This window comes from Solanum lycopersicum, chromosome 11, assembly GCF_036512215.1.
Source record: "Solanum lycopersicum chromosome 11, SLM_r2.1".
NCBI lineage: Eukaryota > Viridiplantae > Streptophyta > Magnoliopsida > Solanales > Solanaceae > Solanum > Solanum lycopersicum.
In genome coordinates, this window is record NC_090810.1 from 22,802,586 (window position 1) to 22,874,674 (window position 72,089).

Below are 72,089 nucleotides of genomic sequence, written 5' to 3' on the forward strand. Positions count from 1 at the left end.
GGTAGTGTTGACATGTCACGCCCGACGTTTTTCGACCGTGTGTGCTGTCCAAAGGCGGTGATGTCATGCCACACCCCACGTCATTCGACCGTGTGTGCTGCCCAAAGGCGATGATAGCATGTCACGCCTGACGTCGTTCGACCGTGTTTGCCGTCCAAAAGATATGATGGCATGCCACGCCGGACGTCATTCGATCGTGTGTGCAGCCTAAAGGCGGTGATGGCATGTCTCGCCTAACGTCGTTCGACCGTGTTTGCCCTTCAAGGGATATGATATCATTCCACGCCCGATGTCGTCTGACCGTGCGTGCAGTTCAAGGGCGATGATGTCATGCCATGCCACGCGTCGTCTAACCGTGCGTGCAGTTTAAGGGCGGTGATGTCATGCCATGCCACGCGTCGTTCGACCGTATGTGCTGTCCAAAGTTGGTGAAGTCATGCAACGCCCGACGTAGTCCGACCATGCGTGCAGTCCAAGAGCGGTGATCTCATGCCACGCCCGACGTTGTCCCACCGTGTGTGCTGTCCAAGGGCAGTGATGGCATGCCACGCCCGATGTCATCCTGTCGTTTGTGCTGTCCTAAGGAGTTGATAGCATTCCACGCTCTACGTCGTTCTAACGTGTTTCCCGTCCAAGGGCGATGATGGCATGCCACGCCCAACGTAGTCCGATGGTGTCAGCTAGTCCAAGGGTGATGATGGCATGCCACGCCCGACGTCATTCAACCTTGTTTGCCGTTCAAGGGCTATGATGGCATGCGACGACCGACTTCGTTCGATCGTGTGTGGTGTCCAAGGGCCATGATGGCATGCCACGCCCGACGATGTCGACCGTGCGTACTGCCCAAAGGAGATGATGGCATTCCACGCCTGACGTCATTCGACTGGTTTGCCTTCCAAGGGCGCCGAAGAAATGCCACGCCCGACGCCGTCGGACCATTTGTGCTGCCCCAAGGTGATGATGGCATGCCATGCCCTGCGTCGTTCGACCATGTGTGCTGTCCAAAGGACGTGATGGAATGTCACGCCCAACGTCGTTTGACCGTGTGTGCTGTCCAAAGGCAGTGATGTCATGCCACGCCCGACGTCTTTCGACAGTGTGTGCTGCCTTAACGCGATGCTGGCATGCCACGCCCGACGTCGTTCGACCGTGTGCGCTGTCCAAAGGAGGTGATGTCATGCCACGCTCGACGTCTTTCGACCGTGTGTGTTGCCCAAAGGCGATGCAGGCATGCCACGCCCGACGTCGTTCAACCGTGTGTGCTGCCCACACGTGATGTTGGCATGCCACGCACGACGTCGTTCGACCGTGCATGCTGTATAAAGGTGGTTATGTCATGCCACGCTCAATGTGACCGTGTCTACTGTCCTAGGGCGGTGATGGCATGCCACGCCCGACGATGTCAACCGTGCGTACTTCCCAAAGGAGATGATGACAATCCACGCCCGACGTCGTTCGACCGTGTTTGCCGTCCAAGGGCGACAATGGCATGCCACGCGCGACGCCGTCCGACCGTTTGTGCTGCCCAAAGGTGATGATGGCATGCCATGCCCAGCGTCGTTCGATCGTGTGTGCTGTCCAAAGGCGGTGATGGCATGTCACGCCTAACGTCGTTCGACCATGTGTGCTGTCCAAAGGCGGTGATGTCATGCCACGCCCGACGTCTTTCGACTGTGTGTGCTGTCCAAGGGAGGAGATGGCATACCACGGTCGACGTCGTATGACCGTTTGTGCTGCCAAAAGGTGATGATGGCATGCCACGCCCGATGTCGTCTGACCGTGTGTGCTGTCCCAAGGCGGTGATGGCCTGCCACGCTCTATGTCGTTCGACCGTGTTTCCCTTCCCAGGGCGATGATGGCATGCCTCGCCTTACGCCGTCCAACTGTGTCAGCTAGTCCAAAGGCGATAATGTATGCCACGCCCGACGTCATTCAACCTTGTTTGCCGTTCAAGGGATATGATGGCATGCCACGCCCGACGTCGTTCGACCGTGTGTGCTATCCAAGGGCCATGATGGCATGCCACGCCCGACGTCGTTTGACCATGTATGCTGCCCAAAGGCGATGATGCATGCCACACCCGACGTCGTTCGACCGTGTTCGCCATAAAAGGGCGATAATGGCATGCCACGCCCGACGCCGTTCGGCTGTTTGTGCTGCCCAAAGGTGATGATGGCATGCCACGCCCGACGTCATTCAACCTTGTTTGCCGTTCAAGGGCTATGATGGCATGCGACGACCGACTTCGTTCGATCGTGTGTGGTGTCCAAGGGCCATGATGTCATGCCACGCCCGACGATGTCGACCGTGCGTACTGCCCAAAGGAGATGATGGCATTCCACGCCTGACGTCGTTCGACTGGTTTGCCTTCCAAGGGCGCCGAAGGAATGCCACGCCCGACGCCGTCGGACCATTTGTGCTGCCCAAAGGTGATGATGGCATGCCAATCCCAGCGTCGTTCGACCATGTGTGGTGTCCAAAGGACGTGATGGCATGTCACGCCCAACGTCGTTTGATCGTGTGTGCTGTCCAAAGGCAGTGATGTCATGCCACGCCCGACGTCTTTCGACAGTGTGTGCTGCCTTAACGCGATGCTGGCATGCCACGCCCGACGTCGTTCGACCGTGTGTGCTGCCCAAAGGTGCTGATGGCATGCCACGATCGATGTCGTTCGAGCGTTTGTGCTGCCCAAAGGCGATTATGGCTTGCCACGCCCGACGTAGTTTGACCATGTGTGCTGTCCAAAGGAGGTGATGTCATGCCACGCCCGACGTAGTCCGACCGTGTGTGCTGCCCAAGGGCGGTGATGACATGCCATGTCCGATGTCGTCGACCATGCGTGCTGTCCAAGAGCGGAGATGTCATGCCACGCCCGACGTTGCCGACCGTGTGTGGTGTCCAAAGGCGGTGATGGCATGTCACGCCCGACGTTGTTTGACCGTGTGTGCTGTCCAAAGGCGGTGATTTCATGCCACGCCCGACGTCTTTCGACCTGTGTGCGGCCCAAAGGCGATGATGGCATGCCCTACCTGACGTCATTCGACCGTGTGTGCTATCCAAAGGCGGTGATGGCATGTCACACTTGACGTCGTTCGACCGTGTTTGCCATCCATAGGCTATGATGGCATGCCACGCCCGATGGCGTTCGACCGTGTGTGCTTCCCAAAGGCGATGATGGCATGCCATGGCCGACGTCGTTCGACCGTGTGTGCTGTCAAAAGGCTGTGATGTCATGCCACGCCCGACGTAGTCCTACCGTGTGTGCTATCCAAGGGCGGTGATTGCATGCCACGCCCAACGTCATCCGACCATGTGTGCTGTCCAAGGGCGGTGATGGCATGCCACGCCCGACGTCGTCTGATCGTCTGTGCTGCCGAAAGGCGATGATAGCATGACACACCCAACGTCGTCCTTCCGTGTGTGCTGTCCCTAGGCGTTGATGGCATGCCACACTGTACGTTGTCGACCGTGTTTGCCGTCCAAGGGCGATGATGGCATGCCACGCCCGACGCCGTCCGACTGTGTCAGCTAGTCCAAAGGCGATGATGGCATGCCACGCTCTACGTTGTCGACCGTGTTTGCCGTCCAAGGGCGATGATGGCATGCCACGCCCGACGCCGTCCGACTGTGTCAGCTAGTCCAAAGGCGATGATGGCATTCCACGCCTGACGTCGTTCCACCGTGTGTGTTGTCTAAAGTTGGTGATGTCATGTCACGCCTGACGTCATTCTACCGTGTCTGCTGTCCAAAGGCGGTGATGTCATGCCACACCTGACGTTGCCGACCGTTCGAGCAGTCCAAGGGCGGTGATGTCATGCCATGCCCGACGTCGTTTGATCATTTGGTCTGCCTTAAGGCGATGATGGCATGCCACGCTCGACGTCGTTCAACCGTGTGTGCCTACCCCAAGGCAATGATGTCATGCCACGCCTGACGTCGTTAGACCGTGTGTGCTGTCCAAAGGCGGTGATGTGCTGTCCAAAGGCGGTGATTTCCTGCCACGCCTGACGTCGTTTGACCATTTGTTCTGCCTTAAGGCGATGATGGCATGCCACGACCGACATCGTTCGACCGTGTGTGCTGTCCTAAGGCGGTGATGGCATGTCACGCTCGACTTCGTTCCACTGTGTGTGCTGTCCAAAGGTGGTGATGTCATGCCACGCCCAACGTCGTTCGACTGTGTGTGCTGCCCAAAGGCGATGATGGCATGCCACGCCTGACGTTGGTCGACCGTGTGTGTTGTCCAAAGGCGGTAATGTCATGCCACGCCCGACGAAGTTCGACCGTGCGTGCTGTCCAAGGGCAGTGATGTCATGCCACGCCCGACGTCGTCTAACCGTACGTGCAGTCCAAGGGCGGAGATGTCATGCCACGCCCGACATTGTTTGACCGTTTGTTATTTCCAAGGGTGGTGATGTAAAGCCACGCCCGACGTCGTCCTACCGTGTGTGCTGTCCAAGGGCGGTGATGTCATGCCATGCCTGACGTTAACGACCGTGTGTGTTCTCTAAGGGCGGTGATGTCATGCCACGCTCGACGTTATCGGCTGTGTGCTTTCTAAGGGCGGTGATATCAAGCAATGCCTGAATTCGTCTCATCGTGCGTGGAGTCCAAGGGCGGTGATGTCATGCCATGGCAGACGTCGTTCGATCGTGTGTGCTGTCCAAGGGTGGTGATGTTATGTCACGCCCGACGACGGTCGATAGTTTGTGTTGTTCACGCCCGACGACGGCCGATAGTTTGTGTTGTCTAAGGGCGATGATGGCATGCCACACCCGAAGTCGTCCGACTGTCTGTGCTGTCAAAAGGAGATGATGGCATGCCACGCCCGACATTGTCCGACTTTGTGTGCTGTCCAAGGGCGCCGATGTCATTCCACGCTCGACATCGTTCGACCGTGTGTGCTGTTCAAGGGCGGTGATGTCATGCCATGCCCTACGTCGTCCGACCGTGTGTGCTGTCCAAGGGCGGTGATTTCATGCCACGGTCGACGTTGATGACCGTGTGTGTTGTCCAAGGGTGGTGATGTCATGCCACGCCCGACGTTTCCGATTTTGTGCTGTCCAAGGGCGGTGATGTCATGCCACGCCCAATGTCGTCTGACCGTGCATGCAGTCCAAGGGCTGTGATGTCATTCCACTCTCGACATTGTTTGACCGTGTATGCTGTTCAAGGGTGGTGATATCATGCAACGCCGGATGTCGTTCGACCGTGTGTGCTGTCCAAGGGCGGTGATGTCATGCCACGCCCGACGTTGACGGTCGTGTGTGTTGTCCAAGGGTGGTGATGTCATGCCACGCCCGACGTTGCCGGCTGTGTGCTATCCAAGGGCGGTGATGTCATGCCACGCCCAACGTCGTCCGATCGTGCGTGCAGTCCAAGGGCGGTGTTGTCATGCCATGCTGGACGTCGTTTGACCGTGTGTACTGTCCAAGGGCGGTGATTTAATGCCTCGCCCGACGTTGCCGACCGTGTGTGCTGTCCAAGGGCTATGATGGCATTCCACACCCGACGATGGCCGACCATTTGTGCTGTCCAAGGGCGATGATGGCATGCCACGCCCGATGCCGTCTGACGGTCTGTGCTGCCCAAATGAGATGATGGCATGCCACGCCTGACGTCGTCCGACTGTGTGTGCTGTCCAAAGGCGGTTATGGCATGCAACCCTCGATGTTGTTCGAGTGTGTTTGCCATCCTAGGGACATGATGGTATGCCACGCCCAACGCCGTCTGACTGTGTCAGCTGGTTTAAATGCGATGATGGCATGCCACGCCTCACGTCGTTCGACCCTGTTTGCCGTCCAAAGGCTATGATGGCATGCCACGCCCGACGTCGTTCAATCGTGTGTGTTGTCCAAGGTCCATGATGGCATGCCACACTCGACGTCATTCAATCGTGTGTGCTGCCCAAAGGCGATGATGGCATGCCATGCCCGACGTAATTCCACCGTGTGTGTTGTCGAAAGGCGGTGATGTCATGCCACGCCCGACGAAGTCCCATCGTGTGTGCCGTCTAAGGGCATTGATATCATGCCACGCCCAATGTCATCCGACCGTGCGTGCAGTCCAAGGGCGGTGATGTCATGCCACGCCCGACATCGTTCGACCGTATGTTCTGTCCAAGGGCGGTGATGTCAAGCCACGCCCGACGTCGTCTGACCGCGTGTGTTGTCCAAGGGCGGTGATGTTATGCCACACTCGACGTTAACGACCGTGTGTGTTGTCCAAGGGCGGTGATGTCATGCCACGCCCGACGTTGCTGGCTGTGTTCTATCAAAGGGCGGTGATGTTATGCCACGCACGACGTTGCCGACCGTGTGTGTTGTCCAAGGGCTATGATGGCATACCACGCCCGACGACGAACGACAGTTTGCGCTGTCCAAGGGCAATGATGGCATGCCACGCCTGAAGCCGTCCGACCGTCTGTGCTGCCCAAAGCAGATGATGGATGCCACGCCCGACGTCGTCCGACTATGTGTGCTGTCCAAAGGAGGTGATAGCATGCCACCACCGACGTCGTTCGACCGTGTTTGCCGTCCATGGGAGATGATTGCATGCCACGACCGACGTCATCCGACTGTGTCAGCTAGTTTAAAAGCTATGATGGCATGCCACGCCCAATGTCATTTGACCCTATTCGCCGTCCAAGGGCTATGATGGCATGCCACGCCCGACGTCGTTCAATCGTGTGTGTTGTAGAAGGTCCATGATGGAATGCCACACCCGACGTCGTTCGACCATGTGTGCTGTCCAAGGGCTCTGATGGCATGCCTTGCCCGACGTCGTTCGACCGTATGTGCTGCCTAAAGGCGATGATGGCATGCCACGCCCGACTTCATTCGACCGTGTGTGCTGTCCAAAGGCGGTGATGTCATGCCATGCCCAACGTCATTCGACCGCGTGTGCTGCCCAAAGGCGATGATGGCATGCCACGCCCGAAGTCGTTTAACCGTGTTTGCCGTCAAAGGGAGATGATGGTATGCCAAGCCCGACGTCGTCTGACTGTGTGAGCTAGTCCAAAGGCGATGATGGGATGCCACGCCCGACGTCGTTCGACCGTTTGTTCTGCCCAAAGGCGATGATGGCATGCCAAGCCCGACGTCATTCGATCATGTGTGCTGCCCAAAGTCGATGATGGCATGCCACACCCGATGTTACCGATTGTGTGTGTTTTCCAAGGGCAGTGATGTCATGCCACGCCCGACGTTGCCGACCGTGTGTGCTGTCCAAGGGCGGTAATGTCATGCCACGCCCGATGTTGCCGATCGTGTGTGCTGCCCAAGGGCGGTGATGGCATGTCACGCCCGACGTTGCCGACTGTGTGTTCTTTCCAAGGGCGGTGATGCCATACCACGCCCGACGTTATCGACCGTGTGTGTTGTCCAAGAGTGGTGATGGCATGCCACGCCCGACGTTGCCGACCGTGCGTGTAGTCCAAGGGCGGTGATGTCATGCCACGCCTGACGTCCTTTGACCGTTTGTGCTGCCTTAAGGCGATGATGGTATGCCACGCCACACGTCGTTCGACTGTGTGTGCTGCCTCAACGCGATGATGGCATGCCACGCCCGACGTCGTTCGACCGTGTGTGCTGCCCAACGCGATGATGGCATGCCACGCCCGACGTAATCTGACCGTGTGTGCTGCCCAAGGGCGGTGATATCATGCCACGCCCCACGTCTTTTGACCGTGTATGCTGTCCAAGGGAGGTGATGTCATGCCACGTCCGACGTCGTCCGACCGTGCGTGCAGACCAAGGGGGGTGATGTAATGCCACGCCCGACATCGTTGGACCGTGTGTGCTGTCCAAGGGCGGTGATGGCATGCCAGGCCCGACGTCATTCGACCGTGTGTGCTGTCAAAAGGCGGTGATGGCATGTCACTCCCGACATCGTTTGACAGTGTGTTGTCACGGACTTTTTCAATTCGGACAATACTCCGTTCGGCACTTGACGGTTTGCTCATGATTCTTTCACGATCTCACAAACTCAAGTAAGCCTTTCACTACTTTGGATCGCTAAGAGAAATAGAAGGAAAGACAAAAGACTGTTTTGGAATAAAAGACTTGTATACAAATGTTGGTGGATGTATTACAAATACAATGACTACCTATTTATACTACTCTAAACACTAAGAGTAAATAAATACTATACTATTTACAAGCCCCTATGTCCATGCCCACAAGACATGCCTCTAAGTCTTCCAAAAAGGGACTCCTAGCTGCTCCCTAGTCTGCCTTACGTTCCAGAGGCCCTGCACAAGCCCCTCCAAGGTTGGAACCTGCCACCTCCCCACATGCTGTAACTGCTGAAACGGCCGTAACTGATGAAACAGTTGTAACTGCTGAAACTGTCTGTAACGGCTGAAACGCCTGACCCTCTGTCTCCTGCCTGCTTGGATGCCTGCCCTTTGCCTGCTGGCCGTTTTGGGCTGTCTGTCCCCCTTGCACAGGCTGCTGGCTGCCTAGACGGGTCGCGATCTACCTGGGTATCTGGCAGGTCGTGACAAACTCCCCCACCTGATGATGCGACGACCGCGTCGCATTGCATCCGTATCGACGTTGAGTTCTGCCGGGAGACCATCAACTCGCGTACTCGATCATTCCCTTCGAGCAGCCTCTTCGTCGATGTCCCGACCTTTCTCGAACCGATCTTCCAAACTTCCTCCTTCAACGGAGGCAAGTGCTCCAGCGGCTTCTTCATCAAGTCAGCGTTCCTACTCGGAACCCTCTTCCTGCGCGGTGGCAGGGTCTTTCCAGCACCATTGTCTTCTCTCCAACTTGCAATGGTCGCTGCTAGCTTTAACCTTCTTTTCACGTCGACCCTCTCGAGCTTCATGGCTGTCAGTCTAGCCTGTCCCTCCGTTGCATGCACCTTCACCATGGGAATTTCATATTCCCTTCCTTTCTCCATGATTGTCAATTTTTGGAGATGAGGTTCGATTACTTTATGGCACCGCTGGAAGAACTTCTGCCCAAGAATAACATCAAACATATTAATGGGGGTGACGATGAACTTGGTTTTCCCTTGCTAATCGCCTACCATGATGTTCACCCCGTGCGCAACTCCAACTATAGGAGTCGGTGATGCGTTGATAGTTCTGATTTGGGCGTTGCTTGCAGTATATCGCAACCCCAACCTCTTTGCTGCCATCTTGGTCATAACATTGACCTCCGCACCGTGTCGACCAACGCACGAGCAATCTTCCCATTGACCGTGATGTCGACTGTTTGAGCCCACGCCTTAGACTTCGCAAGTCCCTTCTCAGCATGCTTCGGCTCTGCTTGCCATGGCTTATATTGACTTGGCCTCGTCGATGGTTGTCAATCACAGCTCCGCATAGGCTTACAACGCCCAACTGCTTAGTCTCCCCGACTTCCTCTTGGGCTTTCTCTTCCTTTCGCTCACGAAGATAGCACTAATACTTTTCAGTTCAGGGCATCTTTTGTAACCATGCAGCCCTTTGCATATGAAGCAACCATCCTTGGAATCCCTTACCGTGTTGCCACGATCACCGGGCTTCTTGCCGCTGGACCCGTAGGTGTCACGCCTCTTGGGTTTTGGCCTTTGCTCCTCGCCTTCGCTACTGTCTTCCCCACTATCATCATGACTGCCTACCTCGTCGTCCTCATCGGCACTAAAAGACTTCTCCTTCCTGAAGTCTGTCAAGGCTTCAGGCTGCGTGATGGTGTCGTCTATAGTCCTGACTTGCCGCCGTTCCAACTCCGTTCTGGCCCAATTTTGCAGCCCATCCATGAAGTAGAACAATGCGTCGTCGTCCCTGAGGTTGGGAATCTGAAATGTAAGGGTGGTAAACTCCCGCACATACGCGCGTATGCTGCCCTTCTATCTCAACTCCCGCATCTTCCGCTTTGCCTCATACACAACGTTGCTAGGGAAGAACGCCTTCTTGAACTCCACACGAAACTGCTCCCATGTGTTCAACGCGCATGTCCCCTTTGCGATGTCAGACTCTTTACGCTTCCACCATAGCATGGCAGACTCCGAAATATACAACACAGTCATGTTGATCTTGTTCACATCATTACGAACCCGCATACACTTGAAGTAATTTTCCAAGTGCCAAAGGAAATTATCCACGTCTTGCGCGTTACGGACGCCTTTGAAAGCAGGTGGCTTGGGCGCCTCAACTCTGGCTTCCCTTTCCCGTTAACGTGATGAGGATCCACCAACCTCTCTATCCTCCTGGAGTGCTGCCACTTCGGCTTTAAGCAACTCAACTGCGCCAAGTGCTTCCCTAAGCCTGAACTCTAAGAAAGTAATGGCCTCCTTTGTCTCGTACTCGGCTCGCTGGCGTGCCTCCAACTCCTTTCGGACGCTCTCAACCTCCTCAAGGGAGTGCTCTTGTAGAGTTTTGAGATTTCTGTCCGTTCTGTTCAAGCGCTGGCCTATGATCTCAACAGCTTGCCTCGCCATTTCAACCCTTGCAATCCACTCCGGTCCGACAATAACGTCCACGGACTCCTCGCCGGTGTCTTCGTCACTTCCATCGACAATCTGGGGAGGGAGAGATGTTTGCCCTTCGCTTGGGGTAGGAACACTTTGTGGAGGAACATTTGGTGAAAGAAAGGGTAGATTGGGTTCATTACCCGTCTGCTACTTCTTCCCTTTCTTGTTCTTCTTGCCACCATCAGTGCGGACATTGGGGGTGCTGCTAGCGCCCTATCCTTCGTTCGTCATTCTCTTACGATAAACCTACTCTGATACCAATTGTCACTGACTTTTCAATTCGGACAATACTCTGTGCGGCACTTGACGGTTTGCTCACGATTCTTTCACGATCTCACAAACTCAAGTAAGCCTTTCACTACTTTGGATCGCTAAGAAAAATAGAAGGAAAGACAAAAGACTGTTTTGGAATAAAAGACTTGTATTCAAATGTTGGTTGATGTATTACAAATACAATGACTACCTATTTATACTACTCTAAACACTAAGAGTAAATAAATACTATACTATATACAAGCCCCTATGTCCATGCCCACAATAGATGCTTCTAAGTCTTCCAAAAAGGGACTCCTAGCTGCTCCCTAGTCTGCCCCACGTTCCAGAGGCCCTGCACAAGCCCCTCCAAGGCTGGAACCTGCCGCCTCCCCACATGCTGTAACTGCTGAAACGGCCATAACTGATGAAACGGCTGTAACTGCTGAAACTGCCTGTAACGGCTGAAACACCTGACCCTCTGTCTGCTGCCTGCTTGTACGCCTACCCCTTTGCCTGCTGGCCGTTTTGGGCTGTCTATCCCCCTTGCAGAGGCTGCTGGCTGCCTAGACGGGTCGCGATCTGCCTGGGTATCTAGCGAGTCATGACATTGTGCTGTCCAAAGGCGTGAGATGTCATGCCACGCCTGACGTCTTTCGACCGTGTGTGCTGCCCAAAGGCGATGATGGCATGCCCTACCAAACGTCGTTCGACCGTATGTGTTGTCCAAAGGTGGTGATGATATGTCACTCCTGACATCGTTCAATCGTATTTGCAGTCCATGGGCTATGATGGCATGCCACGCCCAATGTCGTTCGACCGTGTGTACTGCCCAAAGGTGATGATGGCATGCCATGCCCGACATCGTTCGACCGTGTGTGTTGTCCAAAGGCGGTGATGGCATGTCACGGCTGACGTCGTTTTACTGTGTGTGCTGTCCAAAGGCAGTGATGTCATGCCACGCCCGACGTCTTTCGACCGTATGTGCGGCCCAAAGGCGATGATGGAATGCCACGCCCGACGTCATTCAACCATGTGTGCTGTCCAAAGGCGGTGATGTCATGCCATGGCAGACGTAGTCCTACCATGTGTGCTGTCCAAGGGCGGTGATGGCATGCCACGCCCAACGTCATCCGACCATGTGTGTTGTCCAAGGGCGGTGATGGCATGCCACGCCCGACGTTGTCCGACCGTCTGTGCTGCCCAAAGGCGATGATAGCATGACACGCCCAACGTCGTCCATCCGTGTGTGCTGTCCCTAGGCGTTGATGCAAGCCACGCTCTACATCGTTCGATCGTGTTTCCCGTCCAAGGGCAATGTTAGCATGCCACGCCCGACGTCGTCTGACTGTGTCAGCTAGTCCAAAGGCGATGATGGCATGCCACGCCCGACGTCGTTAAACCTTGTTTTCCGTTCAAGGGCTATGATGGCATGCCAAGCCCGACTTCGTTCGATCGTGTGTGGTGTCAAAGGGCCATGACGGCATGCCACGCCCGACGTCATTCAACCGTGTGTGCTGCCCAAAGGCGATGATGGGATTCCACGCCCGACATCGTTCGACCATGTTAGCGTCCATGGCCTATGATGTAATGCCACGCCCAACGTCGTTCGACCGTGTGTGCTGCCCTAAGGCGGTGATGTCATGCCACGCCCGATGTAGTCCGACGGTGTATGCTGCCCAAGGGCAGGGGTGTCATGCCATGCCCGATGTCGTCCGACCGTGTGTGCTGTCTAAGGGCGGTGATGTCATGCCATGCCCGACGTTGCCGATTGTGTGTGCTGTCAAAGGGTGGTGATGACATGCCACGCCTGACGTCGTTCAAGTGTGCGTGCCGTCCAAGGGCAATGATGTCATGCTACGCCTAACGTCGTTCGACCGTGTGTACTGTCCAAGGGGGGTGATGTCATGCCACACCCATCGTCGTCCAATCGTGCGTGCTGTCCTAGGGCAGTGATTTCATGCCACGCCCGACGTAGTTCGACCGTTTGTGCTGCCCAAAGGCGATGATGGCATGCCATGCCCGACGTCGTTCCACCGTGTGTGCTGTCTAAAGGCGGTGATGGCATATCACGCCCGACGTTGTTCGACCGTGTGTGCTATCCATAGGCGATGATGCCATGCCACGCCCGACGTCGTTCGACCGTGTGTGCGGTACAAAGGCAGTGATGTCATGCCACGCCTGACGTAGTCCGACCGTGTGTGCTGCCCAAGGGCGGTCATGTCCTGCCATGCCTGACGTCGTCCAATCGTGTGTTGTCCTATGGCGGTGATGTCATTCCATGCCCGACCATGCGTGCAGTCCAAGAGTGGTGATCTCATGACATGCCCCACGTCCTCCTACCGTGGGTGTAGTCCAAGGGTGCGATGGCATGCCACACCAGACATTATTCGACCTTGTGTGCCATCCAAGGGCGGTGATGGCATGCCACACCCGATGTCGTCCGACTGGTTGTGCAACCCAAAGGCAATTATAGCATGCCACGACCGACGTCGTCTGACCATGTGTGATGTCACAAGGAGGTGATGGCATGCCACGCTCTACGTTGTTCGACCGTATGCACTGTCCAAAGGAGGTGATGTCATGCCACGCTCGACGTCTTTCGACCGTGTGTGCTGCACAAAGGCGATGCTGGCATGCCACGCTTGAAGTCGTTCGACGGTGTGTGCAGCCCAAAGGTTATGTTGGCATGCCACGCCCGACGTCATTAGTTCGTTTGTGCTTCCCAAAGGAGATGATGGCATGCCACGCCCGACGAAGTTCGACCGTGTGTGCTGCCCAAAGGGGATGATGGCAAGCCACGCCCGCGTCATTTGACTGTGTGTGCTGTCCAAAGGCGGTGATGGCATCTCAAGCCCGACGTTTTTTGACCATGTGTGCTGCCCAAATGCGGTGATGTCATGCAACGCCCGACGTCATTCGATCGTGTGTGCTGCCCAAAGGCAATGAAGGCATGCGACGCCCAATGACGTTCGACCGTGTGTGACGTCCAAGGGTGGTGATGTCATGCCACGCCCGACGTCATTCGACCGTGTGTGCCGTCCAAGGGCGGTGATGTCATGCCTGGCCCGACGTTGTTCGATCGTGTGTGTTGTCGATGGGCGATGATGTCATTCCATGCCCGACGTCGTCCAACCGTGCGTGCAGTTCTAGGGCGGTGATGTCATGCCACGCCTGACGTCGTTTGACCGTTTTTGCTACCCAAAGGCAATAATGGCATGCCACGCCAGACATCGTTCGACCATGTGTGCTGCGCAAAGGCGATAATGGAATGTCACGCTCGACGTCGTTCGACCGTGTGTGCTGTCAAAAGGCGGTGTTGGCATGTCACGCCCGACGTCGTTCGACCGTGTGTGCTGTCCAAAGGCGGTGATGTCATGCCACGCCCAACGTCATTCGATCGTGTGAGCTTCCCAAAGGCGATGATGGCATGCCACGCCCTACGACGTTCGACCGTGTGTGCTGTCCAAAGGCAATGATAGCATGTGACGCCTGACGTCGTTCGACCGTGTTTGCTGTCAGAGGGATTTGATGGCATGCCACGCCCGACGTTATTTGATCGTGTGTGCTGCCCAAAGGCGATGATGGCATGCCACGCCCGACGTCGTTAGACCGTGTGTGCTATCCAAAGGTGGTGATGTCATGCCACGCCCGATGTAGTCCGACCGCGTGTGCTGTCCAAGGGCGGTGAGGTCATGCCACGCCCGATGTCATCCTACCGTGTGTGTTGTCTAAGGGCGGTGATGGCATGCCACGCCCGACGTCTTCCGACCGTGTGTGATGTCCAAGGGCGGTGATGGCATGCCACGCCCGACGTCGTCCGACTGTTTATGCTGCCCAAAGGCGATGATAGAATGCCACGCCCGATGTCGTTCTTCCGTGTGTGCTGTCCCAAGGAGTTGATTGCATGTCACTCTCTACGTCATTCGACCGTGTTTCCCGTCCAAGGGCGATGATGGCATGCCACTCCTGATGCCGTTCGACTGTGTCAGCTAGTCCAAAGGCGATGATGGCATGCCACGCCTGACATCATTCAACCTTGTTTGCCATTCAAGGGCTATGATGGCACGCCACGCCCGACTTCGTTCGACCGTGTGTGGTGTCTAAGGGCCATGACGACATGCCACGCCCGACGTCGTTCGATCGTGTGTGTTTCCCAAAGGCGATGATGGCATTTTACGTCCGATGTCGTTCGACCGTGTTTGCTGTCCATGGGCTATGATGGCATGCCATGCCGACGTCATTCGACCGTGTGTGCTGCCCAAAGGTGATGATAGCATGCCACGCATGACGTCGTTCGACCGTGTGTGCTGTCTAAAGGCGGTGATATCATGCCATGCTCAACGTAGTCCGACCGTGTGTGCTACCCAAGGGCGGTGATATCATGCCATGCCCGATGTCGTCCGACCATGCGTGCTGTCCAATAGCGGCGATGTCATGCCACGCCCGACGTTGCCGACTGTGTATGCTGTCCAAAGGCGGTGATGTCATGCCACGCTTGATGTCATCTGACCGTGCGTGCAGTTCAAGGGCGATGATGTCATGCCATACCACGCGTCGTTCTACCGTGTGTGCTGTCCAAAGGAGATGTCATGCCACGCCCGACGTAGTCCAACCATGCGTGCAGTCCAAGAGCGGTAATCTCATACCACGCCCGACGTCGTCCTACCGTGTGTGCTGTCCAAGGGCAGTGATGGCATGACACGCCCGACGTCATCTGACCATGTGTGCTGTCCGGCGGTGATGGCATGCCACGCCAAACATCGTCCGACCGTCAGTGCTGCCCAAAGGAGATGATAGCATGCCACGCCCGACGTCGTCCTTCCTTGTGTGCTATCCTTAGGCGTTGATGGCATGCCACGCTCTACGTCGTTCGACCGTGTTTCTCGCCCAAGGGCGATGATGGCATGCCACGCCCGACGCCGTCCGACTGTGACAGCTAGTCCAAAGGCGATGATGGCATGCCACGCTTGACGTCATTCAACCTTGTTTGTCGTTCAAAGGCTATGATGGCATGCCACGCCCGACTTCGTTCGACCGTGTGTGCTGTCTAAAGGCGGTGATGGCATGTCACGCCCGACGTCTTTCGACCGTGTATGCTGCCCAAAGGCAAGATGGCATGCCACGCCCGACGTCGTTCGACATCGTATGCTGCCCAAAGGCGATGATGGCATGCCACCACCAACGTCGTTCGACCGTGTGTGCTGTACAAAGGCGGTGATGTCATGCCACGCCTGACGTAGTCCAATCATCTGTGTTGCCCAAGGGCGGTGATGTTATGCCATGCCCGACGTCATCCGACCATGTGTGCTGTCCAAGCGCGGTGATGGCATGCCACGCCCGACGTCGTCTGACCGTCTGTGCTGCCAAAAGGCGATGATGGCATGCCATGGCCGACGTAATTCGACCGTGTGAGCTGTCCAAAGGCGGTGATGTCATGCCATGCCCGACGTAGTCCAATCGTGTGTGCTGTCTAAGGGTGGTGATGGCATTCCACGCCCAACGTCATCCTACCATGTGTGCTGTCCAAAGGCAGTGATGTCATGCCACGCCCGACGTCGTTTGACCGTACGTGCAGTCCAAGGGCGGTGATGTCATGCCACGCGCGACATTGTTCACCCGTGTGTTATGTCCAAGGGCAGTGAGGTCAAGACACGCCCGACGTCGTCCGACCGTGTGTGCTGTCCAAGGGCGGTGATGTCATGCCACGCCTGACGTTAACGACCGTGTGTGTTGTCTAAGGGTGGTGATGTCATGCCACGCTCGACGTTGCCGGCTGTGTGCTTTCCAAGGGCGGTGATGTCATGCAATGCCTTAATTCTATGATCGTGCGTGCAGTCCAAGGGCGGTGATGTCATCCAATGGCAGACGTCGTTCGACTGTGTGTGCTGTCCACGGGCGGTGATGTAATGCCACGCCTGACGATGGCCGATAGTTCGTGCTGTCCAAGGGCGATTATGGCATGCCACACCCGAAGCTGTCCGACCGTCTTTGTTGCCCAAAGGAGATGATGGCATGCCACACCCGACGTCATCTGACTGTATGTGCTGTCCAAAGGCGGTGATGGCATGCCACCCCCGACATCGTTCGACCGTGTTTGCCGTCCAAGGAAGATGATGGCATGCCACGCTCGACGCCGTCTAACTGTGTCAGCTAGTTTAAAAGCGATGATGGCATGCCACGCCCAACGTCGTTCGACCCTCTTTGTCGTCCAAGGGCTATGATGGCATGCCACGCCCGACATTGTTCGACCCTGTGTGTTCTCCAAGGTCCATGATGGAATGCCACACCCGACGTCGTTCGACCGTGTGTGCTGTCCAAGGGCTCTGATTGCATGCCTTGCCCGACGTTGTTCGACCGTTTGTGCTGCCCAAAGGCGATGATGGCATGCCACGCCCGATGTCGTTCGAGCGTGTGTGTTGTCCAAAGGTGGTGATGTCATGTCATGCACGGCGTCATTCGACCGTGTGTGCTGCCGATGCAAGCCACACCCGACGTCGTTCTACCGTGTTTGCCATCCAAGGGCGATGATGGCATGCCACGGCCGATGTAATTCGACCGTGTGTGCTGTCCAAAGGCGGTGATGTCATGCCACGCCCGACGTAGTCCTATCGTGTGTGTTGTCTAAGGGTGGTGATGGCATTCCACGCCCAACGTCATCCGACCATGTGTGCTGTCCAAGGGCAGTGATGTCATGCCACGCCCGACATCGTCCGACCGTACGTGCAGTCCAAGGGCGGTGAAGTCATGCCACGCGCGACATTGTTCGCCCGTGTGTTATGTCCAAGGGCGGTGATGTCAAGCCACGCCCGACGTCGTTCGACCGTGTGTGCTGTCCAAGGGCGGGGATTTCATGCCACGCTTGACGTTAACGATCGTGTGTGTTGTCTAAGGGAGGTGATGTCATGCCACGCTCGACGTTGCCGGCTGTGTGCTTTCCAAGGGCGATGATGTCATGCCACGCCTGAATTCGTATGATCGTGCGTGCAGTCCAAGGGCGGTGATGTCATGCCATGGCAGACGTCGTTCGACCGTGTGTGCTGTCCAAGGGCGGTGATATAATGCCACGCCCGACGATGGCCGATAGTTTGTGCTGTCCAAGGGCGATTATGACATGCCACACCCAAAGTTGTCCGACTGTCTTTGCTGCCCAAAGGAGATGATGGCATGCCACACCCGACGTCGTCCGACTGTATGTGCTGTCCAAAGGCGGTGATGGCATGCCACCCCCAACGTCGTTCGACCGTGTTTGCCGTCCAAGGGAGATGATGGCATGCCACGCTCGACGCCGTCCGACTGTGTCAGCTAGTTTAAAAGCGATGATGGCATGCCACGCCCAACGTCGTTCGACCCTGTTTGCCGTCCAAGGGCTATGATGGCATGCCACGCCCGACGTTATTCGACCCTGTGTGTTATCCAAGGTCCATGATGGAATGCCACACCCGACGTCGTTCGACCGTGTGTGCTGTCCAAGGGCTCTGATGGCATGCCTTGCCCGAGGTCGTTTGACCGTATGTGCTGCCCAAAGGCGATGATGGCATGCCACGCCCGACGTCGTTCGAGCGTGTGTGCTGTCCAAAGGCGGTGATGTCATGTCATGCACGACGTCGTTCGACCGTGTGTGCTGCCGATGCATGCCACACCCGACGTCGTTCTATCGTGTTTTCCGTTTAAGGGCGATGATGGCATGCCACGCCCGACACCGTCCGACCGTTTCTGCAGCCTAAAGGTGATGATGGAATGCCACGCCCGACGTCGTTCGACCGTGTGTGCTTTCCAAAGGCAGTGATGGCATGACGCGCCCGACGTCATTCGACCGCGTGCGCTGTCCAAAGGAGGTGATGTCATGCCACGCCCGACGTCTTTCGACCGTGTGTGCTGCCCAAAGGCGATGTTGGCATGCCACGGCCGACGTCGTTCGACCGTGTGTGCTGCCCAAAGGTGATGTTGGCATGCCACGCCCCACGTCGTTCGACTGTTTGTGCTTCCCAAAGGCAATGATGGCATGCCACGCCCAACATAGTTCGACCGTGTGTGCTGCCCTAAGGCGATAATGGAATGCCACGCTCGACGTCGTTCGACCGTGTGTGTTGTCCAAAGGCGATGATGGCATGCCATGCCCGACGTCGTTCGACCGTGTGTGCTGTACAAAGGCGGTGATGTCATGCCACGCCTGACGTATCCGACCGTGTGTGCTGCCCAAGGGCGGTGATATCATGCCATGACCGACGTCGTCTGACCGTGTGCTGTCTGTTGACACCCAATTTTGACCGACCTTTGACCATTTTAGGAATACTATTCGATTAAATATGTATTTAAATTTTAGAATTTTTGAGCCGACTTTGCTTGAAAATTATATGTTTTAGTATGTTTTACTTTATAAAGTTATCGTAAATATCATTAAAATATTTTAAAATTATTAATGAATTTCAAATGTTTAAATTTAATTGATTTTCAATTATATAAAAATATTTTAATATATGTAGTATTTTAATTAAATAGTAAGTCCTACACTTTCCTTAAATTTTAAATTCTAGCCTATTCTATCGTAATTTCTTTAAATTCTAGCTACCCCAATTAAGTTTTTACTACAATCATAGCCTCTCTCTCATTTCAATTCTAGCCATTTTAATTGCAATTGTAGCCATTCCATATGCAATCCAATCTGATTTCAATACATCTCAACTTTTAATATCATCCTTCTATTTTATTAATTGAATCCTAGACCCTCATTTCAAATTACATCAACGGCTGTGATTAAATCTATTATTTTCTCAACACCAAAAGACCCCAAAACCTAAAATTCTAACCCATTCTTCTCCCCCTCTCCTTGGCAGCCGCCACTCTCTCTCTCTCTCTCTCTCTCCATCGCCGCTCCTCCTTCTTCCTTTTTCTGGCCGGCGAGGCCATCATCCAGAGGTGGCAACGCCCCTCTGTCGCCACCCCTCTCCAGCCGCCTCCCTTCACGTCCTTCTCCCTCTCCCCGCCTCCATCTTTTCTTTATCTCCTCTCTTCCCTCTTTCCTTCTCTCGCCTTCTCCTCTCCGACGAAGTCAGGCGACCAGTGGCAGCTCCGGTGAAGTCAGCCGCTGGCCACCTCTTCTCCCTTTCTCTTTCTCTCCCGTCGGCCCCGCTTCTCCCTCTTTCTCTCCCTTTCTCCTCTCTCCCCTCCTGTCTCTTCTTTTCCCCTTCCTCTTCCCCTTTCTCTCCTCCTTTTGCAGGGAAAACCGGCAGCAGCATCTCGACGAGACAGCAGCAGCAGCATCTTGACGAGACAGCAGCAACAGCAGGCTCCGGCGAGCCTTGTTTTTTCCTTTGTTTTCGGCCAGCAAGTTCAGCTAATGAACGGCGTAGATTCTATTGATATCTCAATATATTGCGGCTTATTTTAAGATGAATTTCAACAGATCTGTCTGGGTTAGTTTCTGTTTTAGTTTTTTTATTTAGATGTTTAATTCGCCTAATGTTATGCATGTTTTCAGAAATATTTTACTATGAGTATGAAAATATATTGTGATTTGGTTGATCCTATGGACTGTTCTTGTTGATTTTTTTCTTGAAAATTCGCAAAATACATGTGTTTTAGCCGTGTTGAAAACAATATAGTACGATAATCAGTTCCTGCCTCCCATTAAGTCTGCTAAATGTTATTTGGGTATTGACATGTTAAGTATATATTGGTTTCACTTTGATTATTATTTGTTATGATAAGTCTTGTAATTTTCAATAGTAATTGAAGATTTCTTATATCTTTTAAAATATTATTGTCATTTTTAATTGACTATTTTATTTTACCTTGATTGACTTCAAATATATTCTTAGTTGTTATATTTTTAGAAAAGTGATATTTAATTAAGGTAAAAAGGATTGTACTGATTTTATTCTCTACTAGTTAAGGAAAATAAGTTTAATTGATCTATTTTTCCTTATGAATAAACATACTGATTCCTTACTTGTTTGTATTATGGTAATAAATTATTTTAAAATATTCAGATTTGGTCCTCTGTTATAATAAGGAAAACAATATATTTAATTGATTCCTTTAAGTATTTCTTTTCCTTATTTGTTTCCTCCTCCTTGCTATATAAATAAGACCCCCTCCCTTCATCAACGGGTACACTCATTAACTCTCAATCACAAGTTCTCTCATCACTCTTCCTTCTCTCATTGCTCTCTGGCTACTCTAACAATACATTAAGATTCCGGTAATTATTCAAGTGTTCTTCTTCGCTATTTTGCTACTTTGTTCGAGTAAAAGTTAATCGATTTGTTTTGCTTGACTGGTTAGTATTCTTAACATTTACACTATCTTTACATTCACACGTTTGTGTAAGCTATTGTCTGTTTTTTTTATGTAGAATTCGTCATTAAAAAATTGCATATTGTCTCACCTTGACTAATAAATGTGATTACTTGTGTAGTTATTTGATTGCTTTGACAGGTTTCAAACTTGAAGTTCAAGTTGAAGATTAACCACGAAGAAATATTTATTTGTTTATTTGAATCTCTCTCTCTCTCTCTCTCTATATATATATATATATATATATATTATTATTATTATTATTATTATTATTATTTTTCTTCTTATTTTATTTGTTCGAATGTTGTAACATTTGTAACTCTAAAGATCACATATATAAATTTATTAGGGGGATCGTCTAGGGGAGGGGGATTTACATGCCTACTTGTTCATTGTAAATTTTTTTAGAAATCATGCCTATAGGTTTGTCTTTAACCACTTAGAATCATTGTTTGTAGGTGTTATAATCTAACCAATTTTCAATTTGCTTGACACTTTTATTAAAAGTCTACAAAAACAAAAAAAAACTAGATTCCATTAATTTTTGAATGTTAAAATCAAATCGTAATAATTTAGTAGGCTGATTAGGTGTTTTAAAAAATGTTATAACTTTTTAGCATTGTCATACCACGCCCGACGTTGTCCTACCGTGTATGCTGTCCAAGGGCGGTGATGACATGCCACGCCCGACGTCATCCGACAATGTGTGCTGTCCAAGGGCGGTGATGGCATGCAACGACCGACATCGTCCGACCGTCTGTGGTGTTCAAAGGAGATGATAGCATGCCACGCCCGACGTCGTCCTTTCTTGTGTGTTGTCCTTAGCCATTGATGGCATGCCATGCTCTAAGTCGTTCGATCGTGTTTCCCATCCAAGGGCGATGATGGGATGCCACGCCCGACGCCGTCCGACTGTGTCAGCTAGTCCAAAGGCGATGATGGCATGCCAAGCCTGACGTCATTCAACCTTGTTTGCCGTTCAAGGGCTATGATGGCATACCACGCCCGAATTCATTGGACCGTGTGTGCTGTCTAAAGGCGGTGATGGCATGTCACGCCCGACGGTGTTTGACCGTGCGTGCTTCCCAAAGGCGGTGATGCCATACCACGCCCGACGTCATTCGACCGTGTGTGCTTCCCAATGGCAAGATGTCATGCCACGCCCGACGTCGTTCGACCGTGTGTGCTGTCCAAAGACGGTGATGGCATGTCACGCCTGACTTCGTTCGACCGTGTTTGCCATCCATAGGCTATTATGGCATGCCCCGCCCGACGTCGTTCGACCGTGTGTGCTGTCCAAAGGCGATGATGGCATGCCACGCCCGATGTCATTCGACCGTGTGTGCTATAAAAAGGCGGTGATGTCATGCCACACTTGACGTAGTCCGACTGTGTGTGCTGCCCTAGGGCGGGGATGTCATGTCATGCCCGACGTCGTTCGATCGTGTGCTGTCCTATGGCGATGATGTCATTCCATGCCCGACGTTGCCGATTGTCTGTGCTGTCCAAGGGTAGTGATGTCATGCCACGCCTGACGTCGTTGGACCGTGCGTGCCATCCAAGGGCGGTGATGTCATGCCACGCCCGACGTCGTTCGATCGTGTGTGTTGTCCAAGGGCGGTGATGTCATGTCATGCTTGACGTCGTCCGACCGTGCGTGCAGTCCTAGGGCGGTGATGTCATGCCACACCCGACGTCGTTTGACCGTTTGTGCTGCCTAAAGGAGATTATGGCGTGCCACGCGCGACGCCGTCCGACTGTTTGTGCTGCCTAAAAGTGATGATGGCATGCCACGCCCGACGTCGTTCGACCGTGTGTGCTTTCCAAAGGCGATGATGGCATGTCGCGCCCGGCGTTGTTCAACTGTGTGCGCTGTCCAAAGGAGGTGATGTCATGCCACGCTCGATGTTTTTCGACCGTGTGTGCTGCCCAAAGGCGATGCTGGCATGCCACGCCCGACGTCGTTCGATCGTGTGTGCTGCCCAAAGGTGATGTTGGCATGCCACGCCCGACGTTGATCGACCGTTTGTGCTTCCCAAAGGCGATGATGGCATGCCACGCCCAACGTAGTTCGACCGTGTGTGCTTCCTAACGGTGATGATGGCATGCCACGCCCGACGTCATTCGACCGTGTGTGCTATCCAAAGGCGGTGATGGCATGTCACGCCCGATGTTATTTGACCGTGTGTTTTCCCCAAATGCGGTGATGTCATGCTACGCCCGACGTCATTCGATCGTGTGTGCTACCCAAAGGAGAAGATGTCATGCCACGCCCAACGACGTTCGACCGTGTGTGACGTCCAAGGGTCGTGATGTCATGCCACACCCGACGTCTTTCGACCGTGTGTGCGGCATAAAGACGATGATAGCATGCCCTACCTGACGTCGTTCGACCGTGTCTGCTGTCCAAAGGCGGTGATGGCATGTCGCGCCTGACGTCGTTCGACCGTGTTTGCCGTCCATAGTGTCACAGACTTTTCGATCTGGACAATACTCTGTGCGGCACTTGACGGTTTGCTCACGATTGTTTCACGATCTCGCAAACTCAAGTAAGCCTTTCACTACTCGGATCGCTAAGAGAAATTGAAGGAAAGACAAAAGACTATTTTGGAAGAAAGACTTGTATTCAAATGTTGGTTGATGTATTACAAATACAATGACTACCTATTTATACTACTCTAAACACTAAGAGTAAATAAATGCTACACTATATACAAGCCCCTAAGTCCATGCCCACAAGACATGCTTCTAAGTCTTCCAAAAAGGGACTCCTAGATGCTCCTAGTCTGCCCCACGCCTAGAGGCCTTGAACAAGCCCATCCAAGGCTTGAAACTACCGCCCCTTCACCTGCAGAAACGGCTGTAATGGCTGAACCTGCCTTCAACGGCTGTAACTGCCTGTAACGGCTGTAACTGCTTGTAACAGCTGAAACGCCTGACCCTTTGTCTGCTGCCTGCTTGGACGCATGCCCCTTTGCCTGCTAGCCGTTTTGGGCTGTCTGTCCCCTTGCACAGGCTGCTAGCTGCCTAGACGGGTCGCGATCTGCCTGGGTATCAGGCGGGTCGTGACAATAGGCTATGATGGCATGCCATGCCCGACGTCGTTTGACCGTGTGTGCTGCCCAAAGGCGATGATGGCATGCCACGCCCGACGTCGTTCGACCGTGTGTGCTATCAAAAGGCGGTGATGTCATGCCACGCCCGACCTAGTTCTACTGTGTGTGCTGTCCAAGGTCGGTGATGGCATGCCACGCCCAACGTCATTCGACCATGTGTGTTGTCCAAGGGCGGTGATGGCATGCCACGCCCAACGTTGTCCGACCGTCTGTGCTGCCAAAAGGCGATGATAGCATGACACGCCCGACGTCGTCCTTCCGTGTGTGTTGTCCCTAGGCATTGATGGCATGCCACACTCTACGTCGTTCGATCGTGTTTCTCGTCCAAGGGCGACGATGTCATGCCCCGCCCGACGCCGTTCGACTGTGTCAGCTAGTCCAAAGGCAATGATGGCATGCCACGCCCGACGTCGTTCCACCGTGTGTGTTGTCTAAAGGTGGTGATGTCATGTCATGCCCGACGTCGTTCGACCGTGTGTGCTGTCCAAAGATGGTGATGTCATGCCACGCCCGATGTTGCCGACCGTGAGAGCAGTCCAAGGGCAGTGATGTCATGCCACGCTCGACGTCGTTTGACCGTTTGTTCTTCCTTAAGGCGATGATGGCATGCCACGCTCGACGTTGTTCGACCGTGTGTGCCTGCCCCAAGGCGGTGATGTCATGCCACGCCTGACGTCATTCGACCATCTGTGCTGTCCAAAGGCAGTGATGTCATGCCACGCCTGACGTCGTTTGACCATTTGTGCTGCCTTAAGGCGATAATGGCATGCCATGCATGACATCATTTGACCGTGTGTGCTGTCCAAAGGCGGTGATGGCATTTCACGCTCGACGTCGTTCCACTGTGTGTGTTGTCCAAAGGTGGTGATCTCATGCCACGCCGATGTCGTTCGATTGTGTGGTGCCCAAAGGCGATGATGGCATGCCACGCCCGACATCGGTCGACCGTGTGTGTTGTCCAAAAGCGGTGATGTCATGCCACGCCAGACGAAGTCCGACCGTGTGTGCTCTCCAAGGGCAGTGATGTCATGCCACGCCCGACGTCATCCGACCGTACATGCAGTCCAAGGGTGGTGATGTCATGCTACGCCCGACATTGTTCGACCGTGTGTTCTGTCCAAGGGCGGTGATGTCAAGCCACGCCCGACATCGTCTGACCGTGTATGTTGTCCAAGGGCGGTGATGTCATGCTACGCCCGACGTTAAAGACCGTGTTTGTTATCCAAGGGCGGTGATGTCATACCATGCTCTACATCATCTGATCGTGCGTGCAGTCTAAGGGCAGTGATGTCATGCCATGCTGGACGTCATTCGACCGTGTGTGCTTTCCAAGGGCGGTGATGTAATGCCACGCCCGACATTGCCGACCGTATGTGCTGTCCAAAGGCGATGATGGCATGCCACGCCCAAAGCCGTCCGACCGTCTGTGCTGCACAAAGGAGATGATGGCATGCCACGCCCGATGTTGTCCGACTGTGTGTGCTGTCCAAAGGCGGTGATGGCATGCAACCCCCGACATCGTTTGGCTGTGTTTGCCGTTTAAGGGAGATGATGGCATACCACGCCCGACGCCGTCTGACTGTGTCAGCTCGTTTAAAAGCGATGATGGCATTCCACGCCCAACGTCGTTCGACCCTTTATGCCGTCCAAGGTCTATGATGGCATGCCACGCCCGACGTTGTTCGACCGTGTGTGTTGTCCAAGGTCCATGATGGAATGTCACACCCGACGTCGTTCGACCGTGTGTGCTGTCCAAGGGCTCTGATGGCATGCCTTGTCTGACGTCATTCGATCGTATGTGCTACCCAAAGGCGATGATGGCATGCCACGCCCGACATCGTTCGATCGTGTGTGCTTACCAAAGGCGTTGATTTCATGCCATGCCCGATGTCGTTCGACCGTGTGTGCTGCCCAAAGGCGATGATGGCATGCCACACCCGAAGGTGTTTAACCGTGTGTGCTGCCCAAGGGCGGTGATGGCCTGCCACACCCGACGTTGCTGACTGTGTGTTCTGTCAAAGAGCGGTGATGCCATGCCACGCCCGATGTTATCGACCGTGTGTGCTGTCCAAGGGTGGTGATATCTTGCCACGCTCGACATTGCCGACCGTGCGTGCAGTCCAAGGGCGATGATGTCATGCCATGCCTGATGTCGTTTGACCGTTTGTGCTACCATAAGGCGATGATCGCATGTCACGCCTGACGTCGTTCGACCCATGTGTTCTACTTCAACGCGATGATGGCATGCCACGCCCGACGTCGTTCGACCGTGTGTGCTGCCCAACGCGATGATGGCATGCCACGCTCGACGTAGTCTGACCGTGTGTGCTGCCCAAGGGCTGTGAGGTCATGCCACGCCCTACGTCGTTCGACCGAGTGTGCTGTCCAAGGGCGGTGATGTCATGCCACGAATGACATCGTCCAACCGTGCGTGCAGTCCAATGGCGGTGATGTCATGCCATGCCCGACATCATTCGACCGTGTGTGCTGTCAAAGGGCGGTGATGTCATGCCACGCCCGATGTCGTCTGACTGTTTGTGCTGTCCAAGGGAGGTGATGTCTTGCCACGCCCGACATTGACGACCGTGTGTATTGTCCAAGGGTGGTGATGTGATGCCACGCACGACATTGTCGGCTGTGTGCTGTCCAAGAGCGGTGATGTCGTGCAACGCCCGACGTCGTCCGATCGTCCGTATAGTCCAAGGGCTTTGATAACATGCCATGCTAGACATCGTTCGACCGTGTGTGCTGTGCAAGGGCGGTGATTTAATGCCTCGCCCGATGTTGCCGACCGTGTGTGATGTCTAAGGGCTATGATGGCATGTCACGCCCGGCGACAGCCGACCGTTTGTGCTGTTCAAGGACGATGATGGCATGCCACGCACGACACCATCCGACCGTCTGTGCTGCCCCAATGAGACGATGGCATGCCACGCCCGACATCGTCCGACGGTGTGTGCAGTCCAAAAGAGATGATGGCATGCCATGCCCGACGTCGTCCGACTGTGTGTGCTGTCGAAAGACGGTGATGGCATGCCACCCCCGACATCGTTTGACTGTGTTTGCCGTCCAAGGGAGATGATGGTATACCACGCCCGACGCCGTCCGACTTTGTTAGCTCGTTTAAAAGCGTTGATGGCATGCCACGCCCAACGTCGTTTGACCCTTTTTGCCATCCAAGGGCTATGATGGCATGCCACACCCGACGTTGTTCGACCGTGTGTGTTGTCCAAGGTCCATGACGGAATGTCACACCCGACGTCGTTCGACCGTGTGTGCTGTCCAAGGGCTCTGACGGCATGCCTTATCCGACGTCATTCGATCGTATGTGCTACCCAAAGGCCATGATGGCATGCCACGCCCGACATCGTTCGATCGTGTGTGCTTACCAAAGGCGTTGATTTCATGCCATGTCCGACGTCGTTCGACCGTGTGTGCTGCCCAAAGGCGATGATGGCATGCCACACCTGAAGGCATTTAACCGTGTGTGCTGCCCAAGGGCGGTGATGGCCTGCCACGCCCGACGTTGCCGACTGTGTGTTCTGTCAAAGAGCGGTGATGCCATGCCACGCCCGATGTTATCGACCGTGTGTGCTGTCCAAGGGAGGTGATGTCATTCCACGCTCGACGTTGCCGACCGTGCGTGCAGTCCAAGGGCGGTGATGTCATGCCACGCCTGACGTTGTTTGACCGTTTGTGCTGCCTTAAGGCAATGATCGCATGTCACGCCCGACGTCGTTCAACCCATGTGTGCTGCCTCAACGCAATGATGGCATGCCACGCCCGACGTCGTTCGACCGTGTGTGCTGCCCAACGCGATGATGGCATGCCATGCCCGACGTAGTCTGACCGTGTGTGCTGCCCAAGGACTGTGAGGTCATGCCACGCCCGACGTTGTTCGACCGAGTGTGCTGTCCAAGGGTGGTGATGTCATGCCACGAACGACGTCGTCCAACCGTGCGTGCAGTCCTATGGCGGTGATGTCATGCCACGCCTAACATCGTTCGACCGTGTGTGCTGTCCAAGGGCGGTGATGTCATGCCACGCCCGACGTCGTCTGACCGTTTGTGCTGTCCAAAGGAGGTGATGTCTTGCCACGCCCGACGTTGATGACCGTGTGTATTGTCCAAGGGTGGTGATGTGATGCCACGCACGACATTGTCGGCTGTGTGTTGTCCAAGGGCGGTGATGTCGTGCAACGCCCGACGTCGTTCGATCATCCGTGCAGTCCAAGGGCTGTGATAACATGCCATGCTAGACGTCGTTCGACCGAGTGTGCTGTCAGAGGGCGGTGATTTAATGCCTCGCCCGATGTTGCCGACCGTGTGTGATGTCCAAGGGCTATGATGGCATGTCACGCCCAGCGACAGCCGACCGTTTGTGCTTTCCAAGGGCGATGATGGCATTCCACGCCCGACACCATCCGACCGTGTGTGCTGCCCAAATGAGACGATGGCATGCCACCCCCGACGTCGTTCGACGGTGTTTGCCGTCCTAGGGAGATGATGACATGCCATGCCCGACGCCGTCCGACTGTGTCAGCTAGTTTAAAAGCGATGATGGCATGCCACGCCTGATGTCGTTCGACCCTGTTTTCCATCCAAGGGCTACAATGGCATGCCACGCCTAACGTCGTTCGACCGTGTGTGTTGTCCAAGGTCCATGATGGGATGCCACGCCTGACGTCGTTCGACTTTGTGTGCTGCCCAAAGGCGATGATGGTATGCCATGTCTGACGTCGTTCCGACCGTGTGTGCTGTCCAAGGGCAGTGATGTCATGCCATGCTTGACGTCATCTAACTGTGCGTGTAGTCCAAGGGCGGTGATGTCATGCCACGCCCGACGTCGTTCGACCATGTGTGCTGTCAAGGGCAGTGATGTCATGCCACGCCTGACCATGTGTGTAGTCCAAGAGGGGTGATCTCATGTCACGCCCCACGTCGTCCTACCGTGTGTGCTGTCCAAGGGCGGCGATGGCATGCCATGATAGACATCATCCGACCTTGTGTACTGTCCAAGCGTTGTGATGGCATACCACGCCCGACGTCGTCTGACCGTCTGTGCTGCCCAAAGGCGATGAAAGCATGCCACGCCCAACGTTGTCTGACCGTGTGTGCTGTCCCAAGGCGGTGATGGCATTCCACGCTCTACGTCGTTCGACCGTTTTTCCCGTCCAAGGGTGATGATGGCATGCCACGCCCAACGTCGTTCATCCTTGTTTGTCGTTCAAGGGCTATGATAGCATGCCACGCCCGATGTCGTTCGACCGTGTGTGCTATCCAAGGGCCATGATGGAATGCCACGCCTGACGCCGTCCGACCGTTTGTGCTGCCCAAAGGTGATGATTGCATGCCACGCCCGACGTCGTCCGACCATTAGTGCTTTCCAAAGGCTGTGATGGCATGTCCTGCCCGACGTCGTTCGAGCGTGTGCGTTGTCTAAAGGAGGTGACGTCATGCCACGCCTGACGTCTTTCGACCTTGTGCTGCCCAAAGGCGATGCTGGCTTGCCACGCCCAACGTCGTTCGACCGTGTGTGCTGCCCAAAGGCGATGATGACATGCCACGCCCGACGTAGTTTGCCTTGTGTGCTGCCCAAAGACGATAATGGAATGCCACGCTCGACGTCGTTCGACCGTGTGTGCTATCCAAGGGCCATGATGGCATGCCACGCCCGACATCGTTCGACCGTTTGTGCTGCCCAAAGGTGATGATTGCATGCCACGCCCGATGTCGTCCGACCGTTAGTGCTTTCCAAAGGCTGTGATGGCATGTCCTGCCCGACGTCGTTCGAGCGTGTGCGCTGTCCAAAGGAGGTGACATCATGCCACGCCCGACGTCTTTCGACCTTGTGCTACCCAAAGGCGATGCTGGCTTGCCACGCCCAACGTCGTTGGACCGTGTGTACTGCCCAAAGGCGATGATGACATGCCACGCCCGACGTAGTTTGCCTTGTGTGCTGCCCAGAGACGATAATGGAATGCCACGCTCGACGTCGTTCGACCGTGTGTGCTGTACAAAGGCGATGATGTCATGCCACGCCTGACTTAGTCTAACCATGTGTGCTGCCTAAGGGCGGTGATGTCATGCCATGCTTGACGTTGTTTGATCGTGTGCTGTCCTATGGCGGTGAAGTCATGCCACGCCCGACGTTGCCGATTGTCTGTGCTGTCCAAGGGCGGTGATGTCATGCCACGCCCGACGTCGTTCGACCGTGTGCGCTGTCCAAGGGCGGGTATGTCATGCCACGCCCTACGTCGTTCTTCCGTGTGTGCTGTCCCAAGGCGTTGATGGCATGCCATGCTCTAAGTCGTTCAACCATGTTTCCCGTCCAAGGGCGATGATGGCATGCCACGCTCGACGTCGTCTAAGTGTGTCAACTAGTCCAAAGGCGATGATGGCATGCCACACCTGACTTCGTTCAACCTTGTTTGTCGTTCAAGGGCTATGATGGCATGCCACGCCCAACTTCGTTCGACCGTGTGTGCTGCCCAAAGGCGATGATGGCATTCCACGCCCAATGTCATTCGACCGTGTGTGCTGTCTAAAGGAGGTGATGTTATGCCACGCCCGATGTAGTCCGACCGTATGTGCTGCCCAAGGGCGGTGATGTCATGCCATGCCCGATGTTGTCCGACCATGTGTGCTGTCCAAGAGCGGCGATGTCATGCCACGCCCGACGTTGCCGACCGTGCGTGGTGTCCAAAGGTGGTGATGTCATGCCATGCCCGACGTAGTCCGACCATGCGTGCAGTCCAAGAGCAGTGATCTCATGCCACGCCAGTCATCGTCCTACCGTATGTGTTGTCCAAGGGCAGTGATGGCGTGCCACGCCCGACGTTATCCGACCATGTGTACTGTCCAAGGGCGGTGATGGCATGCCACGCCCGACGTCGTCCTTCTGTGTGTGCTGTCCCAAGGCGTTGATGGCACTCCATGCTCTATGTCGTTCGATCGTGTGTCCCGTCAAAAGGCGATGCTGGCATGCCACGCCCGACACCGTCCGATGGTGTCAGCTAGTCCAAAGGCGATGATGACATGCCACGCCCGACGTCATTCAACATTGTTTGCCATTCAAGGGCTATGATGGCATGCCACGACCGACTTCGTCCGATGTCGACCGTGCATACTGCCCAAAGGAGATGATGGCATTCCACACCCGACGTCATTCGACCGTGTTTGCGCTGCCCAAAGGTGATGATTGCATGTCAAGCCCGATGTCGACCGTGCATACTGTCCAAAGGTGGTGATGTCATGCCACGCCCAACGTCTTTCGACCGTATGTGCGGCCCAAAGGCGATGATAGCATGCCCTACCTGACGTCGTTCGACCGTGTCTGCTGTCCAAAGGCGGTGATGGCATGTCAAGCCTAACATCGTTCGACCTTGTTCGCCGTCCATAGGCTATGATGGCATGCCACGCCCGATGTCGTTCGACCGTGTGTGCTGCCCAAAGGCGATGATGGCATGCCACGCCCGACGTCGTTTGACCGTGTGTGTTGTCCAAAGGCGGTGATGTCATGCCACGCCCAACGTCTTTCGACCGTATGTGCGGCCCAAAGGCGATGATACCATGCCCTACCTGACGTCGTTCGACCGTGTCTGCTGTCCAAAGGGGGTGATGGCATGTCACGCCTAACATCGTTCGACCTTGTTTGCCGTCCATAGGCTATGATGGCATGCCACGCCCGATGTCGTTTGACCGTGTGTGCTGCCCAATGGCGATGATGGCATGCCACGCCCGACGTCGTTCGACCGTGTGTGCTGTCCAAAGGTGGTGATGTCATGCCACGCCCGACGTAGTCCTATCGTGTGTGTTGTCCATGGGCGGTGATGGCATGCCTTGCCCAACGTCATCCGACCATGTGTGCTGTCCAAGGGCGGTGATGGCATGCCACGCCCAACGTCGTCCGACCGTCTGTGCTGCCCAAAGGCGATGATAGCATGACACGCCCGACGTCGTCCTTCCGTGTGTGCTGTCCCTAGGCGTTGATGGCATTCCACACTCTACGTCGTTCGACCGTGTTTCCCGTCCAAGGGCGATGATGGCATGCCACGCCCGACGCCGTCTGACTGTGTCAGCTAGTCCAAAGGCGATGATGGCATGCCACGCCCGACGTCGTTCCACCGTGTGTGTTGTCTAAAGGCGTGATGTCATGTCACGCCTGACGTCGTTCTACCGTGTGTGCCGTCCAAACGCGGTGATGTCATGCCATGCCCGATGTTGCCGACCGTGCGAGCAGTCAAAGGGTGGTGATGTCATGCCACGCCCGACATCGTTTGACCGTTTGTTCTGCTTTAAGGCGATGATGGCATGCCACGCTCGACGTCATTCAACCGTGTGTGCCTACCCAAGGCGGTGATGTCATGCCACGCCTGACGTCATTAGACCGTGTATGCTGTCCAAAGGCGGTGATGTCCTTCCATGCTTGACGTCGTTTGACCATTTGTGCTTCCTTAAGGCGATGATGGCATGCCACGCCCGACATCCGACCATGTGTGCTGTCCAAGGGCGGTGATTGCATGCCACGCCCAACCTCGTTCGACCGTCTGTGCTGCCCAAAGGCGTTAATAGCATGACACGCCCGACGTCGTCCTTCCGTGTGTGCTGTCCCTAGGCGTTGATGGCATGCCACACTCTACGTCGTTCGACCGTGTTTCCCGTCCAAGGGCGATGATGGCATGCCACGCCCGACGCCGTCCGACTGTGTCAGCTAGTCCAAAGGTGATGATGGCATGCCACGCCCGACGTCGTTCCACCGTGTGTGTTGTCTAAAGGCGTGATGTCATGTCACGCCTGACGTCATTTTACCGTGTGTGCTGTCCAAACGCGGTGATGTCATGCCATGCCCGACGTTGCCGACCGTGCGAGCAGTCCAAGGGCGGTGATGTCATGCCACGCCCGACGTCGTTTGACCGTTTGTTCTGCCTTAAGGCGATGATGGCATGCCACGCTCGACGTCATTCAACTTTGTGTGCCTACCCCAAGGCGGTGATGTCATGCCATGCCTGACGTTGTTAGACCGTGTATGCTGTCCAAAGGCGGTAATGTCCTTCCACGCCTGACGTCGTTTGACCATTTGTGCTTCCTTAAGGCGATGATGGCATGCCACGCCCGACATCGTTCGACTGTGTGTGCTGTCCAAAGGTGGTGATTGCATGTCACGCTCGATGTCATTCCACTGTGTGTGCTGTCCAAAAGCGGTGATGTCATGACACGCCCGACGTCGTTCGACTGTGTGTGCTGCCCAAAGGCGATGATGGCATGCAACGCCCGACGTCGGTCGACCGTGTGTGTTGTCCGAAGGCGGTGATGTCATGCCACGCCCGACGTCGTTTGACCGTTTGTTCTGCCTTAAGGCGATGATGGCATGCCACGCTCGACGTCATTCAACTGTGTGTGCCTACCCCAAGGCGGTGATGTCATGCCATGCCTGACGTTGTTAGACCGTGTATGCTGTCCAAAGGCGGTAATGTCCTTCCACGCCTGACGTCGTTTGACCATTTGTGCTTCCTTAAGGCGATGATGGCATGCCATGCCCGACATCGTTCGACTGTGTGTGCTGTCCAAAGGTGGTGATTGCATGTCACGCTCGATGTCATTCCACTGTGTGTGCTGTCCAAAGGCGGTGATGTCATGACACGCCCGACGTCGTTCGACTGTGTGTGCTGCCCAAAGGCGATGATGGCATGCAACGCCCGACGTCGGTCGACCGTGTGTGTTGTCCGAAGGCGGTGATGTCATGCCACGCCCAACGTCGTTCGATTGTGTGTGCTGTCCAAGGGCGGTGATGTCATGCCACGTCTGACCATGCGTGTAGTCCAAGAGCGGTGATCTCATGCCACGCCCCACATCGTCTTACCATGTGTGGTGTCTGAGGGCGGCAATGTCATGACACGCCAAACGTCATCCGACCTTGTGTTTTTTCCAAGGGCGGTGATGGCATGCCACGCCCCACGTCGTCCGACCGTCTGTGCTGCCCAAAGGCGATGATAGCATGCCACGCCCGACGTCGTCTGACCGTGTGTGTTGTCCAAAGGCGGTGATGTCATGCCACGCCAGACGAAGTTCGACCGTGTGTGTTGTCCAAGGGCAGTGATGTCATGCCACGCCCGACGTCGTCCGACCGTGTGTGCTATCCAAGGGTAGTGATGTCATGCCACGCCTGACGTTAACGACCGTGTGTGTTGTCTAAGGGCGGTGATGTCATGCCACGCTCGACGTTGCCGGCTGTGTGCTTTCCAAGGGCGGTGATGTCATGCCACGCCCGAATTCGTCTGATCGTGCGTGCAGTCCAAGGGCGGTGATGTCATGCCATGGTAGACATCGTTCGACCGTGTGTACTGTTCAAGGGCGGTGATGTAATGCCACGCCCGACGACGGCCGATAAATTGTGTTGTCCAAGGGCGATGATGGCATGCCACACCCGAAGCCGTCCGACCGTCTGTGCTGCCCAAAGGAGATGATGGCATGCCACGCCGGACGTCGTCTGACTGTGTGTGCTGTCTAAAGGCGGTGATGGCATGCCACGCTTGATGTCGTCTGACCGTGCGTGCAGTTCAAGGGCGATGATGTCATGCCATGCCACACATCGTTCTACCGTGTGTGCTGTCCAAAGGTTGTGATGTCATGCCACGCGCGACGTAGCCCAACCATGCGTGCAGTCCAGGAGCGGTAATCTCATACCACGCCCGACGTCATCCTACCGTGTGTGCTGTCCAAGGGCAATGATGGCATGCCACGCCCGACGTCATCCAACAATGTGTGCTGTCCAAAGGAGATGATAGCATGCCACGCCCGACGCCGTCCTTGCTTGTGTGCTATCCTTAGGCGTTGATGGCATGCCATGCTCTACGTCGTTTGACCATGTTTCCCATCCAAGGGCGAAGATGGCATGCCACGCCCGACGCCGTCCGACTGTGTCAGCTAGTCCAAAGGCGATGATGGCATTCCATGCCTGACGTCATTCAACCTTGTTTGCCGTTCAAGGGCGATGATGGCATGCCACGCCCGGCTTCGTTCGACCGTGTGTGTTGTCTAAAGGCAGTAATGGCATGTCATGCCCGACGTTGTTTGACCATGTGTGCTGCCCAAAGGCGATGATGTCATGCCATGCCCGACATCTTTCGACCGTGTGTGCTTCCCAAAGTCAAGATGGCATGCCACGCCCAACGTCGTTCGACCGTGTGTGTTGTCCAAAGGCGGTGATGGCATATCACGCCTGACATCGTTCGACCGCGTTTTCCATCCATGGGCTATTATGGCATGCCCCGCCAGACGTCATTCGATCGTGTGTGCTGCCCAAAGGCGATGATGGCATGCCACGCCCGACGTCGTTAGACCGTGTGTGTTGTACAAAGGCGGTGATATCATGCCACGCCTGACGTAGTCCAACCGTGTGTGTTGCCCAAGGGCGGTGATGTTATGCCATGCCCGACATCCTCCGACCGTGTGCTGTCCTATGGCGGTGATGTCATGCCACGCCCTACGTTGCTGATTGTCTGTGCATTCCAAGGGTGGTGATGTCATGCCACGCCCGACATCGTTTGACTGTGCGTGCCGTCCAAGGGCAATGATGTCATGCCACGCCTGACGTCGTTCGACCGTGTGTGCTTCCTCAAGGCAAGACGGCATCCCACGCCCGACGTCATTCGACCGTTTGTGCTGCCCCAAGGTGATGATGGCATGCCACGCCCGACGTCGTTCGACCGTGTGTGCTTTCCAAAGGCGGTGATGGCATGTCGGGCTCGACGTCGTTCGACCGTGTGCGCTGTCCAAAGGAGGTGATGTCAAGCCACGCCCGACGTCTATCGACCGTGTGCTACCCAAAGGCGATGCTGGCATGCCACGCCTTACGTCGTTTGACCGTGTGTGCTGCCCAAAGGTAATGTTGGCATGCCACGCCCGACGTCGTTCAACTGTTTGTGCTTCCTAAAGGCGATTATGGCATGCCACGCCCGACGTCGTTTGACTGTGTGTGCTGTCCAAAGGCGATGATGGCATGCCACGCCTGACGTCGTTCGACCATGTGTGCTGTACAAAGGCGGTGATGTCATGCCACGCCTGACGTAGTCTGACCGTGTGTGCTGCCCCAGGGCGGTGATGTCATGCCATGCCCGACGTCGTCCGATCGTGTGTTGTCTTATGGCGATGATGGCATGTCACGCTCGACGTCGTTCAACCGTGTGTGCTGTCTAAAGGCGGTGATTTCATGCCACGCCCGACGTCTTTCGACTATGTGTGCTGCCTTAAGGCGATTATGGCATGCCACCCCCGACGTCGTTCGACCGTGTGTGCTGCCCAAAGGTGATGATGGCATGCCACGCCCGACGTCTTTCGACCGTTTGTGCTGCCCAAAGGCGATGATGGCATTCCACGCCCGACGTAGTTCAACCGTGTGTGCTGCCCAAAGGTGATGTTGTCATGCCACGCCCGACGTCGTTCTTCCGTGTGTGCTGTCCCAAGGCGTTGATGGTATGCCACGCACTACGTTGTACGAACATGTTTCCCGTCAGAAGGCAACGATGGCATGCCACACCCGATGCCGTCTGAGTGTGTCAGCTAGTCCAAAGGCGATGATGGCATGCCACGCCTGACGTCGTTCAACCTTGTTTGCCGTTCAAGGGCTATGATGGAATGCCACGCCCGACTTCGTTCGACCGTGTGTGGTGTCCAAGGGCCATGACGGCATGCCACGCCCGACGTCGTTCGACTGTGTGTGCTTTCAAAAGGAGATGATGGCATTCCATGCACGACGTCGTTCGACCGTGTTTGCCTTCTATGGGTTATGATGGTATACCACGCCCAACGTTATTCGACCATGTATGCTGCCCAAAGGCGATGACGGCATGCCACGCACGACGTCGTTCGACCGTGTGTGCTGTCCAAAGGAGGTGATGTCATGCCACGCCCGACGTAGTCCGACCGTGTGTGCTGCCCAAGGGCGGTGATGTCATGCCATGTCCGATGTTTTCCGACCATGCGTGATGTCCAAGAGCGGAGATGTCATGCCACGCCCGACGTTACCGACCGTGTGTGCTGTCCAAAGGCAGTGATATCAAGCCACGCCCGATGTCGTCTTACCGTGCGTGCAGTTCAAGGGCAGTGATGTCATGCCATGCCACGCGTCGTTCTACCGTGTGTGCTGTCCAAAGGTGGTAATGTCATGCCACGCCTGACGTAGTCCGACCATGCGTGCAGTCCAAGAGCGGTGATCTCATGCCACGCCCAAAGTCGTCTCACCGTGTGTGATGTCCAAGGGCAGTGATGGCATGCCACGCCCGACGTCATCCGACCACGTGTGCTGTCCAAGGGCGGTGATGGCATGCCACGCCCAACGTTGTCCTTTCGTTTGTGTTGTCCCAAGGCGTTGATGGCATTCCACGGTTTACGTCGTCCTATCGTGTTTCCCGTCCAAGGTCGATGATGGCATGCCACGCCCGACGTCATTCAACCTTGTTTGCCATTCAAGGGCTGTGATGGCATGCCACGACTGACTTCGTTTGATCGTGTGTGGTATCCAAGGGCCATGATGGCATGCCACGCCCGATGATGTCGACCGTGCGTACTGTCCAAAGGAGACGATGACATTTCACGCCCGACGTCGTTCGACCGTGTATGCCGTCCAAGGGCGACGATAGAATGCCACGCTCGACGCCGTCCGACCGTGTGTGCTGTCGAAAGGTGGTAATTGCATGTCACGCCCGACGTCATTTGACCGTGTGTGCTGTTTAAAGGCGGTGCTGTCATGCAACGCCCGATGTCTTTCGACTGTCTGTGCTGCCTTAAGGCGATGCTGGCATGCCACGTCCAACGTCGTCCGACCGTGTGTGCTGGCCAAAGGTGATGATGGCATGCCACACCCGACGTCGTTCGACTGTTTGTGCTGCCCAAAGGCGATGATGGCATGCCACGCCCGACGTAGATCGACCGTGTGTGCTGCCCAAAGGAGATGATGTCATTACACGCCCGATGTCGTTCGACCGTGTGTGCTATCCAAAGGCGGTGATGGCATGTCACGCCCGGCGCCGTTTGACCGTGTGTGCTGTCAAAAGGCGGTGATTTCATGCCATGCCCGATGTCTTTCGACTGTGTGTGCGGCCCAAAGGCGGTGATGGCATGTCACGCTCGATGTCGTTCCACAGTGTGTGTTGTCCAAAGGCGGTGATGTCATGCCACGCCCGACGTCGTTCGACTGTGTGTGTTGTCCAAAGGCGATGATGGCATGCCACGCCCGACGTCGATCGACCGTGTGTGTTGTCCCAAGGAAGTGATATCATGCCACTCCCGACGAAATCCGTTTGTGGGTGCTGTCCAAGGGTAGTGATGTCATGCCACACCTAACGTTAATGACCGTGTGTGTTGTCTAAGGGCGGTGATGTCATGTCACGCTCGACATTGCCGGCTGTTTGCTTTCCAAGAGCGGTGATGTCATGCCACGCCCGAATTCGTCTGATCGTGCATGCAGTCCAAGGTCCGTGATGTCATGCCATGGCAGATATCGTTAGACCGTGTGTGCTGTCCAAGGGCGGTGATGTAATGCCACGCCCGTCGATGGCCGATAGTTTGTGATGTCCAAGGGCGATGATGGCCTGCCACACCCGAAGTCGTCCGACCGTCTGTGCTGCCCAAAGGAGATGATTGCATGCCACGCCTGACGGCGCCCGACTATGTGTGCTGTTTAAAGGCGGTGATGGCATGCCACCCCCGACGTCGTTCGACCGTGTTTGTCGTCCAAGGGAGATGATGGCATGCCACGCCTGACGCTGTCCGACTATGTTAGCTAGTTTAAAAGCGATGATGGAATGCCACGCCCAACGTCATTCGACCCTATTTGCCGTCCATGGGCTATGATGGCATGCCACGCCCGACGTTGTTCGACCTTGTGTGTTGTCCATGATGGAATGCCACACCCAACGTCATTCGACCGTGTGTGCTGTCCAAGGGCTCTGATGGCATGCCTTACCCGACGTCGTTCGACCGTATGTGCTGCCCAAAGGCGATGATGGCAATCCACGCCCGATGTCGTTCGACCGTGTGAGCTGTCCAAAGGCGGTGATGTCATGCCATGCCTTACGTCGTTCGACCGTGTGTGCTGTCCAAAGGCGATGATGCATGCCACGCCCGAAGTCGTTTAACCGTGTTTGCCGTCCAAGGGAGATGATGGCATGCCAAGCCCGACGCCGTCTGACTGTGTGAGCTAGTCCAACGGCGATGATGGGATGCCACGCCTGACGTTGTTCGACCGTTTGTGAAGCCCAAAGGCGATGATGGCATGCCAAGACGGACGTCGTTCGACCGTGTGTGGTGCACAAAGGCGATGATGGCATGCCACACCCGACGTTGCCGACCGTGTTTGCTGTCCAAGGGCGGTGATGTCATGCCACGCCTGACGTTGCCGACCGTGCGTTCAGTCCAAGGGCGGTGATGTCATGCCATGCCTGACGTCATTTGACTATTTGTGCTGCCTTAAGGCGATGATGGCATGCCACCCCTGACGTCATTCGACCGTGTGTGCTGCGTCAACACGATGATGGCATGCCACGCCCGACTTCGTTCGACCATGTGTGCTACCCAACGCGATGATGGCATCCAACGATCGACATAGTCCAACCGTGTGTGCTGCCCAAAGGCGGTGAGTTCATGCCACACTCGACGTCGTTTGACCGTATGCGCTGTCCAAGGGCGGTGATTTCATGCCACGCCCGACGTCGTCCGACCGTGCATGCAGTCCAAGGGAGGTGATGTCATTCCACACTCGACACCGTTCGATCGTGTGTGCTGTTCAAGGGTTGTGATGTCATGCCACGCCCGACGTCATCCGACCTTGTGTGTTGTCCAAGGGTGGTGATGTCATGCCACGCCCGACGTTGCCGGTTGTGTGCTGTCCAAGGGCGGTGATGCCATGCCACGCCTGACGTCGTCCGATTGTGCGTGTAGTCCAAGGGCGGTGATGTCATGCCATGCTGGACGTTGTTTGACCGTGTGTACTGTCCAAGGGCGGTGATTTAATGCCTCGCCCGACGTTGCCAATCGTGTGTGCTGTCCAAGGGCTATGATGGCATGCCACGCCCGACGACGGTCGATCATTTGTGCTGCCCAACGGCGATGATGGGATGCCACGCCCGACGCCGTCTGACGGTCTGTGCTGCCCAAATGAGATGATGGCATGCCATGCCCAACGTCGTCCGACTGTGTGTGCTTTCCAAAGGCGGTTATGGCATGCAACCCTCGACGTTGTTCGACTGTGTTTGTCGTCCTAGGGCGATGATGGCATGCTACGCTTGACGCCGTCTGACTGTGTCAGCTGATTTAAAAGCGATGATGGCATGCCACACCTCACATCGTTCGACCCTGTTTGCCGTCCAAGGGCTATGATGGCATGCCACGCCCGACGTCGTTCAACCGTATATGTTGTCCAAGGTTCATGATGGGATGCCATGCCCAACGTTGTTCGACTATCTGTGCAGCCCAAAGGCGATGATGGCATGCCATGCCCGACGTCGTTTCGACCGTGTGTGCTTTCCAAGGGCGGTGATGTCATGCCACTCTTGACGTTGTCTGACTGTGCGTGTATTCCTATGGCTGTGATGTCATGCCACGCCCAACGTCGTTCGATTGTGTGTGCTGTCCAAGGGCGGTGATGTCATGCCACGTCTGACCATTTGTGTAGTCCAAGAGCAGTGATCTCATGCCACGCCCCACGTCGTCCTACGGTGTGTGGTGTCTGAGGGCGGTGATGTCATGACACGCCAAACGTCATCCAACCTTGTGTTTTGTCCAAGGGTGGTGATGGCATGCCACGACCGACGTCGTCCGACCGTCTGTGCTGCCCAAAGGCGATGATAGCATGCCACGCCCGACGTCGTCTGACCGTGCGTGCTGTCCCAAGGCGGTGATGGCATGCCACGCTCTACGTCGTTCGACCGTGTTTCCCATCCAAGGGCGATGATGGCATGCCACGCCTGACGCCGTCCGACTGTGTCAGCTAGTCCAAAGGTGATGATGGTATGCCACGCCCGACGTCGTTCAACCTTGTTAGCCGTTCAAGGGCTATGATGGCATGCCACGCTAGACGTCGTTCGACTGTGTGTGCTATCCAAGTGCCATGTTGGCATGCCACGCCCGACGTCGTTCGACCGTGTGTGCTGCCCAAAGGCGATGATGGCATGCCACGCCCGACGTCATTCGACCGTGTGTCCTATTCAAAGGCGGCCTTGGCATACCACGCCTTACGTCGTTCGATCGTGTTTGTCGTCCAAGGGCGATGATGTCATACCACGCCTGACGCTGTCCAACTGTGTCAGCTAGTCCAAAGGCGATGATGGCATGCCACGCCCGACGTCATTCGATCGTGTTTGCCGTCCAAGGGCGGTGATGTCATGCCACGCGTGAAGTTGTCTGACCATGCGTGCAGTCCAAGGGCGGTGATGTCATGCCATGCCTGACGTCGTTCAACCGTGTGTGCTGTACAAAGGCGGTGATATCATGCTTCGCCCAACGTCGTTCGACCGTGTGTGCTATCCAAGGGCCGTGATGGCATGCCACGCCCGACGTCGTCCGACTGCCTGTGCTGCCCGAAGGATATGATAGCATGCCACGCTCGACGTTGTCCTTTCTTGTGTGCTGTCCTTAGGCGTTGATGTCATGCCACGCTCTATGTCGTTTGACCGTGTTTCCCGTCCAAGGGCGATGATGGCATGCCAAGCCCGACGCCGTCCGACTGTGTCAGCTAGTCCAAAGGCGATGATGGCATGCCACGCCTGACGTCATTCAACCTTGTTTGCCATTCAAGGACTATAATGGCATGCCACGCCCTAATTCGTTTGACCGTGTGTGCTGTCTAAAGGCGGTGATGCGATGTCACGCTCAACATCGTTTGACCGTGTGTGCTTCCCAAGGGTAAGATGGCATGCCACGCCCGACGTCTATCGACCGTGTGTGCTGTCCAAAGGCGTTGATGGCATGTCACGCCTGATGGCGTTCAACCGTGTTTCCCATCCATGGGCTATTATGGCATGCCTCGCCCGACGTCATTTGATCGTGTGTGCTGCCCTAAGGCGATAATGGCATGCCACGCCCGACGTCGTTCGACCGTGTGTGCTTTACAAAGGCGGTGATGTCATGCCACGCCTGACGTAGTTCGACCGTGTGTGCTGCCTAAGGGCGATGATGTCATGCTATGCCGGACGTTGCCAATTATCTGTGTTGTCCAAGGGTAATGATGTCATGACATGCCAAACGTCGTTCAACCATACGTGTCGTCCAAGGGCGGCGATGGCATTCCACGCCCTACGTCGTTCGATCGTGTGTGCTGTCCAAGGGCGTTGATGTCATGCCACGCCCGATGTCGTCCGACAGTGCGTGCAGTCCTAGGGCGGTGATGTCATGCCACGCCCGACGTCGTTCGACGGTGTGTGGTGTCCAGGGCTATGATGGCATGCCACGCCTGACGTCGTTTGACCGTGTGTGCTGCCCAAAGGCGATAATGGCATTCCACGCCCGACGTCGTTCGACCGTGTTTGCCATCCATGGGCTATGATGGTATGCCACGCCCGACGTCATTCGACCGTGTGTGCTGCCCAAAGACGATGATAGCATGCCACGCACGATGTCATTCGATCGCGTGTGCTGTCCAAAGGCGATGATGTCATGCCACGCCCGATGTAGTTCGACCGTGTGTTCTACCCAAGGGCGATGATGTCATGCCACGCCCGACGTCGTCCTACCGTGTATGCTGTCCAAGGGCGGTGATGGCGTGCCACGCCCGACGTCATCCGACCATGTGTGCTGTCCAAGGGTAGTGATGGCATGCCACGCCCGACGTCGTACGACCGTCTGTGCTGCCCGAAGGAGATGATAGCATGCCACGCTCGACGTCGTCCTTTCTTGTGTGCTATCCTTAGGCGTTGATGGCATGCCACGCTCTACGTCGTTCGATCGTGTCTCCCGTCCAAGGGCGATGATGGCATGCCACACCTGACACCGTCTGACTGTCTCTACTAGTCCAAAGGCGATGATGGCATGCCACGCCTAACGTCATTCAACCTTGTTTGCCATTCAAGGGCTATGATGGCATGCCACGCCCGAATTTGTTCGATCGTGTGTGCTGTCTAAAGGCGGTGATGTGATGTCACGCCCGACATCGTTTGACTGTGTGTGCTGCTCAAAGGCGGTGATATCATAGCACGCCCGACGTCTTTCAACCGTGTTTGCTTCCCTAAGGTAAGATGGCATGCCACGCCCGTCGTCTATCGACCGTGTGTGCTGTCCAAAGGCGGTGATGGCATGCCACGCCCGATGTCGTTCATCCATGTTTGCTGTCCATGGGCTATTATGACATGCCCCGCCCGACGTCGTTCGATCGTGTGTGCTGCCCAAAGGTGATGATGGCATGCCACGCCCGATGTCGTTCGTCCGTGTGTGCTGTACAAAGGTGGTGATGTCATGCCACGCCTGACGTAGTTTGACCGTCTGTGCTGTCCAAGGGTGGTGATGTCATGCCACGCCCGACGTCATTCGACCATACGTGTCGTCCAAGGGCGGTGATGGCATTCCACGCCCGACGTCGTTCGACCGTGTGTGCTATTCAAGGGCGGTGATGTCATGCCACGCCCGACGTCGTCCGACCGTGCGTGCAGTCCTAGGGCGGTGATGTCATGCCACGCTGGACGTCGTTCGACCGTGTGTGGTGTCCAAGGGCCATGATGGCATGCCACGCTTGACGCCGTTCGACCGTGTGTGCTGCCCAAAGGCGATGATAACATTCCACGCCCGACGTCGTTCGACCGTGTTTGCCATCCATGGGCTATGATGGTATGCCACGCCCGACGTCATTCGACCGTGTGTGCTGCCCAAAGACGATGATATCATGCCACGCACGATGTCGTTTGACCGTGTGTGCTGTCCAAAGGAGGTCATGTCATGCCACGCCCGACGTAGTCCGACTGTGTGTTCTTCCTAAGGGCGGTGATGTCATTCCATGCCCGATGTCGTCCGACCATGCGTGCTGTTCAAGATCGGTGATGTCATGCCACGCTCGATGTCGTCCTACCGTGTATGCTTTCCAAGGGTGGTGATGGCATGCCACACCCGACGTCATCCGACCATGTGTGCTGTCCAAAGACGGCGATAGCATGCCACGCCCTACGTCGTCCGACCGTCTGTGCTGCCCAAAGGAGATGATGGCATTCCACGCCTGACATCATCCTTTCTTGTGTGCTGTCCTTAGGCCTTGATAGCATGCCACGCTCTAGGTCGTTCGACCGTGTTTCCCGTTAAAGGGCGATAATGGCATGCCACGCCCGACGCCGTCCGACTGTGTCAGCTAGTCCAAAGGTGATGATGGCATGCCACGCCTGACGTCATTCAACCTTGTTTGCCGTTCAAGGGCTATGATGGCATGCCACGCCCGACTTCGTTCAACCGTGTGTGGTGTCCAAGGGCCATGATGGCATGCCACGCCCGACGTCGTTCAACCGGGTGTGCTGCCCATAGGCAATGATGGCATTCCACGCCCGACATCGTTCGACCGTGTTTTCCATCCATGGGCTATGATGGTATGCCACGCCCGACGTTATTCGACCGTCTGTGCTTCCCAAAGGCGATGATGTCATGCCATGCTCGATGTCGTCCGACCGTGAGTGCTGTCCAAGAGCGGCGATGTCATGCCACGCCCGACGTTGCCGACCGTGTGTGCTGTCCAAAGGCGGTGATGTCATGCCACGCCCGATGTCGTCTGACCGTGCGTGCTGTTCAAGGGCGGTGATGTCATGCCATGCCACGCCTGACATCGTTCGACCGTTTGTGCTGCCCAAGGGCGGTGATGTCGTGCCATGCCCGATGTCGTTCGACCGTGCGTGCTGTCCAATAGCGGCGATGTCATGCCACGCACGACGTTGCAGACTGTGTGTGCTGTCCAAAGGCGGTGATGTCATGCCACGCTTGATGTCGTCTGACCGTGCGTGCAGTTCAAAGGAGATGATGTCATGCCATGCTACGCGTCGTTCTACCGTGTGTTCTATCCAAAGATGGTGATGTCATGCCACGCCCGACGTAGTCCGACCATGCGTGCAGTCCAAGAGCGGTGATCTCATACCACGGCCGACGTCGTCCTACCTTGTGTGCTGTTCAAGGGCAGTGATGGCATGCCATGCCCGACGTCATCCGACCAAGTGTGCTGTCCAAGGGCGGTGATGGCATGCCACGCCAGACGACATCCGACTGTTTGTGCTGCCCAAAAGAGATGATAGCTTGCCACGCCGGATGTCGTCCTTCCTTGTGTGCTATCTAAAGGCGGTGATGGCATGTCACGCCCGACGTCGTTTGACCGTGTGTGCTGCCCAGAGGCGGTGATGTCATACCACGCCCGACGTCTTTCGATCGTGTGTGCTTCCCAAAGGCAAGATGGCATGCCACGCCGACATCGTTCGACCGTGTGTGTTGTCCAAAGGCGGTGATGGCATGTCACGCCTGACGTCGTTCGACCGTGTTTGCCGTCCATGGGCTATTATGGCATCCCCACCAGACGTCATTCGATTGTGTGTGCTGCCCAAAGGCGATGATGGCATGCCACGCCAGACGTCGTTCGACCGTGTGTGTTGTACAAAGGCAGTGATGTCATGCCATGCCTGACATAGTCCAACCGTGTGTGTTGCCCAAGGGCGGTGATGTTATGCCATGCCCGACGTCGTCCGACCGTGTGCTGTCTTATGGCGGTGATGTCATGCCACACCCTACGTTGCCGATTGTCTGTGCTGTCCAAGGGTGGTGATGTCATGCCACGCCCGACGTCGTTTGACCATTTGCGCCATCCAAGGGCGGTGATGTCATGCCACGCCCGACGTCGTTCGACCGTGTGTGCTTCCCAAAGGCAAGATGGCATGCCACGCCCGACGTCGTTCGACCGTTTGTGCTGCCCAAAGGTGATGATGGCATGCCACGCCTGACGTCATTCAACTGTGTGTGCTTTCTAATAGCGGTGATTGCATGTCGCGCTCGACGTCGTTCGACCGTGTGTGCGGTTTAAAGGAGGTGATGTCATGCCACGCCCGACGTCTTTCGATCGTGTGCTGCCCAAAGGCAATGCTGGCATGCTAGCCCGACATCGTTTGACCGTGTGTGCTTTCCAAAGGTGATGTTGGCATGCCACTCCTAACATCATTCAACTGTTTGTGCTTTCCCAAAGGTGATGATGGCATGCCATGCCCGACGTACTTCGACCGTGTGTGCTGCCCAAAGGCGATAATGGAATGCCACGCTGGTTGTTGTTTAACCGTGTGTGCTATCCAAAGGCGATGATGGCATGCCACGCTCGACGTCGTTCGACCGTGTGTGCTGCCCAAGGGCGGTGATCTCATGCCATACCCGACGTCGTCTGATCGTGTGCTGTCCTATGGCGGTGATGGCATGTCACGCCCGATGTCGTTCGACCGTGTGTGCTGTTCAAAGACGGTGATATCATGCCACGCTCGACGTCTTTTGACTGTGTGTGCTGCCTTAAGGCGATTATGACATGCCACGCCCAACATCATTCGACCGTGTGTGCTGCCCAAAGGTGATGATGGCATGCCACGCTCGATGTCGTTCGACCATTTTGTGCTGCCCAAAGGCGATGATGGCATGCCACGCTCGACGTAGTTCAACCGTGTGTGCTGCCCAATGGTGATGATGTCATGCCACGCCCGACGTCTTTCTTTCGTGTGCGCTGTCCCAAGGTGTTGATGGCATGCCATGCTCTACGTCGTTCGACCATGTTTCCCGTCCAAGAGCAATGATGGCATGCCACACCCGACGCCGTCTGAGTGTGTCAGCTAGTCCAAAGGCGATGATGTCATGCCACGCCTTACATCGTTCAACCTTGTTTGTCGTTCAAGGGCTATGATGGCATGCCACACCCGACTTCGTTCAATCGTGTGTGGTGTCCAAGGGCCATGACGGCATGCCATGCCCGACGTCGTTCGACCGTGTTTGCTGCCCAAAGGTGATGATGGAATTCCACGCCCGACGTCGTTCGACCGTGTTTGCCATCTATGGGCTATGATGGTATGCCATGCCCGACGTCATTCGACCGTGTGTGCTGCCCAAAGGCGTTGATGGCATGCCACGCACAACGTCGTTCGACCGTGTGTGCTGTCCAAAGGAGGTGATGTCATGCCACGTCCGACGTAGTCCGACCGTGTGTGCTGCCTAAGGGCGGTGATGACATGCCATGTCCGATGTCGTCCGACCATGTGTGCTGTCCAAGAGCGGAGATGTCATGCCACGCCCGACGTTGCTGACCGTGTGTGCTGTCCAAAGGCGGTGATGTCATGCCACGCCCGATGTCATCTGACCGTGCGTGCAGGTTAAGGGCGGTGATGTCATGCCATTCCACACGTCATTCGGCCGTGTGTGCTGTCCAAAGTTGGTGATGTCATGCAACGCCCGACGTAGTCTTACCATGTGTGCAGTCCAAGAGCGGTGATCTCATGCCACGCCCGACGTCGTCCCACTGTGCATACTTTCCAAGGGCAGTGATGGCATGCCACGCCCGACGTCATCCTTTCGTTTGTGTTGTCCGAAGGCGTTGATAACATTCCACGCTCTACGTCATTCTACCGTGTTTCCCGTCCAAGGGCGATGATGGCATGCCACGCCCGACGCAGTCCGATGGTGTCAGCTAGTCCAAGGGTGATGATGGCATGCCACGCTCTACGTTATCGACCGTGTTTCCTGTCCAAGGGCGATGATGGCATGCCAAGGCAGATGCCGTCCGACAGTGTCAGCTAATCCAAAGGCGATGATGGCATGCCACACCTGACGTCGTTCCACCGTGTGTATTGTCTAAAGTTGGTGATGTCGTGTCACGCCTGACGTCGTTCTACCGTTTGTGCTGTCTAAAGGCGGTGATGTCATGCCACGCCCGATGTCGTTCGACCGTGTGTGCTGCCCAAAGGAGATGATGGAATTCCACGCCCGACGTCGTTCGATCGTGTTTGCCATCTATGGGCTATGATGGTATGCCACGCCCGACATCATTCGACCGTGTGTGCTGCCCAAAGGCGATGATGGCATGCCACGCACGACGTCGTTCGATCGTGTGTGCTGTCCAAAGGAGGTGATGTCATGCCACGCCCGACGTAGTCCGACCGTGTGTGCTGCCCAAGGGAGGTGATGACATGCCATGTCCGATGTCGTCCGACCATGCGTACTGTCCAAGAGCGGAGATGTCATGCCATGCCCGACATTGCCGACCGTGTGTGCTGTCCAAAGGCGGTGATATCATGCCACACCCGATGTCGTCTGACCGTGCGTGCAGTTTAAGGGCGGTGATGTCATGCCATGCCACGCGTCGTTCGACCGTGTGTGCTGTCCAAAGTTGGTGATGTCATGCAACGCCCGACGTAGTCTGACCATGCATGCAGTCCAACAGCGGTGATCTCATGCCACGCCCGACGTCGTCCCACCGTGTGTGCTGTCCAAGGGCAGTGATGACATGCCACGCCCGACGTCATCCTTTCGTTTGTGCTATCCTAAGGCGTTGATAGCATTCCATGCTCTACGTCATTCTACCGTGTTTCCCGTCCTAGGGCGATGATGGCATGCCACGCCTGATGCAGTCCGATGGTGCCAGCTAGTCCAAGGGTGATGATGACATGCCACGCCCGACATCATTCACCCTTGTTTGCCGTTCAAGGGCTATGATGGCATGCAATGACCGACTACGTTCGATTGTGTGTGGTGTCCAAGGGCCATGATGGCATGTCACGCCCGACAATGTCGACCGTGCGTACTGCTTAAAGGAGATGATGGCATTCCACGCCTGACGTCGTTCGACTGGTTTGCCGTCCAAGCTCGACGATGGAATGCCACGCACGACGCTGTCTGACCGTTTGTGCTGCCCAAAGCTGATGATGGCATGACATGCCCAGCATCGTTCGACCGTGTGTGCTGTCCAAAGGCGGTGATGTCATGCCACACCCGATTTCTTTCGACTGTTTGTGCTGCCTTATGGCGATGCTGGCATGCCACGCCCGACGTCGTTCGACCATGTGTGCTGCCCAAAGATGATGATGGCATGCCACGCCCGACGTCGTTCTAGCATTTGTGCTGCCCAAAGGCGATTATGGCTTGCCACGCCCGACGTAGTTCGACCGTGTGTGCTGCCCAAAGGAGATAATGGCATTACACGCCCGACGTCATTCGACCGTGTGTGCTGTCCAAAGGCGGTGATGGCATGTCACGCCCGACGTCTATTGACCGTGTGTGCTGTGCAAAGGCGGTGATTTCATGCCACGCTCGACATCTTTCGACCGTGTGTGCGGCCCAAAGGCGATGATGGCATGCCCTACCTAATGTCATTCGACTGTGTGTGCTGTCCAAAGACGGTGATGGCATGTCACACTTGACGTCGTTCGACCGTGTTTGTCGTCCATAGGCTACGATGGCATGCCACGCCCGACGTCGTTCGACCGTTTGTGCTGCCCAAAGGCGATGATGGCATGGAACGGCCGACGTCGTTCGACCGCATGTGTTGTCCAAAGGAGGTGATGTCATGCCACGCCCGACGTAGTCCTACCGTGTGTGCTGTCCAAGGGCGGTGATGGCATGCCACGCCCAACGTCATCCGAACATGTGTGCTGTTCTAGGGCGGTGATGACATGCCACACCCGACATCGTCTGACTGTCTGTGCTGCCGAAAGGCGATGATAGCATGACATGCCCAACGTCGTCCTTCCGTGTGTGCTGTCCCTAGGCGTTGATGACATGCCACGCTCTATTTTGTCGACCGTGTTTGTCGTCCAAAGGCGATGATGGCATGCCACGTCTGACGTCGTTCCACCGTGTGTGTTGTCTAAAGTCGGTAATGTCATGTCACGCCTGACGTCATTCTACCGTGTGTGCTGTACAAAAGCGGTGATGGCATGTCACGCTCGACGTCGTTCCACTGTGTGTCCTGTCCAAAGGCGGTGATGTCATGCTACGCCCAACGTCGTTCGACTGTGTGTGCTGCTCAAAGGCGATGATGGCGTGCCACACCCGACGTCGGTCGAACGTGTGTGTTGTCCAAAGGCAGTGATGTCATGCCATGCCCGACGAAGTTCGACCGTCTGTGCTGTCCAAGGGCAGTGATGTCATGCCATGCCCGACGTCGTCTGACCGTACGTGCAGTCCTAGGGCGGTGATGTCATGCCACACTCGACATTGTTCGACCGTGTGTTATGTCCAGGGCGGTGATGTCAAGCCACGCCCAAAGTCGTCCGATCGTGTGTGCTATCCAAGGGTGGTGATGTCATGCCACGCCTGACGTTAACGACCGTGTGTGTTGTCTAAGGGCGGTGATGTCATGCCACGGTCGACGTTGTCGGCTTTGTGCTTTCCAAGGGAGGTGATGTCAAGCCACGCCCGAATTCGTCTGATTGTGTGTGCAATCAAAGGACGGTGATGTCATGCCATGGCAGACGTCGTTCGATCGTGTGTGCTGTCCAAGGGCGGTGATGTAATGTCACGCCCGACGACGGCCGATAGTTTGTGCTGTTCACGCCCGACGACGGCCGATAGTTTGTGTTGTCTAAGGGCGATGATGGCATGCCACACCCGAAGCCGTCCGACCGTCTGTGCTGCCAAAAGGAGATGATGGCATATCACGCCCGACGTCGTCCGACTGTGTGTGTTGTCCAAGGGCGGTGATGTCATTCCACGCTCGACATCATTCGATCGTGTGGGCTGTTCAAGGGCGGTGATCTCATGCCACGCCCGACCTCGTCCGACCGTGTGTGCTGTCCAAGAGCGGTGATGTCATGCCACGCCCGAAGACGACCGTGTGTGTTGTCCAAGGGTGGTGATGTCATGCCATGCCCGACGTTGCCGGTTGTGTGCTGTCCAAGGGCGGTGATGTCATGCAACGCCCATTGTCGTCCGATCGTGCATGCAGTCTAAGGGCTGTGATGTCATTCCACGCTCGACATCGTTCGACCGTGTATGCTATTCAAGGGCGGTGATGTCATGCCACGCCCGACGTCGTCCGACCGTGTGTTTTGTCCAAGGGCGGTGATGTCATGCCACGTCCGACGTTGACGACCGTGTGTGTTGTCCATGGGTGGTGATGTCATGCCACGCCCGACGTTGCCGGCTGTGTGCTGTCCAAGGGCGGTGATGTCATGCCACGCCCAACGTCGTCCGATCGTGCGTGCAGTCCAAGGGCGGTGATGTTTTGCCATGCTGGACGTCGTTTGACCATGTGTACTGTCCAAGGGCGGTGATTTAATGCCTTGCCCGACGTTGCCGACCGTGTGTGCTGTGCAAGGGCTATGATGGCATTCCACGCCCGACGACGGTCGACTGTTTGTGCTGTTCAAGGGCGATGATGGAATGCCACGCCTGACGCTGTCTAACAGTCTGTGCTGTCCAAATGAGATGACGGCATGCCACGCCCGACACCGTCTGACTGTGTGTGCTGTCCAAAGGCGGTTATGGCATGCAACCCTCGACGTTGTTCGACTGTGTTTGTCGTCCTAGGGAGATGATGGCATGCCACACCCGACGCCGTCTGACTGTGTCAACTGGTTTAAAAGCGATGATGTCATGCCACGCCTCACGTCGTTCGACCCTGTTTGCCATCCAAGGGCTGTGATGGCATGCCACGCCCGACATCGTTCAACCGTGTGTGTTTACCAAGGTCCATGATGGCATGCCACGCCCGGTGTCGTTCGGTCGTGTGTGCTGCCCTAAGGCGATGATGGCATGCCATGCCCGACGTCGTTCCACCGTGTGTGTTGTCGAAAGGCGGTGATGTCATGCCACGCCCGACGAAGTCTGACCGTGTGTGCATTCTAAGGGCAGTGATATCATGCCACGCCCGATGTCATCCGACCGTGCGTGCAGTCCAAGGGCGGTGATGTCATGCCACGCCTGACATCGTTTGACCGTGTGTTCTGTCCAAGGGCGGTGATGTAAAGCCACTCCCGACGTCGTTTGGCCGTGTGTGCTGTCCAAGGGCGGTGATGTCATGCCACGCTCGACGTTAACGACCGTGTGTGTTGTCCAAGGGCGGTGATGTCACGCCACGCCCGACATTGCTGGCTGTGTTCTTTTCAAGGGCGGTGATGCTATGCCACGCACGACGTTGCCGAGTGTGTGTGTTGTCCAAGGGCTATGATGGCATACCACGCCCGACGACGAATGACAGTTTGTTCTGTGCAAGGGCGATGATGGCATGTCACGCCTGAAGCCGTCCGACCGTCTGTGCTGCCCAAAGGAGATGATGGATGCCACGCCCGACGTTGTCCGACTGTATGTGCTGTCCAAAGGAGGTGATAGCATGCCACCACCGACGTCGTTCGACCGTTTTTGCCGTCCATGGGAGATGATTGCATGCCACGACCGACATCGTCCGACTGTGTCAGCTAGTTTAAAAGCGATGATGGCATGCCATGCCCAACGTCGTTCGACCCTATTCGCCGTCCAAGGGCTATGATGGCATGCCACGCCCGACGTCGTTTGACCGTGTGTGTTGTCAAAGGTCCATGATGGAATGCCACACCCGACGTCGTTCGACCGTGTGTGCTGTCCAAGGGCTCTTATGGCATGCCTTGCCCGACGTCGTTCGACCGTATGTGCTGCCAAAAGGCGATGATGGCATGCCACGACCGACGTCATTCGACCGTGTGTGCTGTCCAAAGACGGTGATGTCATGCCATGCCCGACGTCGTTCGCCCGAAGTCGTTTAACCATGTTTGCCGTCAAAGGAAGATGATGGTATGCCAAGCCCGACATCATCCGACTGTGTGAGCTAGTCCAAAGGCGATGATGGGATGCCACGCCCGACGTCGTTCGACAGTTTTTTCTTCCCAAAGGCGATGATGGCATGTCAAGCCCGACGTCGTTTGATCATGTATGCTGCCCAAAGTCGATGATGGCATGCCACACCCGATGTTGCCGATTGTATGTGCTGTCCAAGGGCAGTGATGTCATGCCACGTCGGACGTTGCCGACCGTGTGTGCTGTCCAAGGGCGGTAATGTCATGCCACGCCCGATGTTGCCGATCGTGTGTGCTGCCCAAGGGCGATGATGGCATGCCACGCCCGACGTTGCTGACTGTGTGTTTTTCCAAGGGCGGTGATGCCATACCACGCCCGACGTTATCGACCGTGTGTGCTGTCCAAGGGCGGTGATGTCATGCCTTGCCCGACGTTGCCGACTGTGTGTGCAGTCCAAGGGCGGTGATGTCATGCCACGCCTGACGTCGTTTGACCGTTTGTGCTGCCTTATGGCGATGATGGTATGCCATGCCAGACGTCGTTCGACTGTGTGTGCTGCCTCAACGCGATGATGGCATGCCACGCCCGACATCGTTCGACCATGTGTGCTGCCCAACGCGATGATTGCATGCCACGCCCGACGTAGTCTGACCGTGTGTGCTGCCCAAGGGCAGTGATGTCATGCCACACCCGATGTATTTTGACTGTGTATGCTGTTGAAGGGCGTTGATGTCATGCCACGCCCAACGTCGTCCGACCGTGCGTGCAGACCAAGGGCGGTGATGTCATGCCACGCCCGACATCGTTGGACCGTGTGTGCTGTCCAAGGGCGGTGATGGCATGCCACGCCCGACGTCGTTCGACCGTGTGTGCTGTCAAAAGGCGGTGATGGCATGTCACTCCCGACGTCGTTTATCAGTGTGTTGTCACGGACTTTTCAATTCGGACAATACTCCGTGCGGCACTTGACGGTTTGCTCACGATTCTATCACGATCTCACAAACTCAAGTATGCCTTTCACTACTTTGGATCGCTAAGAGAAATAGAAGGAAAGACAAAAGACTGTTTTGGAAGAAAAGACTTGTATTCAAATGTTGGTGGATGTATTACAAATACAATGACTACCTATTTATACTACTCTAAACACTAAGAGTAAATAAATACTATACTATATACAAGTCCCTATGTCCATGCCCACAAGACATGCTTCTAAGTCTTCCAAAAAGGGACTCCTAGCTGCTCCCTAGTCTGCCCCACGTTCCAGAGGCCCTGCACAAGCCCCTCCAAGGCTGGAACCTGCCGCCTCCCCACATGCTGTAACTGCTGAAACAGCCGTAACTGATGAAACGATTGTAACTGCTGAAACTTCCTGTAATGGCTGAAACGCCTGACCCTCTGTCTGCTGCCTGCTTGGACGCCTGCCCCTTTGCCTGCTGGCCATTTTGGGCTGTCTGTCCCCCTTGCACAGGCTGCTGGCTGCCTAGATGGGTCGTCTACCTGGGTATGTGGCGGGTCGTGACAAACTCCCCCACCTGATGATGCGACGACTGCGTCGCATTGCATTCGTATCGGCGTTGAGTTCTGCCGGGCGACCATCAACTCGCGTACTCAATCATTCCCTTCGAGCAGCCTCTTCGTCGATGTCCTGACCTTTCTCGAACCGATCTTCCGAACTTCCTCCTTCAACGGAGGCAATTTCTCCGGCGGCTTCTTCATCACATCAGCGTTCCTACTCGGAACCCTCTTCCTGCGCGGTGGCAAGGTCTTTCCAGCACCATTGTCTTCTCTCGAACTTGCAATGGTCGCTGCTAGTGTTAACATTCTTTTCACGTCGACCCTCTCGAGCTTTATGGTTGTCAGTCTAGCCTGTCCCTCCGTTGCCTGCGCCTTCACCATGGGAAATGCATATTCCCTTCCTTTCTCCATGATTGTCAATTTTTGGAGATGAGGATCGATTACTTTATGGCACTGATTGAAGAACTTCTTCCCAAGAATAACATCAAACATATTGATGGGGGCGACGATGAACTTGGTTTTCCCTTGCCAATCGCCTACCATGATGTGCACCCCGTGCGCAACTCCAACTATAGGAGTCGGTGAAGCGTTAACAGTTCTGATTTGGGCGTTGCTTGCAGTATATCGCAACCCCAACCTCTTTGCTACCGTCTTGGTCATAACATTGACCTCCGCACCGGTGTCGACCAATACACGAGCAATCTTCCCATTGACTGTGATGTCGACTGTTTGAGCCCACGCCTTAGACTTCGCAAGTCTCTTCTCAGCATGGTTTGGCTCTGCTTGCCTTGGCTTATCTTGACTTGGCCTCGTCGATGGTTTCTCAATCACAGCTCCGCATAGGCTTACAACGCCCAACTGCTTAGTCTCCCCGACTTCCTCTTGGGCTTTCTCTTCCTTCCGCTCATGAAGGATAGCACCAAGATTTTTCAGTTCAGGGCATCTTTTGTAACCATGCAGCCTTTTTCATATGAAGCAACCATCCTTGGAATCCCTTACCGTGTTGCCACAATCTCCAAGCTTCTTGCCGCTGGACCCGTAGGTGTCACGCCTCTTGGGTTGTGGCCTTTGCTCCTTGCCTTCGCCACTGTCTTCCCCACTATCATCATGACTGCCTACCTCATCGTCCTCATCGGCACTAAAAGACTTCTCCTGCCTGAAGTATGTCAAGGCTTCAGCCTGCGTGATGGTGTCGTCTATAGTCCTGACTTGCCGTCGTTCCAACTCCCTTCTGGCCCAATTTTGCAGCCCATCCATGAAGTAGAACAATGCGTCGTCGTCCCTGAGGTTGGGAATCTGAAATGTAAGGGTGGTAAACTCCCGCACATACGCGCGTATGCTGCCCTTCTGTCTCAACTCCCGCATCTTCCGCTTTGCCTCATACATAACGTTGCTAGGGAAGAACGCCTTCTTGATCTCCACATGAAACTGCTCCGATGTGTTCAACACGCATGTCCCCTTTGCGATGTCAGACTCTTTATGCTTCCACCATAGCATGGCAGACTCAGAAAGATACAACACAGCTGTGTTGATCTTGTTCACATCACTACGAACCCTCATACACTTGAAGTAATTTTCCAAGTGCCAAAGGAAAATATCCACGTCTTGCGCGTCACGGACTCCTTTGAAGATAGGTTGCTTGGGCGCCTCAACTCTGGCTTCCCTTTCCCGGTAATGTGACGAGGATCCACCAACCTCTCTATCCTCCTGGAGTGCTGCCACTTCGGCCTTAAGCGACTCAACTACGCCAAGTGCTTCCCTAAGCCTGAACTCTAAGAAACTAATGGCCTCCTTTGTCTCGTACTCGGCTCGCTGGCGTGCCTCCAACTCCTTCCGGACGCTCTCAACTTCCTCAAGGGAGTACTCTTCAAGATTTTTGAGATTTCTGTCCGTTTTGTTCAAGCGCTAGCCTATGATCTCTACGGCTTGCCTCACCATTTCGACCCTTACAATCCACTCCGGTCCGACAGTAATTTCCACGGACTCCTCGCCGGTGTCTTCGTCACTTCCATCGACAATCTGGGGAGGGAGAGACGTTTGCCCTTCGCTTGGGGTAGGAACACTTGGTGGAGGAACATTTGGTGGAAGACCGGGCAGATTGGGTTCATTACCCGTCTGCTACTTCTTCCCTTTCTTGTTCTTCTTGCCACCATCAGTGCGGACGTTGGGGGTGCTGCTAGCGCCGTATCCTTCGTTCGTCATTCTCTTACGATGAACCTGCTCTGATACCAATTGTCACTGACTTTTCAATTCGGACAATACTCCGTGCGGCACTTGACGGTTTGCTAACAATTCTTTCACGATCTCACAAACTCAAGTAAGCCTTTCACTACTTTGGATCGCTAAGAGAAATAGAAGGAAAGACAAAAGACTGTTTTGGAAGAAAAGAGTTGTATTCAAATGTTGGTGGATGTATTACAAATACAATGACTATCTATTTATACTACTCTAAACACTAAGAGTAAAAAAATATTATACTATATACAAGCCCCTAAGTCCATGCCCACAATACATGCACTTAAGTCTTCAAAAAGGGACTCCTAGCTGCTCCCTAGTCTGCCCCACGTTCCAGAGGCCCTGCACAAGCCCCTCCAAGGCTGGAACCTGCCGCCTCCCCACATGCTGTAACTGCTGAAACGGCCGTAACTGATGAAACGGCTGTAACTACTGAAACTGTCTGTAACGGCTGAAACGCCTGACCCTCTTTCTGCTGCCTGCTTGGACGCCTGCCCCTTTGCCTGCTGGCCGTTTTAGGCTGTCTGTCCCCCTTGCAGAGGCTTCTGGCTGCCTAGACGGGTTGCGATCTGCCTCGGTATCTGGCGGGTCATGATAGTGTGCTGTCCAAAGGCGTGAGATGTCATGCCACGCCCGACATCTTTTGACCGTGTGTGCTGCCCAAAGGCGATAATGGCATGCCCTACCCAACGTCATTCGACCGTATGTGTTGTCCAAAGGTGGTGATGGTATGTCACGCCTGACATCGTTTGACCGTGTTTGCAGTGCATGGGCTATGATGGCATGCCACGCCTGATGTCGTTCGACCGTGTGTACTGCCCAAAGGCATGATGGCATGCCACGCCCGACGTCGTCGACCATTGTGCTGCCCAAAGGCGATGATGGCATGCCATGCCCGACGTTATTAGACCATGTGTGCTGCCAAAGGTGATGATGGCATGCCACACCTGACATCGTTCGACCGTGTGTGTTGTCCAAAGGCAGTGATGGCATGTCACGCCCGACGTCATTTAACCGTGTGTGCTGTCCAAATGCGGTGATGTCATGCCACGCCCGATGTCTTTCGACCGTATGTGCGGCCCAAAGGCGATGATGGCATGCCACGCCCGACGTCATTTGACCATGTGTGCTGTCCAAAGGCGGTGATGTCATGCCACGCCCGATGTAGTCCTACAGTATGTGCTATCCAAGGGCTGTGATGGCATGCCACGCCCAACGTCATCCGACCATGTGTGTTGTCCAAGGGCGGTGATGACATGCCACGCCCGACGTTGTCTGACCGTCTGTGCTGCCCAAAGGCGATGATAGCATGACACACCCAACATCGTCCTTCCATGTGTGCTGTCCCTAGGCGTTGATGCAAGCCACGCTCTACGTCATTCGACCATGTTACCCGTCCAAGGGCGATGTTGGCATGCCACGCTCGACGTCATCCGACTGTCTCAGCTAGTCGAAAGGTGATGATGGAATGCCACACCCGACGTCGTTCAACCTTATTTTCCATTCAAGGACTATGATGGCATGGCATGCCCGACTTCGTTCGGCCGTGTGTGGTGTCCAAGGGCCATGACGGCATGCCACGCCCGACGTCGTTCAACCGTGTGTGCTACCCAAAGGCGATGATGGCATTCCACTCCCAACATCGTTCGACCATGTTTGTCGTCCATGGGCTATGATGTAATGCTACGCCTGACGTCGTTCGACAATGTGTGCTGCCCAAAGGCGATGATGTCATGCCATGCCATACGTAATCCGACCGTGTGTGCTGCCCAAGGGCGGTGATGTCATTCCATGCCCGATGTCGTCCAACCGTGTGTGTTGTCCAAGGGCAGTGATGTCATGCCATGCCCGACATTGCCGATTGTGTGTGCTGTCCAAGGGTGGTGATGTCATGCCACGCCTGACGTCGTTCAAGCGTGCATGCCGTCCAAGGGCGGTGATGTCATGCCACGCCTGACGTTGTTCGACCGTGTATGTTGTCCAAGGGGGTGATGTCATGCCACGCCCGACGTCGTTCGACCGTTTGTGCTGCCCAAAGGCGATGATGGCATGCCACACCCGACGTCGTTCCAGCGTGTGTGCTGTCCAAAGAAGGTAATGGCATGTCACGCCCGACGTCGTTCAACCGTGTGTGCTGTCCAAAGGCGGTGATGTCATGCCACGCCCAACGTCGTTCGACTGTGTGTGCTGCCCAAAGGCGATGATGGCATGCCACGCCCGACGACATTCGACCGTGTGTGGTGTCCAAAGCCGGTGATGGCATGTCACGCCTGACGTCGTTCGACCGTGTTAGCCGTCTAAGGGATATGATGGCATGCCAAGCCCGACGTCATTCGATCGTGTGTGCAACCCAAAGGCGATGATGGCATGCCACGGCCGATGTCGTTCGACCATGTGTGCTATCCAAAGGTGGTGATGTCATGCCACGCCCGACGTAGTCCAACCGTGTGTGCTGCCCAAGGGCGGTGAGGTCATGCCACGCCCGACGTCGTACTACCGTGTGTGCTGTCCAAGGATCGTGATGGCATGCTACGCCCGACATCATCCGACCGTGTGTGCTGTCCAAGGGCGGTGATGGCATGCCACGCCCGACGTTGTCCGACCGTCTGTGCTGCCCTAAGGCGACGATAGCACGCCCGACGTCATCCTTTCGTATGTACTTTCCCAAGGCGTTGATGGCATGCCACGCTCTACATTGTTCGACCGCGTTTCCCGTCCAAGGGCAATGATGGCATGCCACGCCCGAAGCCGTCCGACTGTGTGAGCTAGTCCAAAGGCGAGGATTGCATGCCATGCCTGACTTCGTTCAAACTTGTTTGTCGTTCAAGGGCTATGATGGCATGCCACGCTTGACTTCGTTCGACAATGTGTGGTGTCTAAGGGCCATGACGGCATGCCTCGCCCGACGTTGTTCGACCGTGTGTGCTGCCCAAAGGCGATGATGGCATTCCATGCCCGATGTCGTCCTTCCGTGTGTGTTGTCCCTAGGCGTTGATGCAAGCCATGCTCTACGTCGTTCGACCGTGTTTCCCGTCCAAGGGCGATGTTGGCATGCCACGCCCGACGTCGTCCGACTGTGTCAGCTAGTCCAAAGGCGATGATGGCATGCCACACCCAACGTCGTTCAACCTTGTTTTCCGTTCAAGGGCTATGATGGTGTCCAAGGGCCATGACGGCATGCCACGCCCGACGTCGTTCAACCGTGTGTGCTTCCCAAAGGCGATGATGGCATTCCACGCCCGACGTCGTTCGACCATGTTTGCCGTCCATGGGCTATGATGTAATGCCACCCCCGACGTTGTTCGACCGTGTGTGCTGCACAAAGGCGGTGATATCATGCCATGCCCGACGTAATCCGACCATGTGTGATGTCCAAGGGCGGTGATGGCATGCCACGCCTGACGTCGTCCGACCGTTTGTGTTGCCCAAAGGCGATGATGGCATGTCACGCTCAAAGTCGTTCGACCGTGTTTCTCGTCCAAGGGTGATGATGGCATGCCACGCGTGATGTCGTCCGACTATGTCAGCTAGTCTTAAGGCGATGATGGCATGCCACGCCTGACGTCGTTCAACAATTTTTTCCGTTCAAGGGCCATGACGGCCTGCCACGCCCAACATCGTTCGATCGTGTGTGCTGCTCAAAGGCGATGATGGCATTCCACGCCCGATGTCGTTCGACCGTGTTTGCCGTCTATGGGCTATGATGGCATGCCATGCCGACGTCATTCGACCGTGTGTGCTGCCCAAAGGTGATAATTGCATGCCACACCTGATGTCGTTCGACCGTTTGTGCTGCCCAAGGGCGGTGATGTCATGCCATGCCCGATGTCGTCCGACCATGCGTGCTGTCCAATAGCGGCGATGTCATGCCACGCACGACGTTGCAGACTTTGTGTGCTGTCCAAAGGCGGTGATATCATGCCAGGCTTGATGTCTTCTGACCGTGCGTGCAGTTCAACGGCGATGATGTCATGCCATGCCACGCGTCGTTCGACCGTGTGTTCTATCCAAAGGTGGTGATGTCATGCCACGCCCGACGTAGTACGACCATGCGTGCAGTCCAAGCGCGGTGATCTCATACCACGGCCGACGTCGTCCTACCTTGTGTGCTGTTCAAGGGCAGTGATGGCATGCCACGCTCGACGTCATCCGACCATGTGTGCTGTCCAAGGGCGGTGCTTGCATGCCACGTAGGATGTCGTCCAACTGTTTGGGCTGCCCAAAAGAGATGATAGCTTGCCACGCCGGATGTCGTCCTTCCTTGTGTGCTGTCTAAAGGCGGTGATGGCATGTCACGCCCGACGTCGTTTGACCGTGTGTGCTGCCCAAAGGTGATGATGTCATACCACGCCCGACGTCTTTCGATCGTGTGTGCTTCCCAAAGGCAAGATGGCATGCCACACCGACGTCGTTCGACCGTGTGTGTTGTCCAAAGGCGGTGATGGCATGTCACGCCTGATGTCGTTCGACCGTGTTTGCCGTCCATGGGCTATTATGGCATGCCCCACCAGACGTCATTCGATCGTGTGTGCTGCCCAAAGGCGATGATGGCATGCCACGCCCGACGTCGTTCGACCGTGTGTGTTGTACAAAGGCAGTGATGTCATGCCACGCCTGACATAGTCCAATCGTGTGTGTTGCCCAAGGGTGGTGATGTCATGCCACGCCCGACGTCGTTTGACCATTTGTGCCATCCAAGGGCGGTGATGTCATGCCACGCCCGACGTCATTCGACCGTGTGTGCTTCCCAAAGGCAAGATGGCATGCCACGCCCGACGTCGTTCGACCGTTTGTGCTGCCCAAAGGTGATGATGGCATGCCACGCCCGACGTCGTTCAACCGTGTGTGCTTTCTAATGGCGGTGATTGCATGTCGCGCTCGACGTCATTCGACCGTGTGCGCTGTTTAAAGGAGGTGATGTCATGCCACGCCCGACATCTTTCGACCGTGTGCTGCACAAAGGCAATGCTGGCATGCTACGCCCGACATCATTTGACCGTGTGTGCTTCCCAAAGGTGATGTTGGCATGCCACTTCCGACGTCGTTCAACTGTTTGTGCTTTCCCAAAGGCGATGATGGCATGCCATGCCCGACGTAGTTCGACCGTGTGTGCTGCCCAAAGGCGATAATGGAATGCCACGCTCGACGTCGTTTGACCGTGTGTGCTGTCCAAAGGCGATGATAGCATTCCACGCTCGACGTCATTCGACTGTATGTGCTGCCCAAGGGCGGTGATGTCATGCGATGCCCGACGTCGTCCGATCGTGTGCTGTCCTATGGCAGTGATGGCATGTCACGCCCGATGTCGTTCGACCGTGTGTGCTGTTCAAAGGCGGTGATATCATGCCACGCCCGACGTCTTTCGACTGTGTGTGCTGCCTTAAGGCGATTATGACATGCCACGCCCAACGTCATTCGACCGTGTGTGCTGCCCAAAGGTGATGATGGCATGCCACGCCCGACGTTGTTCGACTGTTTTGTGCTGCCCAAAGGCGATGATGGCATGCCACGCCCGACGTCGTTCTTTCGTGTGTGCTGTCCCAAGGTGTTGATGGCATGCCACTCTCTACGTCGTTCGACCATGTTTCCCATCCAAGAGCAATGATGGCATGCCACACCCAACGCCGTCTGAGTGTGTCAGCTAGTCCAAAGGCGATGATGTCATGCCACGCCTGACGTCGTTCAACCTTGTTTGTCGTTCAAGGGCTATGATGGCATGCCACACCCGACTTCGTTCGACCGTGTGTGGTGTCCAAGGGCCATGACGGCATGCCATGCCCGACGTCGTTCGACCGTGTTTGCTGCCCAAAGGCGATGATGGAATTCCACGCGCGACGTCGTTCGACCGTGTTTGCCATCTATGGGCTATGATGGTATGCCACGCCCGATGTCATTCGACCGTGTGTGATGCCCAAAGGCGATGATGGCATGCCACGCACGACGTCGTTCGACCGTGTGTGCTGTCCAAAGGAGGTGATGTCATGCCACGCCCGACGTAGTCCGACCGTGTGTGCTGCCCAAGGGCGGTGATGACATGCCATGTCCGATGTCGTCCGACCATGCGTGCTGTCCAAGAGCGGAGATGTCATGCCATGCCCGACGTTGCTGACCGTGTGTGCTGTCCAAAGGCGGTGATGTCATGCCACGCCCGATGTCGTCTGACCGTGCGTGCAGGTTAAGGGCGGTGATGTCATGTCATTCCATGCGTCATTGGACCGTGTGTGCTGTCCAAAGTTGGTGATGTCATGCAACGCCCGACGTAGTATGACCATGTGTGCAGTCCAAGAGTGGTGATCTCATGCCACGCCCGACGTCGTCCCACTGTGCATACTTTCCAAGGGCAGTGATGGCATGCCACGCAGGACGTCATCCTTTCGTTTGTGTTGTCCCAAGGCGTTGATAACATTCCACGCTCTACGTCGTTCTACCGTGTTTCTCGTCCAAGGGCGATGATGGCATGCCACGCCCGACGCAGTCCGATGGTGTCAGCTAGTCCAAGGGTGATGATGGCATGCCACGCTCTACGTTATCGACCGTGTTTCCCGTCCAAGGGCGATGATGGCATGCCACGGCCGACGCCGTCCGACTGTGTCAGCTACTCCAAAGGCGATGATGGCATGCCACGCCTGACGTCGTTCCATCCCGTGTGTTGTCTAAAGTCGGTGATGTCATGTCACGCCTGACGTCGTTCTACCGTGTGTGCTGTCCAAAGGCGGTGATGTCATGCCATGCCCGATGTCGTTCGACCGTGTGTGCTGCCCAAAGGCGATGATAGAATTCCACGCCCGACGTCGTTCGACCGTGTTTGCCATCTATGGGCTATGATGGTATGCCACGCCCGACGTTATTTGACCGTGTGTGCTGCCCAAAGGCGATGATGGCATGCCACGCACGACGTCGTTCGATCGTGTGTGCTGTCCAAAGGAGGTGATGTCATGCCACGCCCGACGTAGTCCGACCGTGTGTGCTGCCCAAGGGCGGTGATGACATGCCATGTCCGATGTCGTCCGACCATGCGTGCTGTCCAAGAGCGGAGATGTCATGCCACGCCTGACGTTGCCGACCGTGTGTGCTGTCCAAAGGCGGTGATGTCATGCCACGCCCGATGTCGTCTGACCGTGTGTGCAGTTTAAGGGCGGTGATGTCACGCCATGCCACGCATCGTTCGACCGTGTGTGCTGTCCAAAGTTGGTGATGTCATGCAACGCCCGACGTAGTCCGACCATGCGTGCAGTCCAAGAGCGGTGATCTCATGCCACGCCCGACGTCGTCCCACCGTGTGTGCTGTCCAAGGGCAGTGATGACATGCCACGCCCGACGTCATCCTTTCGTTTGTGCTGTCCTAAGGCGTTGATAGAATTCCACGCTCTACGTCGTTCTACCGTGTTTCCTGTCCTAGGGCGATGATGGCATGCCACGCCTGACGCAGTCCGATGGTGCCAGCTAGTCCAAGGGTGATGATGACATGCCACGCCCGACATCATTCACCCTTGTTTGCCGTTCAAGGGCTATGATGGCATGCAACGACCGACTTCGTTCGATTGTGTGTAGTGTCCAAGGGCCATGATGGCATGTCACGCCCGACGATGTCGACCGTGCGTACTGCCCAAAGGAGATGATGGCATTCCACGCCTGACGTCGTTCGACTAGTTTGTCGTCCAAGGTCGACGATGGAATGCCACGCACGACGCTGTCTGACCGTTTGTGCTGCCCAAAGGTGATGATGGCATGACATGCCCAGCGTCGTTCGACCGTGTGTGCTGTCCAAAGGACGTGATAGCATGTCAAGCCCGACGTCGTTCAACCATGTGTGCTGCCAAAGGCGGTGATGTCATGCCACGCCCGATTTCTTTCGACTATGTGTGCTGCCTTAAGGCGATGCTGGCATGCCACGCCCGACGTCGTTCGACCGTGTGTGCTGCCCAAAGGTGATGATGGAATGCCACGCTCGACGTCGTTCGAGCGTTTGTGCTGCCCAAAGGCGATTATGGCTTGCCACGCCCGACGTAGTTCGACCGTGTGTGCTGCCCAAAGGAGATGATGGCATTACACGCCCGACGTCATTCAACCGTGTGTGCTGTCCAAAGGCGGTGATGGCATGTCACGCCCGACGTCGTTTGACCGTGTGTGCTGTCCAAAGGCGGTGATTTCATGCCACGCCCGACATCTTTCGACCGTATGTGCGGTCCAAAGGCGATGATGGCATGCCCTACCTGATGTCATTCGACCGTGTGTGCTGTCCAAAGGCGGTGATGGCATGTCACACTTGACGTCGTTCGACCGTGTTTGTCGTCCATAGGCTACGATGGCATGCCACGCCCGACGTCGTTCAACCGTTTGTGCTGCCCAAAGGCGATGATGGCATGCCACGGCCGACGTCGTTCGACCGCGTGTGTTGTACAAAGGCGGTGATGTCATGCCACGCCCGACGTAGTCCTACCGTATGTGCTGTCCAAGGGCGGTGATGGCATGCCACGCACAACGTCATCCGAACATGTGTGCTGTCCAAGGGCGGTGATGGCATGCCACGCCCGACATCGTCTGACTGTCTGTGCTGCCGAAAGGCAATGATAGCATGACACGCACAACGTCGTCCTTCCGTGTGTGCTGTCCCTAGGCGTTGATGGCATGCCACGCTCTACGTTGTCGACCGTGTTTGCCGTCCAAAGGCGATGATGGCATGCCACGCCTGACGTCGTTCCACCGTGTGTGTTGTCTAAAGTCAGTGATGTCATGTCACGCCTGACGTCATTCTACCGTGTGTGCTGTACAAAGGCGGTGATGGCATGTCACGCTCAACGTCGTTCCACTGTGTGTGCTGTCCAAAGGCGCTGATGTCATGCCACGCCCAACGTCGTTCGATTGTGTGTGCTGCCCAAAGGCGATGATGGCGTGCCACGCCCGACGTAGGTCGAACGTGTGTGTTGTCCAAAGGCAGTGATGTCATGCCACGCCCGACGAAGTCCGACCGTCTGTGCTGTCCAAGGGCAGTGATGTCATGCCACGCCCGACGTCGTCTGACCGTACGTGCAGTCCTAGGGCGGTGATGTCATGCCACGCTCGACATTGTTCGACCGTGTGTTATGTCCAAGGGCGGTAATGTCAAGCCACGCCCAAAGTCGTCCGATCGTGTGTGCTGTCCAAGGGTGGTGATGTCATGCCACGCCTTACATTAACGACCGTGTGTGTTGTCTAAGGGCGGTAATGTCATGCCACGCTCGACGTTATCGGCTGTGTGCTTTCCATGGGTGTTGATGTCAAGCCACGCCCGAATTCGTCCGATCGTGTGTGCAGTCCAAGGGCGGTGATGTCATGCCATGGCAGACGTCGTTCGATCGTGTGTGCTGTCCAAGGGCGGTGATGTAATTTCACGCCCGTCGATGGCCGATAGTTTGTGTTGTTCACGCCCGACGACGGCCGATAGTTTGTGCTGTCTAAGGGCGATGATGGCATGCCACACCTGAAGCCGTCCGACCGTCTGTGCTGCCAAAAGGAGATGATGGCATGCCACGCCCGACGTCGTCCGACTGTGTGTGTTGTCTAAGGGCGGTGATGTCATTCCACGCTCGACATCGTTCGATCGTGTGTGCTGTTCAAGGGCGGTGATCTCATGCCATGCCCGACCTCGTCCGACCGTGTGTGCTGTCCAAGGGCGGTGATGTCATGCCACGCCCGAAGTTAACGAACGTGTGTGTTGTCCAAGGGTAGTGATGTCATGCCACGCCCGACGTTGCCGGTTGTGTGCTATCCAAGGGCGGTGATGTCACGCCACGCCTAATGTCGTCCGATCGTGCATGAAGTCTAAGGGCTGTGATGTCATTCCACGCTCGACATCGTTCGACCGTGTATGCTGTTCAAGGGCGGTGATGTCATGCCACGCCCGACGTCGTCCGACCGTGTGTTCTGTCCAAGGGCGGTGATGTCATGCCACGTCCGACGTTAACGACCGTGTGTGTTGTCCATGGGTGGTGATGTCATGCCACGCCCGACGTTGCCGGCTGTGTGGTGTCCAAGGGCGGTGATGTCATGCCACGCCCAACGTCGTCCGATCGTGCGTGCAGTCCAAGGGCGGTGATGTTTTGCCATGCTGGACGTCGTTTGACCGTGTGTACTATCCAAGGGCGGTGATTTAATGCCTTGCCCGACGTTGCCGACCGTGTGTGCTTTCCAAGGGCTATGATGGCATTCCACGCTCGACAACAGTCGACCGTTTGTGCTGTTCAAGGGCGATGATGGAATGCCACGCCTGACGCTGTCTGACAGTCTGTGCTGTCCAAATGAGATGACGGCATGCCACGCCCGACGTCGTCCGACTGTGTGTGCTGTCCAAAGGCGGTTATGGCATGCAACCCTCGACGTTGTTCGACTGTGTTTGCCGTCCTAGGGAGATGATGGCATGCCACGCCTGACGCCGTCTGACTGTATCAGCTGATTTAAAAGTGATGATGGCATGCTACGCCTCACGTCGTTCGACCCTGTTTGCCATCCAAGGGCTATGATGGCATGCTACGCTCGACGTCGTTCAACCGTGTGTGTTGACCAAGGTCCATGATGGCATGCCACGCCCGACGTCGTTCGGTCGTGTATGCTGCCCAAAGGCGATGATGGCATGCCATGCCCGACGTCGTTCCACCGTGTGTGCTGTCGAAAGGCGGTGATATCATGTCACGCCCGACGAAGTCTGACCGTGTGTGCATTCTAAGGGCAGTGATATCATGCCACGCCCGATGTCATCCGACCGTGCGTGCAGTCCAAGGGCAGTGATGTCATGCCACGCCCGACATAGTTCGACCGTGTGTTCTTTCCAAGGGCGGTGATGTCAAGCCACTCCCGACGTCGTTTGACCGTGTGTGCTGTCCAAGGGCGGTGATGTCATGCCACGCTCGACGTTAACGACCGTGTGTGTTGTCCAAGGGCGGTGATGTCATGCCACGCCCGACATTGCTGGATGTGTTCTTTCCAAGGGCGGTGATGCTATGCCACGCACGACGTTGCCGACCGTGTGTGTTGTCCAAGGGCTATGATGGCATACCACGCCCGACGATGAATGACAGTTTGTGCTATCCAAGGGCGATGATGGCATGCCACGCCCGAAGCCGTCCGACCGTCTGTGCTGCCCAAAGGAGATGATGGATGCCATGCCCGACGTCGTCCGACTGTGTGTGCTGTCCAAAGGAGGTGATAGCATGCCACCACCGACGTCGTTCGACCATTTTTTCTGTCCATGGGAGATGATTGCATGCCACGACCGACATCGTCCGACTGTGTCAGCTAGTTTAAAAGCGATGATGGCATGCCACGCCCAACGTCGTTCGACCCTATTCGCCGTCCAAGGGCTATGATGGCATGCCACGCCCGACGTCGTTTGATCGTGTGTGTTGTCGAAGGTCCATGATGGAATGCCACACCCGACGTCGTTCGATCGTGTGTGCTGTCCAAGGGCTCTGATGGCATGCCTTGCCCGACGTCGTTCGACCGTATGTGCTGTACAAAGGCGATAATGACATGCCACGACCGATGTCATTCGACCGTGTGTGCTATCCAAAGACGGTGATGTCATACCATGCCCGACGTCGTTCGACCGTGTGAGCTGCCCAAAGGCAATGATGGCATGCCACGCTCGAAGTCGTTTAACCGTGTTTGCCGTCAAAGGAAGATGATGGTATGCCAAGCCCGACGTCATTCGACTGTGTGAGCTAGTCCAAAGGCGATGATGGGATGCCACGCCCGACGTCGTTTGACCGTTTTTTCTTCCCAAAGGCGATGATGGCATGCCAAGCCCGACGTCGTTCGATCATGTGTGCTGCCCAAAGTCGATGATGGCATGCCACACCCGATGTTGCCGATTGTGTGTGCTGTCCAAGGGCAGTGATGTCATGCCACGCCGGACGTTGCCGACCGTGTGTGCTGTCCAAGGGCGGTAATGTCACGCCACGCCCGATGTTGCCGATGGTGTGTGCTGCCCAAGGGTGGTGATGGCATGCCATGCCCGACGTTGCCGACTGTGTGTTTTTCCAAGGGCGGTGATGCCATACCACGCCCGACGTTATCGATCGTGTGTCCTGTCCAAGGGCGGTGATGTCATGCCACGCCCGACGTTGCCGACCGTGCATGCAGTCCAAGGGCGGTGATGTCATGCCACGCTTGACGTCGTTTGACCGTTTGTGCTGCCTTAAGGCGATGATAGTATGCCACGCTAGACATCGTTCGACCGTGTGTGCTGCCTCAACGTGATGATGTCATGCCATGCCCGACGTCGTTCGACCGTGTGTGCTGCCCAACACGATGATTGCATGCCACGCCCGACGTAGTCTGACCGTGTGTGCTGCCCAAGGGCAGTGATGTCATGCCTTGCCCGATGTTTTTTGACCGTGTATGCTGTCGAAGGGCGTTGATGTCATGCCACGCCCAACGTCGTCCGACCGTGTGTGCAGACCAAGGGTGGTGATGTCATGCCACGCCCGACATTGTTGGACCGTGTGTGCTGTCCAAGGGCGGTGATGGCATGCCACACCTGACGTTGTTCGACCATGTGTGCTTTCAAAAGGCGATGATGGCATGTCACTCCTGACGTCGTTTGACAGTGTGTTGTCACGGACTTTTCAATTCGGACAGTACTCCGTGCGGTACATGACGGTTTGCTCACGATTCTATCACGATCTCACAAACTCAAGTAAGCCTTTCACTACTTTGGATCGCTAAGACAAATAGAAGGAAAGACAAAAGACTGTTTTGGAAGAAAAGACTTGTATTCAAATGTTGGTGGATGTATTACAAATACAATGACTACCTATTTATACTACTCTAAACACTAATAGTAAATAAATACTATACTATATACAAGTCCCTATGTCCATGCCCACAAGACATGCTTCTAAGTCTTCCAAAAAGGGACTCCTAGCTGCTCCCTAGTCTGCCCCACGTTCCAGAGGCCCAGCACAAGCCCCTCCAAGGCTGGAACCTGCCGCCTCCCCACATGCTGTAACTGCTGAAACTGCCGTAACTGATGAAACTGTTGTAACTGCTGAAACTTCCTGTAATGGCAGAAATGCCTGACCCTCTGTCTGCTGCCTACTTGGACGCCTGCCCCTTTGCCTGCTAGCCATTTTGGGCTGTCTGTCCCCCTTGCACAGGCTGCTGGCTTCCTAGACGGGTCGCGATCTACCTGGGTATCTGGCGGGTCGTGACAAACTCCCCCACCTGATGATGCGATGACCGCGTCGCATTGCATCCGTATCGGCGTTGAGTTCTGCCGGGCGACCATCAACTCGCGTACTCAATCATTCCCTTCGAGACGCCTCTTCGTCGATGTCCTGACCTTTCTCGAACCGATCTGCCAAACTTCCTCCTTCAACGGAGGCAAGTTCTCCGATGGCTTCTTCATCACGTCAGCGTTCCTACTCGAAACCCTCTTCCTGCGCGGTGGCAAGGTCTTTCCAGCACCATTGTCTTCTCTCGAACTTGCAATGGTCGCTGCTAGTGTTAACTTTCTTTTCACGTCGACCCTCTCGAGCTTCATGGCTGTCAGTCTAGCCTGTCCCTCCGTTGCCTGCGCCTTCACCATGGGAATTGCATATTCCCTTCCTTTCTCCATGATTGTCAATTTTTGGAGATGAGGATCGATTACTTTATGGCACTGCTGGAAGAACTTCTTCCCAAGAATAACATTAAACATATTGATGGGGGCGACGATGAACTTGGTTTTCCCTTGCCAATCGCCTACCATGATGTGCACCCCATGCGCAACTCAAACTATAGGAGTCGGTGAAGCGTTAACAGTTCTGATTTGGGCGTTGCTTTCAGTATATCGCAACCCCAACCTCTTTGCTGCCGTCTTGGTCATAACATTGACCTCCGCACCGGTGTCGACCAACGCACGAGCAATCTTCCCATTGACCGTGATGTCGACTGTTTGAGCCCACGCCTTAGACTTCGCAAGTCTCTTCTCAGCATGGTTCGGCTCTGCTTGCCTTGGCTTATCTTGACTTGGCCTCGTCGATGGTTGCTCAATCACAGCTCCGCATGGGCTTACAACGCCCAACTGCTTAGTCTCCCCGACTTCCTCTTGGGCTTTCTCTTCCTTCCGCTCATGAATGATAGCACCAAGACTTTTCAGTTCAGGGCATCTTTTGTAACCATGCAGCCCTTTGCATATGAAGCAACCATCCTTGGAATCCCTTACCGTGTTGCCACAATCTCCGGGCTTCTTGCCGCTGGACCCGTAGGTGTCACGCCTCTTAGGTTGTGGCCTTTGCTCTTTGCCTTCGCCACTGTCTTCCCCACTATCATCATGACTGCCTACCTCATCGTCCTCATCGGCACTAAAAGACTTCTCCTGCCTGATGTCTGTCAAGGCTTCAGCCTGTGTGATGGTGTTATCTATAGTCCTGACTTGCCGTCGTTCCAACTCCCTTCTGGCCCAATTTTGCAGCCCATCCATGAAGTAGAACAATGCGTCATCGTCCCTGAGGTTGGGAATCTGAAATGTAAGGGTGGTAAACTCCCGCACATACGCGCGTATGCTGCCCTTCTGTCTCAACTCCCGCATCTTCCGCTTTGCCTCATACACAACGTTGCTAGGGAATAACGCCTTCTTGAACTCCACACGAAACTGCTCCCATGTGTTCAACACGCATGTCCCCTTTGCGATGTCAGACTCTTTATGCTTCCACCATAGCATGGCAGACTCCGAAATATACAACACAGCTGTGTTGATCTTGTTCACATCACTACGAACCCGCATACACTTGAAGTAGTTTTCCAAGTGCCAAAGGAAATTATCCACGTCTTGCGCGTCACGGACGCCTTTGAAGACAGGTGGCTTGGGTGCCTCAACTCTGGCTTCCCTTTCCCGGTAACGTGATGAGGATCCACCAACCTCTCTATCCTCCTGGAGTGCTGGCACTTCGGCCTTAAGCGACTCAACTGCGCCAAGTGCTTCCCTAAGCCTAAACTCTAAGAAAGTAATGGCCTCTTTTGTCTCGTACTCGGCTCGCTGGCGTGCCTCCAACTCCTTCCGGACGCTCTCAACTTCCTCAAGGGAGTACTCTTCAAGAGTTTTGAGATTTCTGTCCGTTCTGTTCAAGCACTGGCATATGATCTCTACGGCTTGCCTCGCCATTTCGACCCTTGCAATCCACTCCGGTCCGACAGTAATGTCCACGGACTCCTCGCCGGTGTCTTCGTCACTTCCATCGACAATCTGGGGAGGGAGAGACGTTTGCCCTTCGCTTGGGGTAGGAACACTTGGTGGAGGAACATTTGGTGGAAGACTGGGCAGATTGGGTTCATTACCCGTCTGCTACTTCTTCCCTTTCTTGTTCTTCTTGCCACCATCAGTGTGGATGTTGGGGGTGCTGCTAGCGCCGTATCCTTCGTTCGTCATTCTCTTACGATGAACCTGCTCTGATACCAATTGTCACTGCCTTTTCAATTCGGACAATACTCCGTGCGGCACTTGACGGTT

The 72,089-nt window shown here is 55.5% G+C and overlaps 2 protein-coding genes across 2 annotated transcripts in view; one reads left to right on the top strand and one right to left on the bottom strand.

Annotated features, from left to right (window-relative positions):
• Positions 1–19,682: 19,682 nt before the first annotated feature.
• LOC138339306 (uncharacterized) lies at positions 19,683–54,314 on the bottom strand. Its single transcript, XM_069290898.1, has 3 exons — positions 54,126–54,314; positions 23,856–23,996; positions 19,683–20,075 (listed from the first exon to the last, which is right to left on the bottom strand). The coding sequence occupies exons 1-3, from the start codon at positions 54,312–54,314 to the stop codon at positions 19,683–19,685; spliced, it is 723 nt and encodes a 240-aa protein (XP_069146999.1).
• A 17,464-nt stretch (positions 54,315–71,778) lies between these two features.
• The window catches only part of LOC138339307 (uncharacterized), a 5,099-nt gene continuing 4,788 nt past the window's right edge, over positions 71,779–72,089 (top strand). Inside the window, exon 1 of the mRNA XM_069290899.1 lies at positions 71,779–71,999. Within this exon, the coding sequence (XP_069147000.1) occupies positions 71,779–71,999 (221 nt within the window). The remainder of the gene's footprint in view (positions 72,000–72,089) is intronic.

What these genes read in the sequence shown, in the direction of transcription:
- LOC138339306 (XM_069290898.1), bottom strand. Translation starts at nt 54,314, where the DNA reads ATGGCCAGCAGGCAAAGGGGCAGGCGTCCAAGCAGGCAGCAGACAGAG. An exon ending in CAGGGCCTCTGGAACGTGGG is followed by an intron (nt 23,997 to 54,125) that starts GCAGACTAGGGA and finishes AACGGCTAGCAG; the next exon opens with GCAAAGGGGCATGCGTCCAA. An exon ending in TTTCTGCAGGTGAAGGGGCG is followed by an intron (nt 20,076 to 23,855) that starts GTAGTTTCAAGC and finishes AGATATCAATAG; the next exon opens with AATCTACGCCGTTCATTAGC.